General features: G+C 37.1%; 2 protein-coding genes across 3 annotated transcripts; one reads left to right on the forward strand and one right to left on the reverse strand.

Annotated features, from left to right (window-relative positions):
- Positions 1–12,878: 12,878 nt before the first annotated feature.
- On the reverse strand, positions 12,879–20,564 carry Thap5 (THAP domain containing 5). Of its 2 annotated transcripts, XM_026408616.2 has the most exons (4): positions 20,388–20,463; positions 19,357–19,522; positions 16,915–17,107; positions 12,879–16,444 (listed from the first exon to the last, which is right to left on the reverse strand). In XM_026408616.2, exons 3-4 carry the CDS (start codon positions 17,059–17,061, stop codon positions 15,536–15,538), a joined length of 1,056 nt encoding a protein of 351 aa, XP_026264401.2. In that variant the 5' UTR covers positions 17,062–17,107; positions 19,357–19,522; positions 20,388–20,463; the 3' UTR covers positions 12,879–15,535. The 2 variants fall into 2 exon arrangements, with proteins under 2 accessions (XP_026264401.2, XP_026264392.2); XM_026408607.2 differs by lacking the exon at positions 19,357–19,522 and having other exon boundaries at positions 20,388–20,564.
- Positions 20,565–20,766: 202 nt separating this feature from the next.
- On the forward strand, positions 20,767–25,072 carry Dnajb9 (DnaJ heat shock protein family (Hsp40) member B9). The gene is made up of 3 exons (XM_026408179.2): positions 20,767–21,015; positions 22,600–22,826; positions 23,551–25,072. The coding sequence occupies exons 2-3, from the start codon at positions 22,610–22,612 to the stop codon at positions 24,000–24,002; spliced, it is 669 nt and encodes a 222-aa protein (XP_026263964.1). The 5' UTR covers positions 20,767–21,015; positions 22,600–22,609; the 3' UTR covers positions 24,003–25,072.
- The last annotated feature ends 47,017 nt before the right edge of the window (positions 25,073–72,089 follow it).

The raw sequence follows: 72,089 nt of genomic DNA on the forward strand, positions 1-72,089 counted from the left end.
GTCTCAAGGCTTTTAAACCCTGACCCTCAAGCCTGCTTTTCTCTTTATTTTTCTGGAAGTTCTTACATCCTTTGAAGTCCTAATTTTTATAGCCTCTTCTCTACTTGCTGTTAGGTACTATTGAGATATATATTAGGGTCAGAAAACCAGCACAGAGTTAGGAATAGGCTTTGAGACTGAGGATTACAGTGTTTACAGTATTTAAACTAACTAGATCTGAGCATAACACAATTCACTTTATCAAACTCTATCAATCAAATATAACCACAAGAGATAGCAGATTATTCTGGTGTTTTCCCACAAACAATTGAAGCCCTTTTAGGTACCAAAGATAAGCTTCTACCTCTTAGGAGCTTGCAGTATAATCACAGAGATACACATAGTAGGGCAATTACAATAAAATATGATTTAGAATAATGATAATTGATATAATTTTAAAACAATGATATCAATAGAGTATGTGAAGACAGAGGCATAAACAACTAACTAGATGTTACTGTCTTGGTTTGTTGTCTACATTCAGCAAAGAATTAAACAGAATGCAGATTTAGTGAGCAAGCAGCAGGTTTATTGCAAAAGTGAGAGAGAGTCCTCTCCGAAGAGAAGGGGTCCCAGAGCTGCGTGGGAATCCAGTGAGTTTTGTCCTGTTCTTTTTATGGTCTCTGGAATTTCCTCCTTTCCTTATCTCCTCCTCCCGTGTCCACATACTCCTCACTATTATTGATTGGTGCTCCTCCATGGATCTGTTTTAGTTTTTCTATTGGATCCCCTGCTTAGGAACATGAGTACAGAGGTGTCTGTCTGATTGGGTTCCTCGCTTGTATCCACATGCTACTTTGTTCTGCCCCCAACTTCCTCTCAGGATCTTGCCCTTCTACATTTCCTTCATGGTGAGTATAAAATACTGGGGAATTACCACATGGAAGAGATGATATTTGAACTGGTTTGTGTTAAGTAGAACCCTTACCCACACCCAAACCCCCAAAGTTCTGATTTCAGTTTTGTCACAGATTAAAGGAGGAAGAGTAAGAGGAGGATGAAAGAGAGCTGTGTGGAACTATTTTTTGGGGGGGTTTGAAAACAAATTCTCCTATGCCATGCAGTAGTTTTAAAACCAGAGTGATCTCTATTCTCTTTATTTTTTAAAAAATATTTATTTTAGTTGTAGGTATACACAATGAACTTTATGTTATTTTTATGTGGTGCTGAGGATCAAACCCAGAGCCTCACAAGTGCTAGGCGAGTGCTTTACCACTAAGCCACAATCCTAGCCCCTAGTCTCTATTCTTAATAGGGTGTCTCTTTACTTTGTGTAGTACTATTGCTAAGAAATGAATATTGCTTTGTATGACATGAGCTGACTTTGATGTTCTCTTTATCTTATTAAAATGGTTTTGTTTACAGAACTCTTCTTTAAAAATGAATTTCTATGCTGTTAGAAATGTGCACAGTAATGTGCTTCTACATACCCACAGAAGAGACTAAATTATATTATCAAAGCAAGCTGGATTTAAAAAAATTTTTTTAGTTGTAGTTGGACACAACACCTTTATTTCACTTGTTTATTTTTGTATGTGGTGCTGAGAACCGAACCCAGGGTCTTGCATATGTGGCGAGGCGAGTGCTCTTCCGCTGAGCCACAACCCCGGCCCTCCCATAAGCCGGATTCTTTAGTCTTCTGAGTACCAGCTCTATTTCCCTCCTATGTCATATAACATTGGTTCCTTTGCATTTTATTATTTCCCCAAATCAGAAAACAAAATTGATGGGCTGAAAGTGGATGTGCTGAATGATGTTTCAGACACTCAACGTTGTCTTACTTGATTTTAAAAAATGTCTTGGTACCAGAGATTGAACACAGGGGTCCTTAACTACCAAATAACATTTTCAGCTCTTTTTCTAAGTTTTATTTTTGAGACAGAGTCTTGCTAATTTGCTAAGGCTGACCTCAAACTTGTAATCCTCTTGCTTCAGCCTTCAGAGCTGCTTGGATTATAGGTTATGTGGCACCACGCCTGGCTAAGCACATTTTAACAAGGCAAAATAAATATTTATTTAACATATTACTTAATGTTCCAAAGAATGATAGACATTTATTATTGAAAGACTTTCCTAGGATTATTTGAATAATCTAAAAATTGTCCTTTGCCTGTCATTCCTCACTTCTCAAAAGCATTTTAATACCACACCAGTGAATTGATTGACGTCTTCATGGTTCAGGTACATTCTAGTCTAATGCCAGTGAATCATTTTCATCTAGACTAACCAAGGTTGCAAGCTCAATAAAATTAACCTCATTTCACATTTATGATATTCTAGTTCATTGTGTGTATTTAAACACCACACATTTTTATTAATGGAAAACCTGAACCATGCACTAAGCCAAAACAAAACAAAACACTTAAGATTAGGCTCTCTCTGAAATTGGCTTCTGCTTCATTGCTTTTTTAAAATTATGTTTCAGAAACCAAGAAACAAGAATCAAACTTGTGATGGAGGTTTCAAGATGGCAGATTCCTGGCTGCTCAGTGGCATGAAATCAAGAAAGTAGATAGGCAGCTTCTTAGCAAGGTGGGTGAAAAAATAAAGAACTGTATTGGGAATTAATTTTGGACATTCAAAGCAGATCAGAGACTCAGGAGGTTGGATATAATAAAAGAAAGAAGAAATTCCCAGCACCACAGCTGCTGCCACCACTGGTGGCACCTGCCAAAGCAGCCCCCCCCCAAAAAAAAAAAAGTGGAGGGATAAAGGAATTAAATGAACCCATGTTTTTAGGAGGCTTATGGCTTGTCTGGGTACAGAGAGGTAAGAGATCAAAGACATTGCTGGACTAACCTAAAAGGTATGCTGCATAATACGCTTGTTTGGAAAGATGCCACATCTCTCCCACTTGTCCACAGAAGAAAAGAGAAAAGAGCCATTTTGCAGTCACAGCACAGTAGCCAGCAGCTTGGGGAGCCAATTTCTGGAAAACTCGAGCTTGGCCTGAAATACAGGCCTGGCAAACCCACTCTGGTCAACACAGAATGTGCCTAAATGACCAGGAGAAAATTAAACATGGAGGAGTATACACAGGGTAAATCGAAGTCACCCCTCCCCCTTGAGTCTGGTGGCTCTCAGGTCTGGCTGGGAAAGAAGTGCCTGCTCCTGGCCAGGGATTTGGAAAGGGCAGAGGCTGGGACTGACTGAGTTTGGAGATTGAACCTGAGAGACCAGGAAACACAGGGTCCATGAGTGATAGAGGGAAGATGCCTGGGGTGTAGTCTTCCAGCATGGGCTGGCAATTGCTGGGCCTTGGAGGTGTGCTGATTTAAAATCTTCAGACCAATTGCCATTCAACAAATAACCTGGAACCTACCCTAAGCCTAAACCCTGCTTCTACAAGCTCTGCCTATGGGGGATTTCCTCTCATTCTCTAGAACTCCACCTAACACTGCTGAGAATCTTTTGAACTCTAACAGAAAAATTTCTTTAAAATTTTATCAAGATTTTTTTAAATTTTTATTTTTTAAGTTTACTTTTTTTCTATATTATTTTCTCTGTTCAATTGTGACCTAAATGGTTCATGGACACTTATAGTCATCTTTTTTTTTTTTTTTTCCTTTTCCTTTTTCTTTTTTTGGCACTGGGGATTTAACGCAGGGAAACTTTATCACTGAGCCACATCCCCAGCCCTTTTTATGTTTTATTTTGAGACAGGGCCTTGCTAAGTTGCATATGGCTTCACTAAATTGCTGAGGCTGGCTTTGAACTTGTAATCCTCCTGCCTCAGCCTCCCAAGTTGCTGGGATTACTGGCATGTGCCATCATACCTGGCTTCATATTTCTTTTTTCTCATTTCTAGAAGTTTTTGAAGGCAGTTATTTTTCATGGATCAGTATTTTGAAGACTAGGATGTTTGATCACTATAATTTGGTTTGGTTTTGTATTTTTTTCTCCCACTTATTTGTTTCTCTTTATTCTCTTTCTCCTTTTTCTTCTGCTAACGGCCAATCTGTTTTATTCTCTTTCACTCTTCCTTTATTTTTTTTTTTTTACTTCTATTATCTCTCCTCTGTTCTCACCCTGTTCACCATTCAAAATTGTAAACCTTTTGCATTCTGTTTTTACTGTGGGCAGTAACTGATCACATCATTTCTGTTTATTGTGACAATGATATTGTAGATATCATAGAGGGAACTATTTGGTTTAATGCTGTATATTGTTTGCACTCATTGTTATTATTCTTCACCCCCTAAACTGTTAAGTATTGAAAACCTTCAGGGACACTATCAGTCCATAGGGTAGAAACTCAGCTCCATACTGTTAAATGGGTAGACATACAAATGACAAGAAGCAAGGGAACAAATCACCCCAAACAAACCAAGATACTCTAATAACAGAATCCATCAAAACTACACTGGAAGAAATGTCAAAGAAGGAGTTTAGAATGTTCATAGTTAAACTGATCTGTGAGGTAAAGGATGATGTAAGGATGAAATCATAGAGAAAATGTAGGCAGTGAAAGATTTATATAAAGAGATGAAGATTCTGAAAAAAAAATTCAAGCAGAAATCCTTGAAATGAAAGACTAGGTAAACCAGATTAAAAAGTCAGTGGAAATCATCAACAGTAGACTAGACCACTTGGAAGAAAAAGTTTCAGGCAATGAAGACAAAATATATAATCTTGAAAATAAAGTTGACCATGGAGAAAAAATGTTAAGAGATCATGAAAAAAAACTTTCAAGAGATGTGGGATAAAATAAAAAGGCCAAATACAAGATTTATCAGGATGTAGGTTCAGAGATGCAGACCAAAAGAATATGCAATCTTTTCAATAAAATAATATGAGAAAATTTCCCAAACCTTAAGAATGAAATGAAAAATCAAATATAGGAGGCTTACAGGACTCCAAATGTAGAAAATCACAATAGGCCCACATCAAGGCATGTTATTATGAAAATGCCTAACATACAGAATAAGAATAGAATTTTAAAGCTTTCAGAAAAAAGTGAGAGGTAACATTTAAAGGAAAAACCAATCCAGATCTCAGCTGATTTCTCAATGCAGATCCTGAAACTAGGAGGTCTTAGAATAATATATACCAAGCTATGAAAGAAAATGGATGCCAGCCAAGAGTACTATACTCAGCAAAATTAAGCTTCAGAATTGATGATAAAAAAAAACTTTCTATGATAAAAGTTAAAAGAATTCACAACTAGAAAGTCTGTACTACAAATCATAAACAATAAAATATTTCATGAAGAAGAAATGAAAAATAAAACTGAAAACCAGGAAAAGGAGAAACTACACTAGAAGAATAGTCAATCAAAGGATTAACTAATTCAAATTAAAAACCAGACATAAATCAAAATGACAGGGAATAAGAATTATTTCTCAATAATAACAATGAATGTCAACTGTCTAAACTCATCAATCAAAAGACATACATTAGCAGATTGGATTAAAAACATGATGCAGCAATATGATGTCTCTAAGAGACTCACCTCATAGGCAAAGACATCCACAGGCTGCAGATAAAAGGATCTGCAAGAACATAGAATTCACATGGGTCTCATAAACAAGCAGGAGGTTCTATCCTCATATCAGATAAAGTAGACTTCAAGCTAAATTAATAAAAAGGGACAAAGAAGGGCATTTCATACTGCTTAAGGGAATTATACATCAACAAGACATAACAATCATAAATATTTAAGCCCCAAACAATGGAGCATCTATGTACATCAAACAAACCCTTCTCAATTTCAAGAATCAAATAGACCACAACACAATAATACTCAGTGACTTTAACATGCCTATTTTATCACTGGATAGATCTTTCAAATAGAAACTAAATAAAGAAGCTATAGAATTAAAAAATAAAATTAATAAATTAGACTTAATAGACATTTATACATAATATTTCATCCATGTACTTCTCTAAAATAGACCATATCTTAGGCCACAAAGCAACTCTTAGCAGATACAAAAAAATTGAGATAATGACTTGCACTCTAAGATAATATGGAATGAAGTTAGAAATCAATGATAAAATAAAGAATAGAAGCTACTCTAACACCTGGAGACTAAATAATACACTATTGAATGACCAATAAATAGCAGAAGAAACCAGGGATGAAATAAAAAATACTTTGAGTACATGAAAAGAGCAACATAACATATCAAAGTCTCTGGAACACAATGGAGGTGGTTCTAAAAGGAAAGTTCATTGCACTATTCACATTCTTAAAAGAATAGAAAGTCACCAAACAAACAACCTAACATTACATCCCAAAGTTCTAGAAAAGAACAAATCAACACCCAAATCAGTAGAAGACAGGAAATAAGTAAAAATCAGAGCCAAAATCAATGAAATGGAAACATTAAAAAAATTCATGAAACAAAAAGTTTGTTCTTTGAAAAATAATAAAATTGAAAAACCCTTAGCCAAGCTAACCAAGAGAAAGAGGGGAAAATTATTAAAATTCATGATGAAAAAGGAAATAGCACCAGGGGGAGGAAGGAAGGGAGAGAGAGAGGGGAAGAAGGGAGGGAGGAAGGAAAAAAAACAGTTAACTCTGGAGAGCAAGAAATGAAGAAGGAATATAGTTTGGATCTGGAACATCCCCAGTCTTGTGTGTTACAGGTTTGGTTAACAGCCTGTGGCTTTATTGGAAAGTCATGAAAACTTTGGAAGGTAGGGCTCACTAGAAGGAAATTAGGTTCTGAGCACATGCCCTTGAAGGAGATTTTGGGACATCAGGCCCCTTCCTCTCTTTGTTTCCAAGCCACCATTATGTGAGCAGTTTTGTTTCTTTTTTTTTTTTTTAATATTTATTTTTTAGTTATCGGCGGACACAACATCTTTGTTTTGTATGCGGTGCTGAGGATCGAACCTGGGCCGCACGCATGCCAGGCGAGCGCGCTACCGCTTGAGCCCTGCCCAGTTTTGTTTCAATACATGCTCCCCACCATGATGTTTGGCTTTGATACAGGCCCAAAGTGATGGAGCCAAGTGACCACAGAATGAAACCTCAAGCCAGAACAAATCTTTCCTCCTTTTAACATGTTTATTTCAAGTATTCTGTCACAGTGACACAAAGTTGACTAACACACTGGATTTGCAGAACACTAACTTTGAAGTGTATGTGTAATATTTGTGGAATCAGTTTTATTCATTCTTCATCTCTAATACTCATCATTTTATGTAGAAAGTCTTCATTTTCCCTTCAAAATATCCTTCTTATTTAGTCTATCATTTCCCTTTACTTAATTCTGTTATATTCCTGTTACCCACTATCTATTATTATTCCTTCTTTGTTTTCATACCCCCAGCATACATTTTCGTACCCCAAAGTATAAGTGTTTTATGAGTTGCCTAGCACAATTTCTTTTACAGTGTCAGAGTTCCATGAATATTTGTGAAGTGAACAATAGCACCTATTAAACCATATTTCAGAAACTATTTTGCTGGGTCTAATTCTATCTCCACAGTGAGACAGTGAGTATATAAATTAACCAATTTGCAGCTTCATGACTGTATTATTGACTCATAATTCACACAGACTATATTTAAAAAGTAACTTGAACTACAGCATTAATAATGCTACTTAAATCTCTCCTAGCATGTTATAACCAGGCTCTACTAAAGATAAAATAGCATTGCTTCTAGACTAGGGTTTTGTAACTTGAGATCTATACTATCAGAGGCCTCCAGGAAGGTCATTGGATCCCCCAAAATTTAATATGAAGTTTTGTGGGATAGGCATTTGTTCCTGGAAAAATTAGGAAAATTTCCTATTAAATTAGGAAAAATTTAATTTTCCTCTTAAATTAGGAAAGAGATGATACCCCAAAATTTGAACACCACTGCTCAGGGCAATAATACCTTACATTTTATCTTTGTCAGTTTTACAAAAGTATAAAGCTCTTTACGTATTCTTTAAAATCCTAAAATGCAGAAATGGCAAAGCTATTATTCTAGATTTGAACACACAAATTCCAGTTCAGGGGCTGGGATTGTGACTTAGTGGTAGAGTGCGTACCTAGCATGTGTAAGACCTGGGTTCAATCCTCAGCTCCACATAAAAATAAATAAAGGTATTGCGTCCATCTACAACTACGTAAAAAACTTCCAGTTCAGCTATGTGATTTTCATACCCCAAAATATAAGTGTTTTATGAGTTGCCTAGTACAATTTCTTTTACAGTGACTGAAAGAAAAATTGACACATATACAAAGCAGCCTGGATAAATTCCATACAGAATTCTTACAAAACAATGCTATTTCACAATTTTTTGGGAAATAAATTCTAATGTTCAAATTACCATATGTAAGAAAATAAATTAATGAAGTGTCCTTTTGGATCATGGGAAAATAATATATAAATTTTATTCTATTTTATTGGTTATTTTTAGATATACATGATACAAGACAGAGTATATTTTGACATCCATACATGGAATATAACTTTTTCTTATTAGGATCCTGTTCTTACATTTGTACATGATATGTAGTTTTATGGTATATTCATGTATGAACATAGGAAAATTATGATCGATTCATTCCACTATCTTATTCCCATCCCTCCCCCATGTCCTTTCATTCCATTTTGTTTAATCCAATGAACTTTTATCCTCTCCCTCTCCCCACTTATATTGTGTGATAGTTTCCACATATCAGAGAAATTGTTTGGCCTTTGGTTTTTTGAGGATTGGCTTGTTTCCCTTGGCATTATTGTCTCCAGTTCTACCCATTTACGAGCAAATGCCATAAATTTCATTCTTTATTAGGGCTGAGTAATATTCCATTGTATATAGATACCACATTTTCTTTATCCATTCATCTGTTGAAGGACACCTAGACTGGTTCCATGGTTTAGCTATTGAACTGAGCTACTATAAACATTGAAGTGGCTGCATCACTGTAGTATGCTAATTTTAAATCCTTTGGCTATATACAGAGGAGTGGGATAACTGGGTCAAATGATAGTTCCATTCCACGTTTTCTGAGGAATCGCTATACTGCTTTCCAGAGTAGTTGCACCAATTTGCTATCCCACCCTTAAAGTATGAGTGAAACTTTTACCCCAAATCCTTGCCAAGATTTATTGTTATTTGTATTTTTGACAATTGTCATTCTGACTGGAGTGAGATGGAATCTTAGTGTAGTTTTAATTTCCATTTCTCTAATTGCTAGAGATGTGGAATATTTTTTCATGTATCTGCTGACCATTTGTATTTCTTTTTAGGCTTTATTTTTGCCTCTACTACACATCCATAGTCATTTATCATTAAAATTTTCACTTGAAGAATCTTATTAGATGGCTGAAATGTGTAATGCTGGACTTCACATTTTTAAAGCCTGTCTACCAAAGTGCAATTGTGCTCCTTAGTTGCCATTAAAAATGGTCAAACTTTGGGCTGGGGATGTGGCTCAAGCGGTAGCGCGCTCGCCTGGCATGCGTGCGGCCCGGGTTCGATCCTCAGCACCACATACCAACAAAGATGTTGTGTCCGCCAAGAACTAAAAAATAAATATTAAAAAAATTCTCTCTATCTCTCTCTCTCTCTCTCTCTCTCTCTCTCTCTCTCTCTCTCTCTCCCCTCTCTCACTCTCTCTAAAAAAAAAAAAAAAATGGTCAAACTTATTGATTACTTAGAAACAATAAAATTTTAACATCTTTCAATAGAAAAAAAAAGAACAGCCTAAGTTTTAATTCCTAAAGTGAAAATAATATTTAAATCATTTTAAAGGGCATAAATGCCCCCTTTAAGGACAAAACCATATTTTCAATCCAATATATCTTTAAAAGTCCACTTTATCAATCAATTAAAATTTCCCACTTTTTTAAGGACAATTTATAGTTTAAGGTACTTTTTCCTTTTTTTTTTTGGTATCAGGGATTGAACCCAGAGGCACTTAACCCTGAGCCACTTCACCAGCCCTTTTTTTTATTTTATTTAGAAGGAGGGTCTCACTAAGTTGCTGAAGTCCTCACTAAGCTGTTGAGGCTGGCTTTGAATTGTGATCCTCCTGTCTCATCTTCCCAAGCTGCTCAGATTACAGGTATGTGTCACTGTGCTTAACTTCCAATTTTTTAAAAGTCATGTATTTTCCCCTGAATATTAAACAATGCAATCTCTGTATAGTTCTTAGGCAATAAAAATAGTTTTTTATCTTCTTAGGTAATGCGATATGGTATTAAAAAGAAATGAAGCTAGGTGTGGTGGTGCACATCTGTAATCCCAGTGACTCTGGAGGCTAGAACAGGAGAAGTTCAAGTTCAAGGTCTGCCTCAACAATTTAGTGAGCCCCTCAACAGCTTAGTGAGACTTTGTCTCAATACATTAAAAAAAAAAATAATAAAGAAAAAGAAAAAAAAAACTGGGATGGTAGAGCATCAGTGGTAGAGCACTCTTGGGCTCAATATTCCAGCACCCCCCACCAAAATAGATTAAGTAATGGGAAATAATGTTGAGAGTTCACATAACATAATTTATACATTTTGTTAAATATTGTCCAAGTTAAAATATACATAGATGTTTAGAATAAATTTATAAGAACACTTAAATTTTCATATACTTTAGAATTGGTCAGTTTGTTTCTAAAGTGAAATACTCATTTGTTTTCATTACTTGAGTGTATGCAATCAGATAGATTCTTTTGAATGTATGCAATGCTGACAAAAATATGGTTCTGTACTATAATATCTAAAGAAGGAATTGAATAGAGAAATACAATCATACATGGAAAAGTTAGAACTTTAACAAGTTACTATAACATCACAGATATATGAGATAGAGGCAATATCATAGCCAAAGGTGTGGGATCCAGAAATATCTATTTTAGAAAATGAATTCTCTGTAAAATAAGAAAATGTTTCTCTACTATCACCAGAAGATATAGAATTCATGGAAAGAAGATAAATTTACTAATGATGCAGGAGAACAATGGGTTACCATATTAGACATTGTATACTATTTGTGTTATATGCTACAGAGACACTATCAAAAAGCTAAACTTTAGAAACTTGGAACAAAATCACTAGTAACAGATTGTCCTTAAGGTTTCTGTGAAATAAATTGTAAATAAAATGACATCAATATTTAGAGCTAGTTTTATTGAAATATCAAATATATATTTTTCTCTTAACACCTTCAGGTTATTTATTTCAAACTTGGGGAGAATAGTAGCTTTTATATTAGAACTATTTAGTTTATTAGTTTTTATTAGCTTTAAAACTACTTTGTTATTGCCCAGTTCTTCTGTGAGAACAGAGAAGTCTTTTAGTGGACTGTTACAAGCTCAGGGAAGGATGAAGCTAGAGGAACTTGCTATCAGGGGAAAGGCAATTTATACAAACATCATCATATGTAGTTTGCATTTTATTGCTGCACAGAACTAAAGAAGTTAGCTGCTTGCTATCCAACAGCCTCCTTTGAATAATTTACCTTTGAGTAGTATGGTCTCTGTTGTTCCACGTGACCCTTCCCCACCCTATTTAGTGGATGCAACTGCAATCTATAAGACTTGACTCAAGTGATGCCAATTCATAGGTTTACTGGAGTTTCACCCATTTAAAAATGTATAGTGGGTCAAGTGGATCATTCTGTTGGGAATTTGGAATTGAAAAACAGAATGACTGAACTAATTAATATTGGAATTCAAAAAGCTAAAGTACACAAGTTAGTCAAACCCAGGGACCCTGTTTATGAATTTAGATTATAAGATTTGGCTGGGAGGCCGGGTGGGGAACAAATGCCCTTTAGGAGGTACTGCTTGAAGGAACTGCTTGCTCTTTTAGATGTTTCTCAGTGGCAATTATCATGAGGCACAGCTGAGCTGCAACTCCTACCTCTGGATTCTTGGGCCATTCTTGTTAAGATTATTTTAATTCTAGTCTTCCTTATGCCCCTTCCTGAACTGGACTTTCTGACAGCAGAAAGAACCCTAATTCAAATCTTTAGCATGATTAGACTTGTTTTGATCATTGGCTGAAATCTCACACATGTGCCATGGCAATGGTGGGAATGAATTCATTTGCTGGCAAAAACACGCTCTAAATTCGGGGAGAAAACTCTATAATAGTATCTTTTATATTGCCACAAATCTGGATTTGGCAACGAGCATGTTGAAACACTAATTGTTTCTTGACATCTTGTAACTGATGAAGTAATGAAAGTAGTGAAATTAGTAATGAAAGTCTTACTAAAATGAGGGTTAGAAATCCAGACTCTCAATTCACAAAGATGATTTCCTGTTCTGCTCCTGCAGATTGAGGAGGTTGAGGAAGAATCTTCACCTGATTTCTCCTTCACAGTCTTGAGCTATTTCCTAGGAAAGCACAGTTGTCAAACCAAACACATTTATATGTCCATCTGCTTTCCTTCCTCCCTCCCTTCTCCTTTCCTTCCTTTTATGGAGTCTTCCTCTCTTTCAGCCATCCATCCATCTTATCTTCCCTACTTCCTTCCATACAAATTCTGAAAAAGGGGCTGGGGATGTGGCTCAAGCAGTAGCGCGCTCACCTGGCATGCGTGCGGCCCAGGTTCAATCCTCAACACCACATACAAAGATGTTGTTTTTGCCAAAAACTAAAAAATATTAAAATTATCTCTTTTCTCTCTTTCTCTCTCTTAAAAAAAATTCTGAAAAATACTCTGATAATTTTTAGGAGGCTCACAGAGTTTCAAACTTTCTAATTCTATAATTTAGGAAATCTTGGTTTTAGAATGCATGTTTTAGTAGCAAATCTGTGACTTTTTTTTTTTTTTTTGCCTTAGTGACAAGAATTGAATTTTTCTAGCCAGTTCTCATATCTGGATCATGACTGTGAGTTTCCACAGTAGCAAAATATTGAGGAATGACTACATTTTTTTTTTCATTTTCAGAGGAGAACAGTAATAAAGTCTCTATGTATAAACACAAGAATACAAATACATTTTTTCGTTTTTAATCTAAGACCATTACAAAGAGTAATCAAACAACAATGTTACTAGCTGGCATTTCTATAGCTTTTTAGTTTACAAATCATATTTGCATATGTGATGTCATTAAATACAACCTCTGAATAAAGCACTACTTGTATTTCAGTAAAAAAGCTGAGTCCTCAGTAAACTAAGTAAATAAAGTTGAATCTTAGATTGTGACCATATTATTTTACTATCGCTTCGTTAACAATCACCTCACCTTAGTGGCTTGAAACAACATAAATTCCTTATAGTTCTATAGGTTAGATACCAGGTATGGGTCTCACTAGAGTGTGTTCCTTTCTAGGACACAGCTGTGTTCCTCATATAGGGAGAATAGTTTCCTGGTATTTCTTCCTGTAAACACACTAACCCTATTGAATCAAAACCCCACCCATATCCCCTCATTTAACTTTAATTCCTTAAATGCCCTATGACCAAATATAGATGCGCTTCAAAATATGTATAGGAGGCCACAATTCAGTCCCTATCAGGGGTGTTTTATGATCGTTTTGATTTTCTCAATGAAGCTTGTGATGAAATCCTCAGGTTGGAAGACAAGCAGGCAGGAAAAAAGTCCACCAATGCTGAAATATAATTTTGACAGACTGGTTGAGGGAATAAAGCAAGCAGACACAGGGACAGATGCATGTCTGTCATCCTTGCAAAATGCTAAGAAATTCAGTGAAGGTAGATCACAGGATAAACAAAATTACAGAGAATCAGATATAACAGTAATAACTTTGGCTTTATCTTTAGGTATTAGTGAGTAATGTGAGATGTCTGAGCTAGAAGTTATGGAGTGGGTGGGTGATAGATTTATAATTTAGGTTAAAAAAAAATAACAGCAGAATCCAAGATAATATGGAAATAGAAGACTGAAAACAAAGGCAAGATTAGCTAAGAGGCTTCTGTAATAGTCCAAATAGGAAATAATGTAGGCCAGAATCTGAAAATATTGATTTAGAGGTTAGCTGGGTTAGGTTGAGAGTACCTTCAATTATTTATAGAAAAGGCAAGGGTTGGGAATTTCGCAGTAGACTTTGTGCCTAGCATGCACAAAGCGCAAGTCCTCCAGTATTAGTGATTCAAGTATGTGCATATATATGTGTGTATATGTATATGAAAGCCATGAAAATACTTATACTTTATTAAGTTTAAACTAAGTTAAAATAATATTTTGTGACTTGTTATTTTTATCTGTATTATTCACTTTAAGTATCAGTAATATGCAATATGGGAATACTTAAGTTTTCCCCACCATGGTCATTTAATAAGATAGTTCTGATCTTTTTATAATTAGCAAACACATTATCAAATACCAATTAATTTTATTAGCCTAAAACTTAACTGAAATATAATAAAAATAATTACCATTCATTAACAAAATGATCAGCTATTCAGTTAACTAATAATTATTGAGCACCTCCTATTTTCCAGGTCCAAAAATTATGTGTTACCTCATAGAATTCTCAAAACCATCCTTTTAGATAGTAGTATTTTTAATTTAACAGATATTAAAGAATATATTGTCTCTTGTTCACATTTGGGTTTTACCAAAACGACTTTGCTTTTACATTTATATTTCTTAGTTCATGCAGATATAAACTTTATTTTTATTTATATCACCAACACCTCTCTTTCCCAAGAGAAAAACTTTGTTTTCCTAAGGACATCATCACTTATCTATAATTTGCTTATAAATTTTAATAAAATACATGGGAATATATAATAAAGTATTACTCTATTATTTTGGATTTAAAAAATGATACAAGCATATACTTTAAAAGCTACACCTATTAAGAAATAGATACAGACTATAACTTCTAAAATATGCATATATATTTAAAATTAACCTATATTTTTGGTTTATAAATATAATTTTATAAATAAGGATGTTAAAAAACTTAAATGACTTAAACATGGTCAGCTACATGTAAGGTACTAAAATATATATTCTTTCAAGTTTAAGGTACCTCTCCTAAAATCTGAGTTCAACTGAATAAAAATTAGAATAGCCATATTTTCCTTTATGTAAGATACCTAACTATAGCCAAAAGGTCAGAGAATGCAATAATAGTGAATATCAAATTCTCCCCAATTTCTATGATATAAGTACATATAATCTTATAGAAAAACTGTTTTAATAAAAGTATCAATAAATACAAAGGGAAGGGACTACAAAGAAACCGACTGAGTTCTAGTAAGGGCCCTTATTTTGCAAATTAGGGACTGGGGCTCAATCTTGATAAGTACTTTGGTCATGTCATATGTCAGTGGAAGAACCAACCTCAACTATTTTGGGGTGTTTTGACCATATCTTTGGCCTCTTATTACTGACTCATTATCTATTTACTATATTTTCATTTGGGAAACTACCCAAATTTAACTATTTTTCTCTTCTTCACAACAACTATTTTTCTTATTAATGAGCATTTTAAGAATAGGATGCAGTTCATGATATTAGAGCACTTTTGTAACTTCATCAAGATGAGAACATTATATAGGAAAAAGTTCACTTTACAGGAAATTTGGTTTAGCTGGAAAAAGCATATATAAAACCATAGCTTTAAAACTTCTTTATATCATAGTGACTTCATATGTTGTGAAATGGTTTTCTATAATCTTGACATTTTCTTCTGATAACCAGTTTTCCTGTTTTAGCTGGCTTATAAGAGCTTCTAAAGACTTTAATCTTCCTAGAGTTTGTTGCTCTTGTAGCTCTAGAAGGGTTATCTTTGAATGTAGTTTAGAGACTTTTTGCCAAAGATGTTCCTTATTTATGTCTTGTCTGCAATAAGAATGTTCAATTTGTAAAACTTCTGCCCCATGATCTATAGTCTTATATAAGGAGTCTTCAGTGTCTAAGTCTTCCATTTCCATGGTTTCTTTGGGGGCAGGTATAAAGGAATTAACTACAGGTTTAGAATTTTCTGTGGGCACAAAAATGGCAATAACAGATTGTTTATTTGTGTTTATATCTTCAACTGTTTGATTAACTGTGCTGAATAAGAATGGATTTTCCTGTGATTTAATTTCCATGGAATTATTTGTAAAGTTTGGATTAGCAAGATGACTGGTTGTTATTTCAAGTACTTCTTGGCTTTCCAAAGACTGGTGACTACCTTCTGAATTTGAAGTCGTCAAAGTAATAGTTGTAGAATTTTGATTCTCAAAAGATGTATGAAATTCTCTTAAATCTAAATCTTGGTTAATTGATTTTTCCAGGGTAGATTTCAGATTTTCAGTGTCTTCCTTAACTAGATTAAGAGTTAATACTTTATTTTGTAAGCTTCCTGGCTTTGGAGCTGTTGGCTTCAGCAAGGCAGACGAATCAAGCAATTCTACATGTTCAGGAAGCACATCTGTGTTAACTGTAATATTCTTTGCCTCATTTGATGCAAATGATTCTTCTGACCTGGCTTTTAGGCACACTTCTTTCTCTTCCAATTTTTTCTTCTGAGATTTTTTTTTGGAGAGGTCTTTTCCCTAGAAAATAATATTTTCAAATTCTAAAAAGACTTATTCTCTTATTAATTAGTCATGACTACTTAATTGTAACTTTAGGCACTATGCTGGGCAAGCACATTTGTTTAGTTAAAAAATACTCTAAACATATGATTTAAATATATCTTAAAATGTTTTTTGAAAAGCATTAAGCACATTCAATATATAAAACATTTCAATCATTAAAACACCCAACAAAAAAGCTTAACTTATTATTAATTTACATTAATAACTTAAGATTGTATACATTACCTTCTGTTTCTTAAACTACACTTCACAACAATTTAAATTTTTAAAAACTACATTACTTTTAGTAAAAGTGCAAATTAGTGTTCCTTTTCCTCAAGTATTCATTTTCCCAAAAGTTATCTTTCCCTCTTACTCTCTGTACCCATCACCTGCCACCCTATGATGTGTCACCATGCTCAGCATTACTGCCCCCACTCCAATACCTGATAGTCTTCAGGCAAAGAAAATATTGTTGGAATTGCAGTTTGTTTTAAATAACGAATACCCCATCTGATGTCAAGAGAGTCAGGAGTAAAATGGTCACTACATAGGAACTGGTATTTACTAGGAACCCAAGAATCACGTTTCATATTCTTTAACCATTTTTCAAGTCTTTCTTTGTCATGTAGAGGAAACCTGAAATTATAAAAAAAAAAAAACAGAAAAAGAAAATTTGCTGTATTTTTACATTTTGCTAGATTCTAAACATATATATCTAGCACTATTTGTCAAGTGCTGCAAAAGCTAGATACCCATCCCCACTAAACAAGAGCATCTTCATGACAACTACCATATTATCTCTCTACAGTAAGAGTACTAAGACACGCACGATATAATAGAAGCCAAAGTTTTTGCCTGAGAATAGCTTGTAAAACAGAATTCAGAGTCCCTTCAAGTAAAACAGGTATTCCTGCAAAGGATAAAATCTATTCATATTTTCTGTGGATTATGTTCCACCTTTGTTTTATTGTACAGTTTGACTAGAAGTAGGAAAGAGCATTGCATAAATTACAAATTTCCTCTCAAAAGTACTTCATATTAATACTACAAGTCACATAGTTTCTTGCCTATAATTTTAGGCAGCATTAGCTTTAATTTTAAAATAAGGCAACATTATTTCAAACAAATGATTTAGGAGAATAAAATGAATACTTGCATAAAACTACTAACATTCCATTCTCTTTACTGATATCAGCTTCAATTCTACCCATGTGATATTACTTAATTTCTGTAACCTACTTACTGGGAACTCTAAAATTCAAGTTCTAAAAAAGAAACTCTGAAGCCAGAAAAGAACTAAACATGTTAATAAAGACAAACTTGGATATTTTATTTGAAAGAAATAAGATATAAAAGAGAGAAAGGCAAGATAGTTCTCCATACATTTTGTTCCTTTATTGACAATAACCTGGATTTAGAGTTGGCTTTAACATATTGCAGTTTGTTTTAAAGGCAAAACTGGACAATGGCAGAATTTAGTAGGAAAAAATTTCCAACTAGGGCTGGGATTGTGGTTCAGTGGTAGAGGGCTCGCCTAGCAACCCAGGTTTGATTCTCAGTACCACATAAAAATAAAGACATTGTGTTGTGTCCATCTACAAAAAAATAATTCTCTCTCTTTAAAAAAAAAAAAAACAAAACTTCCAACCAGTTTAAATGTTTGCCTTAAAGTGTTCTAAACAGAAGTTTACAGTGACATATATCTCATTTAATGATTTTCCTAGGCATGTTCTAAATGATAGTTTCCTATTTAAAAAAATAGTAACAATATGGGTTTCTCATACAAAATGTAGCTATCCTACATGCCCTCTCATCCCAACTACTAAGTTTATGCTTTATAGTAAGCAGAATTTTTTTTTTCCCCTTCCTAAATTCTGCTAAATTTATAAGATCCTAGGGGAAGAGAGTCTGGGTATATTGTAGGAAATAATTTTTAATTCTGATATCCTATGTGGAAAAAAAATTAAATGATCTTTGGAAGTTACTACCATAAAAACAATATTCATATGTTTTAAAATATTCTAAGCTTGCATATGACACTTAGATTTAGAAGTATGATACGCATAACCAGAAAAAGTATTTAAAGGTAAAAAGAATAAGTTCAACCTTTTGGTATGTCTAAAATGAGAAGAAGCCTTTTAAAATAATGCTTTCTCATATGATTCTTATGTAAGGATGCTGTTTCCAAATTATTTCCATTGTACCTATAGGGTAAGTTAGCAAACCATTAAAAAAATAACATTTTGTGACTATCCTAATTACTAACTGCAATGCAGTAATTCCTCAACAAATAAATCTTTAAGAAATCTCTTAGGACATGTTTCCTGAATAACTGAGTAGCTTCATACTTGTTTAATTTGTCTGGTAATTTTGTTTATTTTATGTAATCCCCCCAGTACATATAAAAATCACACTATAAATTGGACATTGTATGCCTCTATTTACTGAATTACCATTCATATAAACTTATATACTACAGCTTGCTATAATGTGAGGATGAGCAAATTCAAGTCTTCAAGTGTGGTAGTTTGGTGCTATTAGGGAATAAAACTGAATTTTTATTTTGTGGATTACACAGGTAACTTATAAAAACCCCAATTTTTAAAAATCTCACTTTTGATTCACATTTTGAGGAAAAAGTCTTTACAAACGATCTTCATAATTCATTTGGAATTAGTTTTTCCTCCTTAAATATAGTAACTTTGAGATCATATAGGTTAAACAATTGATTAGTGCAGGATTATGCCTCCCAAATCAAAGGCCAAATAAACCTGGGAAATATTAGTTTAACATGATCTTTTACTACAAATCTTAGAACCATTAATATAGTAGCATCTGCTTTTTAACTGACAATGGATTAGATTTTTTACTCCTAAAATAACTACCTCTGTGGAAGGGATCCAAGGAGACATTACTGGATATATTGTCATGTAGTATGAATTACTTAAGGTTATCAATTTTTTTCCCCTCAATACTTCAGATGATGGAAAGCAGCTGACCATTAGTGAATGATAGTTTTTGGTCTAAAGGAAAATGGGATTCACAATACATCTGGTGAAAATAAGAAAAAGAAACAAAGAGATCAGCTCTAAAAAATTATTTTTAAATACAAGAAAAAAGGAAATAGAATATTTTAAATATTTTGATTTTCACAGGCTTTTTATATACATTAAGCCTGTACCTCCTGCAAAGTAAGCGTGAGTAAGTTCCACTAATATCTCCATTTTACAAATGAGAGAGCTGAGCACTGACAGCCTAAATTACTTGTCATTCAGCTACGAGTAAAGGAACCAGGATTTTTTAATTTAGTAAAAATACGGCTTTGGAGCCTGAGACTCTTTACACAACACTGCTTCCCTGTTCTGCATGGAAATCAGTACTCTCTAATTTCACGGAAATAATTCGGGGTCCTAGTCATTCAGAGTAACGTTTACCCTGTTCTATTCATGAACAGCATACACATCTCTGAAAAGGACACAGGTCATAACTCCAGCTTTGACACCAAACTTTCAAGGTCGTCGGTTACCTAATCTTTCCTGATAAAGTTTCTCAGGAGGAAAAAAAAATGGATTTAAATTACACCTGTGCGATCTCACAGGGAGTGCAAATTAACTTTGGGCGCACCTTCCCACCTGGCCGGTTTGATGTACCCTAAATGGTGGTAAATGTCATTTCAGGAAATGATGTCAGGTAAAGTGGAGTAAAGGTTCTGAAATATCATCGAGCATCTCTCAAGATTCACTGTTTTAACTCCTTTGTTGAGCACCAACAGGCCCCTCAAGATACACACTGAACACTCCTCTTGCGCGATGACCACTACGTCAAGCAGCTGAAGAACAGACAGCTCCAAAGGCTAGCTCCAAAGGCTACAGGACCACGGCCTAACGCTAACGCTTCTGCTCAAGGGACTACTCACGGGTAAAAGCTCAGCTTCCGGTCTTTATTGTTCGGTCCTCGGCGGTTTTTACAGCAAATCGCGGCGCAATAGCGGGGCATCACTCGGGTAAGGTCCCGGAAGACCGGGACCAGCGAGGGGCGCAGGCGGGCCCTTCTTCCTGAGGCGGGGCAGCTGGTCCAGCAGCCTAAGCCACCGCGCCTGCGCAGAGGTTCGCCCAGGGGAAAGACGTAGGAAATGTTGACTCACTTCCGCCTCCGCATGCTTCAGTACGGCCCTTCGAAGGGGTGGGGTAGGAAGTGACGCACAGGCTGAGCGGCAACAACAGTTTTCCACGTGCGCGTAGGGCGCCAGGGTCAGGTGGGTAGGTGGGAGCCAATGGGGAAGCGTTTCGTGTAGGTCGTCTCCTGAGGCGGTGGCTCCAGCAGCAGTCGCCCGCCAGTTGGGAGCGGGCTGAGAGGGGACGCGGTGGCTTAGGCGGTGCGGGGAGCGAGAGGTGATTGTGCCGGAGGCAGTGGGGCGCGCGCCGGCTCCAGGAGGCCGCGGAAGCTGGGGTGAGGGGCCGAGCCCCAGCAACCGAACGGAGCGGTTCGTGAGCGTCACCGGCGCCTCGGCTCGGTGGAGGAGGAGCGGTAGCTGGAGAGTGCGGGTGAGGGACGAGGCCGGGAGTCGCTGGGAGTGGGATTTGGAGCGTCCCCGGAACAGTGGCTTCTTGTTTGGGGCAATATTGGCCTCCATGTCTGTCGCGGTTGCCGCAAGGGCTTCGGGCTGCGGGTTCTTGGCGAAGGAAACATCAGGAGATGACCAAACTACAAAACAGAGTGTTCTGTGTGTTGGGTTGTGTCGTTGGCTTTCAGACAGCTTCTCGCTGGTCTGGGCCCCAGGCCTCAGGGAGCCCTGATGGTGGGGCTTGGACGGACAGGGCTGGTTGCCTTGTGATGAAGGTTGGATGGTCCAACCGCTGGCACTGGAAAGTAAGGCCCAGGCCGCTGTCCAGCGGGTCCGAATGAGAAGTTAGCTTAGTGGAAAAGTTAGTTTACTAAAAAATTATCAGATGTTCAACTTGAAACCTTGGAGTAACGTTTATTAGCCATCGAGGTGCCTGTCAGTGGTTAGACCCGCCTTGGAATCTGGAGCAGCCTGCCTTGGATGCGGTGTCCACTGGACATGTTCTCTTTGTGTTCTTTACACCAGGAGGTTGTACTTGATCCTTGGTACCCGTGACTATGAGTAAAGCTCTGGAGAAAAAAAAAAAAAGTAATACACCTGCTGATTATTCCCAGGAAGGGCCACAGGAGAGGAAGGCAGGCAGTTTCAACAAATCATAGTGCCTTTTCGTCAGCCTTGTTAGGTCATCATAGGTTATTAAGGATTTCTATGGTACAGCATTAAAAAACCAGGATCACTTAGTTTTGAATCTCAAATCATTAAGTATATATTATCAGGAATTCTTAAATTGAAATCTAAGGTAAAACTTCTAGTAATTTAAAGTTAAGATAAATATTTTAATTACTTAGAAGTTTGAAAATAAGAATCTGCTTTAAAGTACCCATCAAATCACTTCATATTTTCTGACAGCCTTAATAGAATTCTTAAATAGGAGTAAATTTAAACAGAACTTATTTGTCCATACTTCTTTGTTGAACATTTGGGATCTTGCATTTGTACAGGTTTTATAACTTACAAATTGTGTTGACCTTTTAAAGAACAAGTAGAATTCAACCAAATTGAGAATCATCTTTCTTGGTTTTGCCATTCCTCTCATACTTGAGTCAAATACAGAGGAGACACAAAAACTGATTTTTACTAGATATTATTGAAGACCCATCATATATATAAGCATAACAAAAATTAAAGAAAAAAATGCAAAATTAATTTAAAAGATCCCAGTCTTCCTTTCAAGAATTTGTATTCTGAAAAGAAAATAATGTATTTAGCTTCACAGGGGGAACAGTGCATTACCAATGTAAATAGCCCAGGATATCTATATAGTAGAATTCTTCCTTCCCTAAGAAAGCAACAGTCAGCATTCATTTCAGCAGGTAAGCCAGACTGGAAATAGGGATGTAGTGACACAAATACTAACCAATACAATAGAATGTACAAGATAGTATTTGCTGAACATTTTTGTGCTGCATTATTTACTTCATATATAAAGGTTCATTGGGTTTCTTTTTTAAAAAGTGTTAAGATTAGTTCCGTGGGTAAAATTTTTTCCCCCTTTCTCTTTTAGGATATTAGAAATGGCTACTCCCCAGTCAGTTTTCATCTTTGCAATCTGCATTTTAATGATAACGGAGTTAATTTTGGCCTCAAAAAGCTACTATGATATCTTAGGTGTGCCAAAGTCAGCATCAGAGCGTCAAATCAAGAAGGCTTTTCACAAATTGGCCATGAAGTACCATCCTGACAAAAATAAGAGTCCTGATGCTGAAGCAAAATTCAGAGAGATTGCAGAAGGTAAACAAATGACTTTCCTTATGTCTCATGGGTATTAATCGGTAAAGAGAATGCTAAGAAGTCTATGTATTTGAAGGTTTCATGGAGATGGGAGAACACACAAGAGAGGAATTTACATATAAATATAGTGAGATTGTGAGATATTTTTTCATAACAGATAATACTTTGGTTCATGAATGAATGAATAGACATTCAGATCTTAAAATATTGAAAATATTATTTTATTATTATTTGTAAAACACTGCTGTTTCTATGTAAAAAGGAATTTAAAAAAGGAATTCTTGCAACTGATTTATGAAACATAATATTAAGTATGTAGATTAAATATAAAAAACCTAATATAGTCTCTGACATTTTCTTCATTTAATCTGTATTTCAAAACCCATTTGTCTTTAAAGAAAAAGTATGAAAAACATTTTAACTTAAGAATAGTTTCAAAATAAATTGCACTTTGTGAATATTCAAGAGTTGATGGTAACTGATTAGAGAGTTGGAATTAAACTTTTTCATTAAGTAGTAAGGAAGTGAAAAATTAAATTTCTTAGAACTTTGTAATTGTTGTCAACAAATTTCTTTCTGGTAATGGTTGCATTCATTTAACCGATATTGGTTATTTAATGTTTGTAGGGCTTTGCTTTTACTTGTGATATGACCTCCTTCCCTAAAATATAGAGTTAAAATCATATTTGAAGAAATTTGAATATATGTAATTTATCTCTTTCAGCATATGAAACACTCTCAGATGCTAGTAGACGAAAAGAGTATGATACCCTTGGACACAGTGCTTTTACTAATGGTAAAGGACAAAGAAGCAGTGGAAGTCCTTTTGAGCAGTCATTTAACTTCAATTTTGATGATTTGTTTAAAGACTTTAGTTTTTTTGGTCAAAACCAAAATACTCGGTCTAAGAAGCATTTTGAAAATCACTTCCAGACACGCCAGGATGGTTCTAGTCGACAAAGGCATCATTTTCAGGAGTTTTCTTTTGGAGGTGGATTGTTTGATGACATGTTTGAAGATATGGAGAAAATGTTCTCTTTTAGTGGCTTTGATACCAGCAATCGACATACAGTACAGACTGAAAATAGATTTCATGGCTCTAGCAAGCACTGCAGGACTGTCACTCAACGAAGAGGAAATATGGTTACTACATACACTGATTGTTCAGGACAATAGTTGGTTCTTTTTCTTTTCTCACTAAACCCACCTAGTTGACTCTTTGTCAGTATCTTTGATGTAAAACAGTTTTCTGTGAACTATTTTGACAAGTGCATGATTTCACTTACTTTAAACAATTTGACATAGCTATTAACATATATTTAAATTGTTTTTGAAGAATTCAGCTAGTAGACAAAAATCTAATTATTAATTTTTCTGATTAGGAAAGGTTCTTTAAAGAGATATAAATCTGCCTGGGTTTTATTATTATTATTATTTTTTCCTTTCTACCTGCCCTTGGGTTCAGTAACGTGGCCAGTTTTATCACCCCCTTCCCCCACCAAAAAAAAGATTGAGTTTGCTTGATACATCAGGATTAAACTTTAAAAGTTATAATTGTGTGAAGTTGAATGATTTTTGCAGTGAAGCCTTTGCTAATTTAAAATTGCATGCTCTGTAGCATCTGAATTGGGTTGCTAAATGTTTGTGAACTAATTTATTCAGCATAGGAGAGCGGTATCTTGGTTAATTGCCACTGAAAGCTTTAGAAAGGGATGGTTTGATATTTACCACAGAACTGTGTCTTTCTATTGTAGAATTGAGGTAAGAGAAATGATTATACTGCTCTTAGTTAAGCTGGAAAAAAAATTGAAAACTTATGAAACATTGCCAAGAGACTGTTATGTGTTTAGTCCCTAGCTAATGATTTTGTAGGGTTGAAATCATAGCTACTTATACGTCTTTTTACATTTCTTTCTTAGTTGTTGGTACTCTAGGTCTTAATATGAATTTATGTGTATTTTTTTTTGTTTGTGTAGTTCTTCCTCTTTGCACTTACCTTTATCTAGAGTTTGACTAATACCTCATTCTGTTTGTAAAGCCAGCCAGTAATTTCTGTGCAACCTTATTATGTGCAATATTTTTAAATCCTAAGAAATGTGTGCTTTTGTTTCAGATAGATTTATTTCTTTAGTTCTGCACTTTTTCACATTATACTCCATATGAGTATTAATCCTATGGATACTTATTAAAACTAGTAATGTCTCATACAGCATTGTGTGTGAGTGCAAGAAATATAAATATTTACAACCCAATGTTCTCTGTTGTCATTTTATTGTTCAAAGTTTATTATGTACTTCTGGAGGTATAAAGGATGTATATAAGCAATGGGACATATGCAGATTGTAGGGTGTATTCCCCATGAAGTTACTTTTGTCTAATCCGAAAACTGATAGGATCTTGTTTTATTGTCATTTGATAATTTGCTGTTTTCTTTTCCTTCTCTCCCAAATTTTGGTGGCTTGAAGATTTTATTTACAATAGTTTTGGCCTATTTGCTTTCCCAAACAAGTGTTCTGCCACCAATTTTTTCTTCTTTAGGCCTAGTTGGGAAAAAGCAGAGACTGCAAAAAACTAATTGTTAATTACCTTTTTTTTTTTTTTTCCATTTCACAGTGTGGGGGGTTGAACTCAGGGCATGCTAGGCAGGTGCTTTAACACTGAGCTATATCCCCAGCCCTTAATTTGAGAATTGTTAAGAAAATTAATTTATTATGTTTGTGTTCCTTACTTTTTTCTTGAATGTTAAACCTAGTGTTTTGTTTTTTTTAAGAGAGAATTTTAATATTTATATTTTTTTAGTTTTCGGCGGACACAACATCTTTGTTTGTATGTGGTGCTGAGGATCGAACCCGGGCCGCACGCTTGAGCCACATCCCCAGCCCTATTTTGGGGTTTTTTAATTTTTTTTTTTTAGTTGTAGATGGACACAATACCTTTATTTATTTATTTTTATGTGGTGCTGAGGATCAAACCCAGTGTGTCAAATATGCCAGGCAAGCACTCTTATCACTGAGCCAATCCCTAGTTTTGTTTGATAATAAAAAAATTATCTTGAATTTGGGGTCGAGGCTCATAAATAGCCTATAAAACAGAATGAATGCTGCAGAAAAGGGTGGAGGTCTCATTTTCAATTTTTTTAAATTTAAATTTTATTTTTTTACAATGACAATAGAATCCGTTTTGATATAATTATACAAGCATGGAATATATCTTTTTCTAATTAGCATCCCACTGTGGATGTATACAATGGTGGGATTCACTGTCATGTTTTATATATATACACATACAAACAATTCATTCCACTGTCTTTCCTTTTCCTATCCCCCTTTCCTTCCCTCCATTCCCCATTGTCTAATCTACTGAGCTGCTATCCTCACCCCCCTTATTGTGGGTTAGCTTTCACATATCAGAGGAAACATTTGACGGAGGTCTGATTTTCAAATCAGTATTAACTTTAAGGATGCATTATTTTTGTATTGTTAGCATGTGCCCCTCTTTTTCTCCAAGGCCTGATTTTCTGATTATTGTTCTTTTCTTCATTCTGAGTATTTATTTATTTATTTATTCTGAATATTTATTTATTTGTTATGACTTGACTTTTGACTGTTTGGCATAACTTTTTTCCAAGGAAAAATTGACCCTGAATCATAGAAACTTTAGATAAAATATCAAGAAAGATACTTGGGTAATTGTGTGTGTGTGTGTGTGTGTGTGTGTGTGTGTAGTTTGGTATGTAAGCAATTGGAAATTTTACTAATAATCATAAATTTCTTGAATAAATGGTTTTCTGGTTTGTACAGACTGAATGTACAAATAGAAAATGGAAAACTATGAGGAAATGACAATACAGTAATGTAATGTATACTTCACAAAAGTCAAAAGTCCTACCCTGAGTAAAATAGTAATTTTCATATGACTTATCTTTTCCTTAAACATTCAAGTGTCTATAGGAATATGATAGACATAGATGATATTAAGTCCATACAAATTCAGATCTCTCAAATTCAATTAAGAATATGTGCCAGGCATGATGGTGCATGTCTGTAATCTCAGGAACTCAGGAGGCTGAGGTAGGAGGATTGAGTTCAAAGCCAGTCTCAGCAATTTTGCAAGGCCCTAAGCAACTTGGCAAAACCCTGTCTCTAAATAAAATATAAAAAAATGAGCTGGTGCTGTGGCTCAGTGGTTAAGGCCCTGGGTTGAATCCCCAGCACCCCCTGACCAAATTATACATTCTTGGGGTTATTGTATTGAAATAGAGTTTTGTTGAGCAATTGAAGGAATACACTAGGCATGTTCTGTGGTACATGGTCTGTAGTCCCAGCGGCTTGGGAGGCAGAGGTGTAAAGTCAGCTTCTGTAATTTAGTGAGGCCCTAAGCAACTTAGCAGGACTATGTCTAAAAATGAAAGGGGCTAGGGATGTGGCTTAGTGGTTGTGCATCCCTGGATTTAATTCCTGGTACCAACAAAACAAACACTGGGGAAAATTATATCATTGCCAAACAAAATAAGCAAATATCAGTTTCTTACTATAGAGTAGGTCTCTAAAGTTTTTATATTCTTTCTGTTAATGTTGACATTTTAAATTCAGATAGATTGAATATAGTAAAGTTATGATTGTTTTCTTCTTTCTTAATCTTCAAGAACCACTCTTGAAGAAAAGGATTGTTCCTGGGGAGCTCCTAGGGAAGGTATGGGGTTGTGATAGGAAGGCTGAGTGAGTGGAGAAGTGAAAAAAGCAGCACTTCAGTTCCATAGTAAGGCCTTTTTACTTTGCCCTTTGTAGAGAATAATAACTTCTGATTTGTCATCCACATACTTCCCCAGAACCCTAACTCCTGTTCAAAGAGGAGATCTGAAGCAGACACACCGAGGAAACTTTGTCAGCCATTGGCAACTTCATGTAGTTTCCTAAATACGGATTTCCAAGCACTATCAGACATTAACGAAAACTAACAGCTGGGAAGAGAAGCCCCAACAACCAAACCTGACATAAAGAAATATAATTCAGGAACTAGAATATCTTAAAAAAATTTAGTAGTATCAGATTTTTGAAAAGTCAGGCACAAGTTCTTGTCTAACTTACTTATTCCAGGGGTTCCTTCCATATAATGATAGCATCAGGCAAAATAGATGAAGCAGTGTTAATCCATATGTAGTTTACATGACAACAAAAGTCGGTAGGGGATGGGGGAATGTGCAGTTCATTTGTTTATTATGCAGGTTTACCTTGTCCTACAAAATTCAGATTCTTCCTTGTAACTTTGCTACTCAAATGTACTCCCCAGGTGGAACTACCTAGATAATTTGTTAGCACAGTTCCATTTATTGGTATAATACAATAATTTTTCATCATAAAAGGTGATATAATACATCATAAAAGGTGAGGGGGTACTTACATTCTTGTAGAAGGAGACAAAACCATGATAAACCAATCCCCCAAAACCAAAGAGCAAATGTTTTTACTGATAGTAGAAGTTAAACCACAATAAAGTGGGGGAGGGGAAGAAGAGAAGTTCCATAGATTAGACAAAGGGAATGAAGGGAAGGGAGGGGGGATAGAAATAGGAAAGACAGTAGAATAAGTCTAACATAATTTTCCTATGTACTTATGAAAATACCTAAGTGAATCCCACATTGTGTTCATCCATAATTACAATAAGATATATATCATGCTTATATAATTTTATCAAAATCGATTCTATTTTCAAGTATAACTTCAGAAGAACCAATTAAAAAATACCAAATAAGGTGATAAACTGAGGATAAACAAAATAGCACAGGAGAGAAAATTTGGTAAAGAAAGGCAATTTGAGAATGTGTTGTAATTTTCAACAGGATGGTCAGTGTAGGCAGCATTGAGAAGGTGAATTTGCACAGAGACTTGAAGGGAATTATTTACATGCATGAGAAGCTCTAGTAATAGCACAGAAGCCAGTGTAGTAGTTGGAGGCCAGTGAGCAAATGAGAGTAGCAAGAGATGAGTTCATGAATGTAATAAGAGTTTGGAGGTGGCCCTATAGTTCATGTAAGACTTTGCAGCCTTTGTAAAGGTTGTAAAGGTTTGGCTTTGGAATGTGATGTTTTAAGTAAATAAATGTCTTGATCTTTTAAACATTTTGAAAGGATCACAGTAGCTGCTGTGTTGAGAATAAACCATAGAGGGGTAATTTCTGTGGTGGAATAGGAAGACCAATTAGGATATTTCAGTGTTTTATACTGAGAAATCCTTGCAGTATGTGCACTGCACCAAGGTGTTAGTGGAATTGAGGTGAAATGGTAAGATTCAGATGAACTCTAAAAGTAGAACTACAAATATTTGCTTATGAATTGAATATAGATGTGAAAGGAGGAAAAGGATGATTCTGAGCCTTATATTCTAAGTAACTATGAGGACAAAGTTACCTTTAACTAAGATGGAGAAAGCTATAGGAAGAAGACATTTAAGAGGGAAAATCAGAAGTTGAGTTTGGATATACTAAATTTGAGATAAAGATGTTTTTGGAGTTTGGGGAAGAAAGCTGAGCTGGAAATGTTCATATTGGAATTGTCAAAATACGGGTGGTATTTAGAACTTTGAGATTGGATGGAATCACTAAGGGAATGGTTGTAGATATTTATAAAAAGAAGCAATTGAAGAACTGAGCCGTCAGGTACCTACAAAGGCATCTGAGAAGCAGCAGCTAGAGAGTCATGGAGTTTTGTGACTTGGAGGAAAGTAAATGTATCACGTAGTAAGAGGGGGTCAGCCTTGTAAAATGCTGCTGCTAATCTTCAAAGATGCGACTTGAACTGTCCATTGTTTTATTTAGACCTTGACAAGACAAATTCTTACCAAGTGGTGAGGGTGTGTGCCTGTCTGCAGAAGGTTTAAAACAGAATGGCAGTAAAATTAAGTGCTCTTAATGGAAGTTATTTGGATAAAATAATTATCCGTGGAGGCATTGCTGGACAAAATTGTCACACAGGCATTTTAGTAGAGTTTTAGTTATGATTCCTTCAGTGAGCAACAACTTGTTCTTCAGAATGGTTTGCTACAGAATTTTAATAAGTATTCTGTGAAAAAACAATCATGTTCAAATAAGCTTGTGAAATCTGTATTAATATTTAAACCTTGTTGTATATATTATATTTCTTTATTGGTGGATACTGTGGTCTGAATAATTATGTCCCTCCAAAATTCATGTTGAATCTTTACTTGCCAGGCATGGTATTAGGAGTTGAGGCCTGTGGGATGTGATTAGGTCATAGGGGCAGAGCCCTCCTGAGTAGGATTAGTGCCCTTGTAAAAGAGCCAGAGAGACCACTGGCCCTTTCTGCCATGAGAGGTTGTAGTATGAGGACAGCTGTGTCTGAACCAGGAAGAAAGCTCTCACCAGACAGCAAATCTTCAGGTACCTTCATCTTAGATCTCCTAGCCTTCAGATTGAGAAATAAATTTGTTTTTTTTATAAGCCACCGTCTAAACAGTATTTTGTTATAACAGTTCAACAGACTAAGACAATGTGCTTCTTAGAGCTTTCAGTTTTTATCTTGAATCTTTGGTAGAAAATACCCAGTGTTATTTGCCATACTTAGCAGGCCATGGAACCATTTTTACCAAATACCTTTAAACATATCCAAGTGTGCTACAATAAAAGCTTGGTGAATACTAGATTAAACAATCAAATTATAACAAATATTTTGAACACATACATAAACACATACCAAATAATACTTAATGTATAGGATCATGGCATATATTAGGCTGATACTTGTGCTCCCATTAGCTATGGATTAGCTCTGATTGAAAAAGGTTATCCCATCAGAGCCCATTATGGTTTTCTTTAGACTGCATTTCATCAATGTGACTTTCTTTTGATTACTGTTCTAACTACTTGAATAATGTTCATAGTAGTTTTTCTTCAGGATTATTTTACATCAATAATGACATCAAGCAAATTATGTGATTATAATTTAAATACAAATTCCTTTATTTTCCCAAGTAAATAGAAATCATCATTACTAAATTGTATTTTAAAAATAAGATAGTATTTTAGGAGGGACAAATCAAACTGTGACTATTAGGTTAAAATCAAAAGGATGAAAACGGAGAGAGGGTGAGATGGGAGGAGAAGAACAGAAGGCACCAAGTCTAGATAAGCAATGTATTGAGGTTTTGGGCCTGGAGGCAGGAGCCGGGGAGTTGCAGAGTAACGTGTAGTGTTTGGTGGGGGAATGTTGTCAACAGAAGTTTCTCTACAAAGTTTTAATTAAACAGATTTATAAAAAGTAATATCAGGTTCTGAGATGAATGAGCAATAACTTTGAAGTTCTGAACAGGTTTTTTTTTTTTTTTTTTTTGGTAGTAGAGATGGAACTCAGGTGTACTCCACCACTGAGCCACATCCCCAACCCTTTTTTGTATTTCATTTAGAGACTAAATTTAGGGTCTCACTGAGTTGCTCAGCACCTTGCTATTGCTGAGGCTGGTTTTGAACTGGCGATTCTCCTGCCTCAGCCTCCTGAGCCAATGGGATTACAGGCATATGCCACCATACCTGGCAGGAAAATAGTTTTGAGCCTATAACCAAAAAGATCAATTATTAATCAAGGATGAGACCAAAAAACAAACAAACAAACAACAATAACAACAAAAAAACATCTGGTACAACCTGGGAAATGAGACAGAGAACTGAATGTGTATTCTCACATAGGCATTAAGAAAGCTAAAAACAAATTGTGAGCAAACATTATAATTTGATATTTGGAAATTTCTTGAAAAAATTTTCTTTCATAGATTTAATTATTTAATTTATAGTTGAATTTGTTTATTATATTACAGATGTTTTCTAATATATATATATATATATATATATATACAAAGCATAAAATATTCAATTACATTTATAGGTAATTATGTAAACTGTGCCTAACATATGGGAAGGAAATGAGAAGAAAAGGTTAGGTTATTAATTCTACCATTTTTCAGGGTAGGTAATCATCTGTCTAAAGTTATAAACCAATACTAATGATTTAAGGATATTTGAAATTTTAATGACAACCATCAGAAAAGCTCTGAAAACAGACATCAGTAACACAACTTCTTTAGGAGTGGGACAGGAAGGCTGGGGAAGACTTGTTTTGCTTTTTACTTCAACCTGTAATGATTGAATTTTTGTTTGTGAATGCATTTTGTTTATACTAGTATAGAGGCTTGCAGGTTCAGGTAACAGAAAATTGTAAATTAAATTTCCTGAAGCAATAAAAGGCTTATTTTCTTCTCTATCAACAAGTCCAGAGGTTGGGCAGCTCTAGGAGTGGCATGCTTGGAACCTGGTTTTGCTTCTTTGAAGTCTTTTTGGCTCTGATCTCTCTGTGTATTGGCTTCATTCTCAGACTGATAATAAAATGACTATTATGAGCAATGAAACCTTTTAGAATGCCTTGAAAATATTTCCTATCTTCCTGGCCAGAAATGTTACCTGCTGTGACATGTCCATGCCCAAACCAATCACTACAAAAGGGTAATATGACCACCATGATTCATTTAGGCCAGTCAAGACTCAGCCTAGTGGCTCTAGTCCAGTCTCTAAAACTGAAAAGGGTGGACACCTGGCAAAAAGTTGTTCTACAAGGATGGAAGGGAAAGGTGTGCATATACTCTAACCAGTTGAATATTAAAAGACCTCAGTGGTCTTGAAGTTTTCCACTTTGTGATTTCTTCTTTACCATTTAATTATTTAGATGTCTTTAAAGGACATTGGGTACCTCTTTTTGTATTCTGGAATGATTGCTGAGTTTTTGTTTTACTCAGGGACCAACCTTACCTTAAACACTGTAGAATGTTGGCTTTAGTAGATTTAACATTTATAGTTTTAAAGTACTTGGGACAGATCTCAAGGTTCCATAATAATAATTTATGAATTTTCTGAAGTCCAAAATTGAACTGCATGTCTTGGTAGTCTATTAATTCAGGTAGTGAGCCTAACTACATATTTAACATCTATATATCGAAATATCTTGTGTGGTTTGTTAATAATCTTTATTTTAGGGTAAAGATTATGTAGGCATTTTTTAAAATATATATATTTTTTAGTGTAGGTGGACACATTGCCTTTATTTTTATTTGTTTATTTTTATTTGATGCTGAGGATTGAACCCAGTGCCTCACCTGTGCTGGGTGAGCACTCTACCATTGAGCCACAACCCCAGCACCTATGCAGGCATTTTAAGGGGGAAATGTTTTGCCAAATGGTGTTCACTATATTTAAGACCTGAGTCTATTTCCTCGAGGTTCAGGCTATTCTTTTTTTCCTCGAGTTAGTTGTTTTGCTGCCCTCTCCTTTCCTGCCAGAGTCAAACCTACATTTTCCTCATTTATTTGAATACTGGCTTTGAATTTTAAACTACTGGCTTTTAGGGAGTCAAATCTATACTGGATTATTTCCCTTAACCTTGGCCCAGCAGAGTTCTTATTTTCACTCTTTCCTCACCAATTTATGCTGCGTAGGTCCTAAGAATGCCTCATGATAGAATTTTTTTGAGTTATGATACATCATGCAATTGCCACTCATTAATTAGAAGGTTTTTTTTATGTTTTTATTTTTTAGTTGTAAGTTGGACACAATACCTTTTATTTATTTATTTATTTATTTACTTATGTGGTGCTGAGGATCGAAACCAGCACCTCGCACGTGCTGGGTGAGCACTCTACCCCTGGGCCACAATCCCAGCCCCTCATTAATTAGAAGTTTTAATAAGTCTTTCAAAAAATTTGTACTATTCAAATTTTTAAACTTACTTTCCTATTATTTAAATATAATTTCACATAATCACTTGAAGAAGTGTTATATGACTCATTACATGTATTAGGGAAAAGTCATTAAAATTCTCTGCTGACATTTCACAATTTACTTTTAGTTAGAACTTAAATATATTAATAGGTAATTATTTAAATGTGCTACATCATTTTCTTCCTTTAAATTAATTTTACCATAGCATTTTCCAAATGGTTACTGTAAGATGGGTTATACAGTTCATAATCAGAAGGGACAAGTGTTTGATCATGAATGGTATTTGGTTATCTATATTCATTTTTGTCACTTAAGTAATACTGATTCCCTGACCCAGATCACTAATATAGGCACATATATCTGGATATAAGATATGAAGAAAAACATTTTTCTTTGCCTTTTGAGGATGGTTATGATCCATTCATCTCTGTTCCCTTTTCTGTGTAGGCAGAGAAATATGTTAGTTAATATAGGCTAGTCAATGCTACAGTGACAACCCCAAACCTTAGTGACTTAACACTACAAAAGTTTCTTTTTTTCTTTTCCTTCCTTCCTGTCTTTCTTTTTGCTTTTTGATAGTACCCTGGGATGCTGTAACACTGCCCTACTAAACCCAAGCCCACATCCCCCTTTTTTTTTGGTACTAGAGATTGAACCTATGGATGCTTTATCATTTAACTACATCCGAGTCCTTTTTATGTTTTATTTTGAGACAAGGACTTGCTAAATTGCTGAGGATCTCACTACGTTTCAACTTGTTTTCTTCCTATCTCAGCCTCCCAAGTTGCTGGGATTACAGGTATGCACCACTCTGCCCAACAAAATTTATTTCTTATTCACAAAAGTTTCCTTATTATCCAGAGACTTCTCAGAGTCTTTAATATGCTAATTTTCACTGGACATCTCCAAGAAGCAGGTACGTGTGTGTGAGTGTGTGTGTGTGTGTGTGTGTGTGTGTGTGTGTGTGTGTGTGTTTTGGCGCTGGGGATTGAATCCAGGGGAATTTTGACACTGAACTCTATCCCCAACCCTTTTAATGTTTTATTTTGAGACAGGGTCTCATTAAGTTGGTAAAATTGGCCTTAAACTTGTGATCTTCCTGCCTCAGCTTCTTTAGTCACTTGGATTAGAGGCAGGGACCACTGTTCCTGGCAAGAAGATTGAGCATTTGTAAAAATCTATGCTTAAGAAACCTATTTTTTCAAGACATATCTCTCTGGGCCAATTAAATAAAAGAAGAATTCCGTGTGGTGCTCTTTGAAAACTGTGGATTAGATATACCTTTAAATCTAATTAAAGAAAAAACTTTTGAGGAAAGGCAAACTTAAGCTTTACTATAAAAGCTCGTAATGAACAAGTGCTACATTAATGTTCCCCACAGAGCTATTATGAGCTTTGTGAACATTTACTAGAAAAGCAATTTGAAGAGTCATAACCTTAAAGATGCAAAGTACGTGTGCATACTATTATGTTGTTTTGTTATTGTTGTTTTGAACACTGGGAAGGTCTGATTTGCCCAGTAATGACATATGTACTTCATTTTACTGGCCAACTGTGGTCTTATGATGGCATTTAAGAAAAGGGATCAGGAAGAAGGGACTGTAGTAGAGTGAGAAAATGGTAAATGTTAGTAATATCTATTTTAGGGAAGCACTTTATAGGTAAAGTGGTCCTTCTGTCCTCATCGTCTCCCCTCCCTTGCCTTCCTCATTCCCTTTCTCTTTTATCTCTTCAGTTCTTTTCTAATTCTGATTATACTCATTTCCTAAGTGACTTCATAGATTTAATATCAATATGCCTGCAGTTCCAAATTTCTGACTAACCAAGATTGATTCATTCAAAACTCAAGATTCATATATTCAACAGCCTAAATTATACCTTAACTCCCACCTCAAACCTGCTGCATCTCAGCTGCTTGCAAATTAATCCTTCCAGTTGCCCAAGTTTAAACCTTGGAGCAATTTTTAATTTCTGTAAAGCTCTTGCATTTGCACCTGCAGTGAATCCCAATGGATATGCCTTCAGCACATTTCTGGAATCTTACAGTATTTTATCCTCTCCAATGCTAACACCACCATCATCTTTCATTTGGATTATTAGGTAAATTTCCATGCTTTACCCCTTATATTCTGTTATCAAGAAACACTTAGAATTATTCCTTTAAAAGGTAAACCAGAACTTGATTGTTCTCTGCCTAAAGCCTTCCATCTGCTCCTTTCTCATTCACAGTAAAAGCTACATAATTTAAAATGATCTACAAAGTCCTATGCAATCAGCCCATCCTCCCCCTCAACTAATTTTATCATATTGTACTTTTCTCCTTGTTTACTCTGTTCTTGCTGAAAGGTTTACTTTGTTCTTACTAGGAACATGCCTGGTATGCTTCCTTTCAGGGCCTTTGGACTGGAGGCATCTGAACTATTCTCCTATCATATGGTCAGTCCCTTCAACTTCTTCAACCTCTGCTCATGTGACACTTTTTCCATGTGTTTCTTGACCAACTTGCTTAATACCACACTGTGTCCCTCTTCCCCCATATACCATATCCCTCTCTTTCACTTTGTTTTCCTTTTTTTTGCATAGCACTTATTTTATTATTATTATGGTATTATCTGTTTCTTCCTGATGGAATGTAAGCTACTTGAGGATGAAGATCTTTGTTTTGTTCACTGTCATACCTTAAATATCTAGATCTGGTACTGTCACAGAGTGGATTCTTATTACTATGTAGTGATCGAATGAACTAGATGTCTCATAAGATGTACTTATCTCATAATTTGGTTTTCTGAAGCGTTATAAATTCCTTCATTTATAGGATATAATAGGCTAATCTGAATTGGGACATTTTGATTATACTAAATCACATCTATTCATGAAGATATTGATATACTGATTTAGTTATGTACAAAATGTTTTTAAAATTCCTACTAACATCTCCTTTTTTTCTGCCATTCTATCATTATTTTTCTTTTGGGTATTTTAATGTGAGAAAATAATTTTCCATTTAAATGCTATTGTCTAAATTGTCAGAGATACTATCTTTTAAGACATATGGTTGAAAGGAGACAAAATCACCTTATTATATAGGTGTACTGGTGGATCTTCAGATATTTAGAAAACTTAGATACAGCCCTTTAATTATAAAAAAGATTATAGGGGAACTTAAAACTTTGAATAAAAGTAGTTAAAGTGTTAACTCTTTTATATAGACACCATTTCCTGAATGGGGCTGCATGAGTTTATCTTTTAAAGACCTATGAAAGATTAAATCCTCTGAGGGCTACTTTGTGGGACTTGACAAAGAGCTTTCACAAAGAATTTTAGAGCCACTTAGCCCTGGATCCAGCTATTCCTGAAAACAGTCCTACTCTTTGCTTAAGCCAGTCTGAATTGAATTCTATCGCTTGTCACTCAAGTGGATGGACCCTTTATCAAGTGTCAAGAGCAACTAGGAGGAGTTATACTGAATTGCCCCACAGAAGAAAAAAAAAAAACAGGAGTCCAAAGGAAGCTAGTACCTGTTTAAGAAGATGGAAATGTGCTGGGCTGAGGCAAGAGAGTCCTCCTCTGAGGGAACTGGGAGGAAGTAGGAATGGCTGATTAATGAATGGCAAAACTTTTTCTCTCACACGGCTGCCTGGAGACCTCATGGAGGTAACGCATGCATGTTTGTGATTTGTTCCTTAAGTGCCTCGGTCTTAAGGTCCAGCAGTGTGAATCCCTGTGACCAATCCCATGGTCAGTGCAGGCTACAGGGTTTCCCAAATGTCCTGTGGCATAACAGGGTAATCCAGTTGCCCAGTATATACTAGAAAAGTATTTCCATTTTTGTTGTGTTTCCTGATATTAAAAAAGAGGTTGGGAAGAATTCTTAGAAGAGAATTGACCTGTGGAGCTTCTGTCACACAGCCTGTAGTATGTTAGTCATCCATCCTCAAAGATATTCACTTCCTAATCCCCAGAAACTATGAATATGTTCAGCTATGGCAAGGTGAAATTGAGGTTACTCATCAGCTGATTTGAGAGCATCTTGGATTATCCAGGTGGGCACAGTGTAATCCCAGGATCTATAAATGGGGACAGAGAGGCAGAGTCAGAACCTAGGACTTGGCAGAACACTGGACCTACCTTTGTTGGCTTTGAAGATGGAAGAAGTGCCACCAACGAAGAGATATAGGCAGTTTCTGGAAAAGCTGAAAAAAGATAAGAAAATGAATTCTCTCCTGTGGCCTCTAGAAAGGAGGTTTTAAACTAGTGAGGCCCATTTTGGACTCTGGATCTCTCAAATTGTAATGTCATAAGCTGTGTTTTTAGGCTGCTGAGATTGTGGTGATTTATAACAGCCGCAATAGGAAATAAATACAATGCTCATGGAGGGCACAAGTTCAGTGCTTGATAGCAAAAGTCAGTAGCAGAAGGAGGATCAAAAATGACAATGGCAAGTGAAAGTCAGGGCTAGGCCTCTTACTTCTGTTGTCACCATATCAGTCCAAGAATTCCTGTGCATTTCTTAGAGGGATGGCATGTGCACCAATAATGATGATGTTAACTATCTCATCAGCAGGCAGCAGGAAGATTTTATATATATATTGTATACACACACATATTTATTGCTGGGGATTGAATCCAGGGCTTTGTACATGCTAGGTAAGTGGTTTACCACTCAGTAATCTCCAGCCCCAAACCAGATTTAATTTCATTTGGGAAATTACCAGAATGTCATGGAGCAAGCTTATATTCAATAATTTTCCTTGTCAATTATGTAATGTCAATTTTGAACTTTGTTCACTTACAGTTTTTTGAAATCACTTTTGGAATAATGGTAACTTCTTGAACTATGTCTGTCCTTTACCTAGTAGATATCTACTCTTTGAGGTTTTTGTACTTCTCTCTTTTTATGTTATCCTCATCAGTAATAAGCACTACTTTATTTTTGTTGGCAATTGTCTCTAAACATTTGAAATGTGTTCTTCAACTTGCACACACTTTGAGCAGTACCCATCAACTGACAAAGCTTATCTCTTCTCCTATTCTTGACTGCTTCTTCTATCTCAGTGATCAACAGGAAGCCCAAGCCCTCCTTATTTGTCCTTCCATCCTCATTTCTGAGGACATCTTGTGGTCCTGCTGTCTTAAAGATACAAAATCATCTAAATGATTATTAAGTTATCATACACTAGGTTTCTTACTAGTCTTCTTTCTGTCGAAGCCCTGTTGCTTGTAGTTTGTCAAAGGCTTTCTTTTTATTCCATTTTCAGATCAATACCTTACTCTCTTCTTTTTTTCCACTGAACTCTAAGCATTATTAAAAATAATGACCATTTGTCAATCAACTGCCAAAACTTTTAATTAGAAGTTGATTTATATCAGTGATAGGGGTTCATCATATAATGAAAATACAGAAACATTAAATTCATTTTCCTTTCAAATGGAAGCACACCACTAATTGGACTAAAATGTTCTCGTATTAGTGATACCTAGTCACATCTTTGCCACTCACTTTTCTATATCTGGCTGCTCTGAGTTGTCCTGAGAAACTGTAGTTTAAACTTGCAGTTTTACTTGTTGACTGTGAATGGATGGTCAAATGCAATTTTTCACATATCTTAAAGTATTTTCCATAATAAACCACAATAAAAAGTAACTTTGCAGCTTTCAGTTCGCTGTTATTTTTCATAAAAATCACATGTCATATATTGATTGAATTGAAGTTCTAATGTAGCATTTGTTTTAATCAGATGAATCAGATACCTTAGGGCTAAAATGTTTTTTTGAAATGGTCATGCTCTTCACTTTTCCGCTATTATTAAGAAAGAAGATAAAATCACCCTTATTCTTTTTAGCTGACTGCCTGAGGGACAAAATTTTTTCATTTAGTTTCACTGATGCATTAGCATTTGTGACACAGTAGAAGCTGGAACATTACAAATGTCTGTAATTGTTTGCATTGCTGTAGGGAATATAATGTTGTTAATATCTATTACTGGACTAAATGAGTGAATTAAGTAGCCAAAAACAAATATGATTGTCAAGCATGATTTAGTTGGAGTATAGCTTTGGAACAGCTGCCAAATTTAATATGGAGGGTGGAGGAGGTTTCATAATATTTGCAAATACCAGTGTTGGACACCTCCATTTCCCCACTAGATGGAAGCCTTGCTTTGCTTTAGATCTAGTATAGCCTGCAGTGTGGTGTAAAACGAATAAGCTTCTATTGATTTTTCCCTTTCCTTCTGTATTCCATTGCTCCGCTTCTATTGTTACCTCATGTATGCTTTGGCTCTTTTGTAGTGGGCCATAAAAATAAGACCAGATCAAATATGAAGGAGGGAAGGATGGAGAAACCAGAGGGTGAACTGCTACTAGAACAGACTCCATGGTGAGGGAGGTGGAGGTTTTACTTTAGTTCCTCAATTTTCTGGTTAGTAGCTCCTGCCCTGTTCTTTGATTCATGACTGTACATGGCTGCCAGAAGTCTTTCTTCCTTACATATTCCTGATATGTATCCAAATATACCTTCATAATGTATGTTTCTGCATAAAGATTCGCATTCCTATTTGGCATCAACCAATACTGTACTCATGAAACAGCTTTTTTGATTAAGCAGAGGGCTAGGCACTTCTATAACAACCCTCTCATTCTCACAATTCTGAGACAGAGGTTATGATCCATATCTTAGCTGGCTGGCAGTTAGCTGTTCTGGGAAGTTAATCTACTAAAAATGTATTCCAAACAGGATTGCTGTTGACATTTCCACAGTATTTCAGTATTGTGGTCAAATAATCATTGGATTTCCTTGATTCTGTAACAGTATTCTGATTGTGGGAAGTCCTTACCCCTTTACCCATCAATGATATTTCTGCTGTGTTAGGATTCAAAACCCTTTCTTATGTGTCTGAAGATCTTGATATAGAACAATTTTTTTGAAAAGACCCGCTGTTTCTATTAAAAATGCAACATAGAATATCCCTAGCTCTAGCCAGCATCTCTGCATGACTTCTGAGGAAGAGAGGGATTAGGAGCCTGTGAAATCTCCAGGACTGAAGATGAAGTTAACTTTCCTGGCAGGAGGTAGAGTGGAAGCAACCAACTACGGCATCTGTAGTGTGTCATTTTGATTGCATGTGTTTTAAGAGGTCAGTACCTTCTAGGACTTTATTAGATTTAATGAGTGGCATTACTTCTCCTTTATCAATTCCTGGACTATTATGGGTTGTGACTTTCATTTTCAGGTTGTTTCAAATCTGTAGCTGGATTTACTGTTAATATCCATGATATTAACACATATGTATCTACAGGCTGAATTGTGTGAGAGATTAATAAAAAACAATGTTTCAATAAATCAAATGTTCCATTTCACAGTAGGGCTGTTAGACTTGGAGGCAATGAAGCTGTGAATTTCCCAATTCTCCAGAGATCAGGATCTTTGCAGCTCTCTGCCTTGAGATATGCTACAGTCAGCCTCAGATAAGACCTAACATCACTACCCCTCCTGGATTACCTGACTGAATGCTGGGTCCAGCTCACTGGATCTTTTAATCTCTCTAGGTAATTTTTTTTTTTAAACTAGGCATTGAACCCGGGGGGGGGGGCGTTAACCACTGAACCACATTCCCAGTTCTTTTTATTATTATTTTTAAAATTTTGAGGCAGAGTCTTGCTAAATTGTTGAGACTGGCCTCCAACTTGCCTCAGCCTCTTGGGTCCCTGGGATTGCAGGCATGTTAAGTACTCCCACATTCTAAAGCAAAGAGCCAGACATATGAAAACATGAAATTTGGTTCCACAGCAGTTATCATTTCAATGCCATCTCCAGATGGTAGGGCTCAGGATCTGCTTCTCAGCTGGCCTTTCTGAGTTTCAGTATTACTTACTCCAGTTCTGCCTTCCCCTACCCATACTCACCGAGGCGTGCTTCAGGAAAAACTGCTAGGATGGTTTGACATGTGCCTCCTAGAGTGTGAGAATCACTAGGACTGAAATCTGACACATTAGAAGGTCTTGAGACTATGGCTAGAGCTTCTCCAGCTGTGAGGAAACACTGGGTTGTGCTGGGGATGGCTGCCTCTTCCGGAGTCCTGGAGCTGGGGTGCATTGCCATTTGGCTAGAAATGAACACTGTGGAAGGCAACTGGAAAGGGTTGTCTTAAGAAGGTTCCCATCATACAGGACTGCCCCCAAAGTCAAAGCAATCTCACCTTAAGAGCAAACAGAAGGGTGGGGCAGGAGACTGAACAGGAGCTAGAACAACAGGTGCTACAGGTGGCCCAGGATCCAGGGGATGCAGAGAAGGTCCTCTGACAGTGTTTCTCCTGGGGCATGCTCTCTGCAGAGCCTCCCAGAGTTTTCCATAACAGCTTTCTTTGGCCATCTACTCAGCCCAGTGGGCCCAAAACAAGATGATGACTTTTCCCAGGCATATGGGATTTCATGTCTTTTCTGCCCCTCTTTGTCCTCTCACGCAGGCCCAACTTTGGGCCTCAGAGAGTCTTAGCAAGTAGAACAAGGAAGTGAAAAGATTATGTCCTGTGATTGCCCACTGCAGGTTTCTGGCCTGAAGGAGGAAGGGGAATAAAACTGAATAAAAACTGAAGTTTTAGTGTTTTATTTGGTCAGATATTTGATTGCCTTGAATGCTCAGAGGACTTTTTTATGACCTGAGACTGACTTGAAAATAGATGGGACCTGTCAGGATTTCCTGCAAGAGCTCCAGAGAGCAAGCTGAGAGCCACTTGAAGAGTTGAGGGGAGGAGGGACTTACCCTTCTGTTTGCATTCTCCACCCTGTGAGGTCTGTTATTCCAGTAATTGGCTCTGTTGGGAGACCCTATTCAGGTGGCAGTGGCTGTTAGGAAGTGGCTGAGGCTAGTCTGATTTCCTTGGTCAACAGTACCCTGGAGAAAACCTCTGGGAAGTGATGGACACATGTATCACCTTGACTGTGGCGATGGAGTCATCTGTGTTCAAAAGTGTTCCAAGTTGTTACATTGCACACATTCAACAGATGCAATTCTCTGTGTATCAGTTGTACATCAATAAAACTGTTTTAAAAACAAGCAAGCAAGATTATAAGATTTAAAAGAATTACAGAGATACTCTCACAACTCTGAGTTTATCAAGTCTTTTTTTTCTACCAGAGTGGTTTTCCGGGTCCCTCCTCTCTCTGGAGTTTTGAGGTCAGAATGAAGAGTACCAAGATTTGCAATTCAAAGAAATGTTCATGATTTCTTTCCTCTTATTGGCCAAAATTTCCTTCTTTGGAGAATGTACAGTGACACATAGGGTCCATCTCTTATTACCTCAGCTTTCTCAGTAGAGGAAATTGATTCTAATTTAGCTCTTTTTATGAACTTACTCATTTGTTCATAAAACATGTTCATAAACCTCTACAGCCATGGTCCACATTTAAGCAATTAAAGAGAGCCCAGATGAACATTTTTTTTTTCTGGTTGATAATGACTGAATGAAGCAGCTCAGGGTCTAAGGGGAAACTGAGGCTCCCCTACCCGACATTAACAAGCAATGCTAACTGATAATCCTTGGCAGTTATCCTTAGCACTTTGCAAACATTAAACTTAATACTCTTGTGAGGCAGATGCTGTGTTATCTCTGTTTTTTTTTTTTTTTTTTTTTTTTTACAGATAAGGAAACTATGTTAAAAATTAAGAAGCAAATGCAATAAAAGTGTATCTATCTAAGACTTTGGCTTGTCACAGTCCTGTAGTGGGTACAATGGGAACAACAAATACATGTCTCTCCTTTTCTATTCCTCCTTCCCCAAACTAAAAGGCTGCTGGAAATTTCAAGGGCATTTTGGAAACAAAATTACTCTCGCCACACCACCACCTTTTCTGCTTAGGTCTTTGAAAAATTTAGAAATCAAGAAACATCTAGCCCTGTAATTAAAATGTGAAAACAAAAGCTATTTGTAGCAGAAAAGCATCCCATTAATGTGATTTCCTTGTGGCGGATTGACAAGTTCAAAGCAATGAAGCATGTTGCCATGGGCACCATATTCCGTTTGCTTGGCTGGTTCATTTTACTTAGCAGCTGAAGGAGGAGGGGAGCATTCAGCCAGGAGTGGCTGAGCACTGTTAGAACAGATTTGTAATTTTTATGTAATACCTTATCCTTATAAGTCTATATAGATAACAGCTTCAAACTGTTTACAGTTGCTTTAGGGATGGAATTTCCAAAATCTCTTAGGAGTATGAACTGCAGAAGGGGGCAGCAAGTGTCTTTCTCCCTTCTCAAATATGTCATCCGTAAAGAGCTGCAAATAAATATTTGTCCAAAAGATAGGGGATGGACGAATGGGTACTCGATCATGCACTAGCTGCCTGAATTAAACTTTGGGTTAAGGAATGGGGGTTGCGACAGAAATTGTAATGAAGGAGAGAGGGCAGGGGATGTTAGGAGAACAAGCAGACATTGTAGCATGGTTTGTAGTCATTAGACACCAGGGTACAGAATTAAATGTTTCCTTTTGTAGAAATAGAGTGGGAGAGAACAGGAGTGAGGGAGATTAGAATGCTACTTTTCCTGAAACTACTGAAGTCAAATACATAAAAAGCAAACAAATAGTGTCAGGCTGATTATGTCCTGTGTCCACCCTCATCTAACTCTTCCTTCATTAGATGCTTAGAGTGCTTAGAGCCTTTAATAGGAAGCATGGTTGGTGCTGGGGGGACTCGCCCTGGAGGGGCAGAAGTGGTTTCCTGGAGCTGAACCAAAGAATGAAGTTTTGCTTCATTTGTTTCATGTTATCAGAGCCAGGTGACTTTCGTTTTGAATTATGCATTTTTCTTCCCTGACAAATGAAGCCTCCTGCCAATGCCTTCAAATCAGGAAAGTCTCCTGTTCCTTGTATGCAGCAGCAAGCATTTCACAATTTAAAATGACGCCTCCAGGATTGCAATGGAAGTGGCAATATTTCATAGTGATTTTCTCCCTTCCCTCTCACTCCTACCTCCTTGTTCAGTGTCATCTAAGCAAATTCTGGCAGTGTCTTTTGTATCTGCATGATGCCTAAGTAAGCAAAAGACAGGATAAAGCAAATGTCTTCCAAATCTCCATTTATCATGAATACAAATTGTGGTTTCAGCTCTTTTGCTTGATGCAAATCAGCTGACAGATGTATATCATTGGCAGCAAACCTTATGACTGACATGGCCTTTTCTGATGCTGAATATATATCTTTTTTTTTTTTCTGGAAAGTCATACAATTATGAAATGCAATCAGTTGTTGTTAATGCTCTCTGATCTCTCTACTCTCCCCATTCATCACTCAACACAACTTTTCAGAACTCCAGTCCCCAGATGGATTGCCCCCAGGGTTCAGGGTAGCTCTTCTTTGTTTCCCTTTCTGAGATTCAATCTATTCTTCCTCTCCTCGAGTTTCCTCCTCAACACCTCCAAATGTCAGCTGCTACCAGTTACTCTTTACTCTGTTATTCATTGGTGCTTGTGGGTAAACATTTCATGATGATTTCTGATAATCTGATAGATGAATTCATAGCAACCATTAATGTGCAATAATAGCATAGTGCATAACTCCAAGAACATTTTGGTTAAAATCCTCTAGCAAGAGGAAAAAGTGAGACAGGAGGAGATAGAGGGTGGAAGGGAGGGAAGTAGAGCTGGTGAAAGAAGGCCTGAGGGAAAGTGCTTAAATCCGTTTTAAATTGCCTACTGCTCTAGTTACTAAATGCTTTAGTCCTTTCAAAATTTCCAGCAAAATTTACTCTCTGGAAAGATAAGACATTTTCATCCTGTATTTTGCAACCCCCCTGTACATTGCTGTGAACTTCTAAAGGTGGGTAGAAGTAAATCTTTCCTTCAAACAAAGAAATTGACATCTATTATTTATATTATCCTTTTCAAAGTTTTATTAGTATAAATAGATACCATAAAAGTAATATGTGCCCTTGTAAACTCTTCAAATAACTCAGAAAAGTGTGAAGAAAAATGTCCCTTTTCTCAATTCCATTCTTTCAGAGATTACTAGTAATAATATACTATTACTATTAATAATAAGACTATTCTTTTAGACTAGAAATGCATATCAGTATGTGGCTTATGATTTATTATAAATGCTTCACTGTGTATGTTTTATCTTTAATCAATACCTTAGGGTTGAAAAGTTAGCTTTGGCAGGCTCTGGTCAAGAGAAACATTCCAGGGATGGCTAGTTACCACTGAAAGACTAATTAGAAGTCACATTCTAGAACTGTGGCCAGCTTTCCATTTATCTATCTATCTATCTATCTATCTATGATGGTGGATAGTGAAAATTTTTTTCTTTAGTAAAACTATCAGTGCTCAAGATATATGAATTGTCTATGAGTGGTATGACGGCACTCTTGCCCTAACTGCTGAATAGGGAACAAGAATCTGGTTAAGTTCCAAACTCTCCTTTTGCACAGCATGGAAGTCTAGGATCCCACTGTTTTCTGTGTGCAGTTATAAGGGAAAACTTTACCATTAAACTTTGCCAACTAGGTGTACTGCACGCTGCAGGTAGACTATTGTCTCATCTGCATTCTGGTGGCACTTTTAATATGAGGTCAGTTGCAGTGCCTAAAAAAACAGAGAACTGATACTTCCTGGAACTAAAAGAAGAGATCATGACTGTGTTTGTGCCTCCCTGTTAATAAATCTTTGTCTCCTCAGCTAACGTCCATCTGAGACTTGCTTTTGCTGTATCCCCTCGTGATCAGGTGCAGTAGAAGAGGCTATAATGTCCCCTGCTTCTAATCTTTAGAGGTTGCAGCTCTCTATCAAAAAGAATTTCATGATTCTGAGTAGATTGGCTTGGGTCAATTCCTAGCACGTGTACATAACATGAATAAAAAAGAAATAAGTAGATATTAAAAAGTGTGCTCATTTAAAAAACAAAAAGAGGATTATACAATCTATATTGCTTGTTCAGTGGAGCTAATCAGCAATTATGGGAATTTTGAGTACCTGTAGGATACTGAAAGAGATTTTAGTGTAAGATGGACTTTAACAAAATCTTCTCAAATTTCTTTCATCTAAGTGAATGTCCATTCTATTGATGAGGAATTGAATTATCTCTTCATAGCAGGCCAGGCGTTTAAAAAATATTTATTTGTTTTTTTGGTTTTAGTAGTAAAACACATTCATGATGAAATGGTTGAAAAATACAGAAAGAAGAAAGTTGAAATCATCACTAATACTCCCATTAGGAGAGAAGTTATTGACAGTTTGACATGTTTCTTTCTACTGTGAGAGTGTATGTATAGACATCTGTGAAAAACACTTATAAATGAAATCATATCTCAGGTGCTTTTAGTATCACCCTTCTCTCATTTAACATTATATGGAGAGCATTTCTCTAGATCATTAAAATGACTTAAAAGCATAATTCTATGGCCATCTAATAACTCTACCATACAGATATACCACAACTAAACTGTTTTCCTATCATTGGACATTTAGATAAACAGAATTTTGTTGTAATGTTTTCATATTGTCATAAATCCTAGTGTTGAAAGCTTTGGTCTCATCTCTTATGCTAAAATACTGGGTATTGTTTGGAAATTATAGTTTATACATGACCTATTTCAACCTGCTCTTTCGTCTATCATCCTCCAAAAGTAAACAAACAGATAACGCTGTGACCCTGTGCTGTACTGTTTAGAAATATTTGAAAGGTTTCTAGAAAAAAAATGTAAAATATTCCAAATAAGAGTACTGTCAGTGCTACAAGCTATGTTTTGTTTTATAAAAAAGAAAAAAAAAAGACTCTTTATTCTCTTGAATGTAGTTCATTAGTGTGGGTTTAATGTTCCAGTCTGACTTGATCACTGCAGGAGTCCCGTGCTCAGGTTCTGTTCCAGCTCCATTCGTCCCAGTAGATCTGTCTGGTCATATCATTTTGGTGCCATCCACTGGAGCACCCAAATGAGTTCAGGTCATTGAGTTCATTCCTCACTGAGTTCAGGTCATTTTTTGTTCATTGCTGTTTTCTTGAGGAAAAACAAACATTTAAAACTTAGGCAGATGCCAGTTGTATCCGAGGAGCATCCTAGCCTCAAGCTCTAACAGAGCAGGGGAGAGGTGGAACTAGCCATCTTGTTTCACAGTGAAACAGAGAGAATTCACAGCTGTTCTCTGCCATCCCTCTCATCTCATGAGTCTGTGAAGTGACAGTTTCCATGGGCTCAGGGTAGATGTTGGGAAGCTTTCTAGAGTCCTTTGACCCTGGAAACTGCTAATTAAAGTGCCACCAAGATGCTTCCTGTGACTCCCAGTGAGTTACATATACATTTTAAAGAGCTGACCTTTCCTCCCTCTCTCTCTACCCCATTGTGAGTGCTATGGGTAGTCAGCAAATAATAACAGATAATAATCCTCTCCTGTTCTTTCAAACCTCTACAGAAATGCAAATTGCTGCTTTCAGAAGGAAGCACACAGGCATATGAATTTTATATCAGCAGGGATTGCCAATGAGTCATGCTTGATGTTGTTGTAAAAACTATTCAGGTAGGAAGGCTAGTGCTGCAATAAGAAAATACGATGGGGAGCGACAACCTTTCCTGAATGCTCAATTATGGAAGAGCACAAAATGCACAACCACTCACACATCCCACCAAACAGACAATTAGATAAAATATCTGTCAAAGTCACCACAGGAAAGGGAATTAAACTCTTCAAAATCAAAATGGTTATCAGAATGCCAAATAGAGTCAATCTGTAAGGTGGTGAGCCCTGCTAATAGGAGGGTGAGTGCCAGAACTCATGCAGATGTGTGTTATTTATGCTCTTAATTGTTATTTCCAGAAGATGTCTGGCTGCCAGTGCACATGACTTAAGTACTGTAAAGTAACAGATGTCACACATCACAAGAACAACAGGGAGTCAATATAAGCAGCACTGTAAATCTGACTACCTTAGATAAAAAAGAGAAGAAGAAAAAGTATATAAAAACAAATGAGCCCATGGCTATAATTTATAAAACAAATTATCTCCTTCAAATATGTTCTGTAGTAATTATGTATCTACATTGAACACAATTAGAAAAGCTATCTTGGAATAATATCTTATTTGGGTAACAAAGTTTCCCTTCATTCTTTTTTATTTGTTCTTTTTAGAAATACATGACAGTAGAATGTACTTTGACATATTATACATACACGGAGTATAACTTATTCTAAATTTGATCCGATTTTCCTGGTTGTACATGATGTGGAGTTACATTGGTCAGGTATTCATATATGATCAAAGGAAAGTTATGTCTGATTCATTCTACTGTTTTTCCTATTCTCAGCCCTCCTCTCTTCCCTTCATTTCCCTTTGTTGACTCCAATGAACTGAACTTCTGATGTTTGCCTCCTTACCTGGCAGGTGGTGGATTTCCTTTATTCTTCCTTTTTTTTTTTTTTTTTTTGTACTGGGGATTGAACCTCAGGGGCACTCAACCACTGAGCCAATCCCCAGCCCTATTTTGTATTTTATTTAGAGACAGGGTCTCACTGAGTTGCTCAGTGAGGCTGGCTTTGAATTTACAATCCTCCTGTCTCAGCCTCCAGAGCTGCTGGGATTACAGGCATGTGCCACTGTGTCCAGCTCCCTCCATTCTTAACAGAGATAGAGAGTGAGAGAGAAAAAAGAAAGACAAAGAGAGAGATATTGAGAGAGAGATATTGAGAGAGAGAGAGAGAGAGAGAGAGAGAGAGAGAGAGAGAGAAGAAGGAGGAGGAGGAGGAGGAGGAGGAGGAGTTGGAGGAGGAGGAGGAGGAGTTGGAGGAGGAGGAAGAGGAGGAGGAGGAGAGGAGGAGAGAGAGTGAATATGAAAGTCAAAAAAGGGAGAGGACCAGCCAGTGACATTTTCTAGTGAAAGGCATGTGGGATGCAAGAAAAAGATTCAAAGAAGCCTTGGATATAAATGTTAAAAGCATTCCAAATGATCTGGCAGGAGATGTGCCAGCGAGGCTTATAACATAGCACTAAATGATAGTGATGAGCCCCCATCGGACTGAGACCACCAGACTGAGAGAGTTTTACAAAGACTTATGGGAGCTCAGAGATTTGAGCATAAAGACAAATTAACAAAACAAGATTCAACTGAGGAAAGTGAACACAAACACATCTGGGGAAAATAATCTTAAATAAAGATACCCAACTGGAGAAAAAAAATGTGTAAAGCCTGGATCAGGAGTGAAAGCAGATAGTAAATTCTATCTGAATTGCAAGGTATTACAACAGCTTAGATTGGTGAGAATTCCCTTTTGGGGTTTTCAATGCAGAGCTGCATCATTATGAAGCACTGACAAGGAATTCCTGTCCCTCTTTACAAACAGAATGAAATCCTCATTACGTATCCTATCATCCTATCGAAGTAAATGAATCTCCTTTGCTCTACAGAGCACATTTCGAGGTGTGTGTGAATGCGTGCATGTGGTTGAGCCTGTTCTAATTCCAACTCTCATTTCTAGTCAAACAATGTTACAGAAACTTGTCTACACTAAAGTATACTTTTCAGATCTTGAGGAACCAATGATGATAATAGCACTTACTATGTGTTGAGCACTGTTGTAAGCACCTTACATATCTGAATTATTAAATCCTTAAAACAAACCTCTGAAAAGGTGCAACTGTGTCCATTCTAAACAGGGTACAGAGAGCTCAATGAACTTCCCAAGGTCACACCTTGAATAAATAGCCATTCTGGATGGGATTCTAGCTCGGGCAGACCAACTCAGGGCTCATGCCCTTTTAGCACTTCTTAAAACTTCCTGTCTGCAGGTAGGAGGAGGCTAACTAGGCATTTCCTGGCAGTTTGGCAGATAAACTTGATCTCTGAGAGTGAAGGGGCTATGCCACCACTGCTCATCCCTGTGTATGTCTTTCTGTCCTCTGCCAAGTTAAACTAGGTAGCCCACAGCACTGAGATCCAGGTTATATTTGGTGGCTCCAGACCCTGGAAATTTGTCATTTTTGGCCCATTGAGCTGCAATGGTCTTTGAGAGACATGGATGTGCTGAAGACTGTGAAGAGCCCAGAGAGATCTAAGGATCCCTGGTGACTTTTGTCCTTTAGTTGAGAATTAGATTTGTAGTTAATTTTAGGAAGCTGTTTAAATAATTGCAGTAATTTTTGAAAATTACTCTGTGCAAACATGTGTGCTATTTAAAAAATATTGTATTATCTAGAGGATACCAGAAATGGTTTGTCTCCCCAGAATCTTGAATCACAGATGGCTGCCCCAATACTATGTTTTGAAGGAATCCATAAGATCATGACTACACAATACATGTCTCCCCGCACCACCACAGTGCTTTTTTTTCCTCCCTGGCTCAACACCCTCACTATTGAAGTCACTACTTTTATTCAACAACATAAGCACACTGCCTTTGGAAGAGCATTATACAAATCCAAGTGAAATGCACATGAGTCTCTTGTAAATGATGAAGCCCTCCTCTAGGCATTGGCAGCAATGAGTTGTGACCCAGTTTTCGTAACTGTATGGCCACCCTTTTGTTTCCTCATCTTTCCTATTAGCATTTTCTCAATTTCTTGACTGACATTATTTTACTGTAATGTGCTAGATTGTTTCCCTAAAATTCATATACTGAATTCCCAAACCTTCTGATATGATTTTTATTATCATAGTTGTGGGGGAAATATTCGTGGACCACAGAGTTCCTCTTCATAGTCTAAAAACCTGGCATATTTTCCACTCTCGATTCTGCCCATGTACAGCCTTCTCTTGGGCATCTCTAAGCTACTGTGTAGAGAGTCAAATTATGTCAAGCAAGGAAAGGAGCCCAGCTTCATTTTGCTGGACAGCAGCTTGAGTGGGAGGGGCTTGTGGAAAGAGTCATGGGAAAGCTGACCCAAAGGGCATTAGCTAATAGATCACCCTCTTTCCTCTTTCCCTAACTCTGGAGAAGTCTTGAGCACATTTTTATCCTTCTTAAAATTCTACAAAGAGCTAAACCAGTCAATATACCCTTAGAGTTTAAGAAGAAGGAAAAGAAACTCACCTAGAAGCATTTGCAGATAATCTATAAACCAATCAAAAGCAGCAATTATGCTCTCATTTTCTTTATATCATACCGTTCACCCTAATTTGTTTAACTAATTTGGCAAACATTTCTTGAGTATCAGGTACTGTGCTAGATGTTGGAAATTATAAATGATTAAGATATAGTTCCTTTCTTACAAAAGGCAGAACCTAGAGGGAAGAAAGATGGTCACACAATAATTATAAAATAATGTATGATGTACATTCCTAGTTCTAGGAATAAAAGGTTACCCTATCTTTGAGGGGTGGGGGAGATTAATTCTGTCTGGCTTTAAAGACACTCTGGCATTTGAGCTTGGCCTTGAAGGACAAGATAGTTTCTCAGTATCTCATTAGCTTGGCATCCTGAATATAGCAAACATTTAATAAATGTCATTGCCTAATAATCTCCAAGACAGAGGAAAATAGAATTCCTTGAAGGTTAAGTCAATTGTTGTTTCCCCCAGATTTCTGCCTGGATTGCTCAGAGCCCTGCATGGTTCTAGCCTGGCATCATTTGACCCATATAAATAATCAAGGCTACTGAGGTGATCATACAGACAGTGCAAAGGAGTGAGAACTTGACATACTGTGAAGGCCCAATTAGTTGTTGAAATTGTTATCTCTCCTATTTTTTCCTCTTTGAGAGTCTTATATTTTTTAGGTTTTTGGTTTTGGCACCACATTCGTAATAACACCAATAATTCAACCCAAAGTACATCTTGATGAATGACAAAAATTTATTGCTGTGGTGACATGTCATCTGGCCCCAGAGAGAAGTCAACTTAGAGCTGTAAGTTTTAGGTTTTCTAATGAAATTTTGATTAAAACAGGCTTTTTCTCTAGTGATATTTATTCTGTGGACTAACTCAATATTTAGAAAATAAATGGTAAATAGACTGCTGTAAATTCTTCCGTGTAGTTATTTACAACTTTATAGTTAACAGTAATGATTGAATTATCTCGCTGTATTTAATTTCTATTTTTAGGCATCCTAAAACAAACAGTTTAAGGTTTGAAAAAAAAATTGGTTGTTTTTGTCTGTATCTGGATAGTGTCATATATTTGGGTGAAAAGGAACAAATTCTACCAATCATCAGGCATTTAAAAAATACCTGAATTAGGATGATATAGAGAAATAAATAACCAGGTATGTTATTTAAATTTGTCAGCAGATGTATAAAGCCTTGGAGTTCTGGGTCAGAAATAGTGAAATTCTAATACTCACCACAAGGGGGAAGTAGAACACTAAAAGTGTAATGAATTGTCTCCCAGTGAAAATATGTAACACATATATTTATGTTAAGAAGAACTGTACTCTAAAGAAATAAGAAACTTACAAAAAAAATGCCAACTAAAATTTAGTAATTCTTGTGGCCTTGTGTCATATTAATGTCAGTTTCTTTATAGTTGGTAAGATTTCCTACAAATTTTACCTTCGAACTAAATATATAGATTACAAAATGAAATAACAGGAGTAAAAATCACCAGGAAAGAGAAATACCACACATCTCATTTTGAATAACATGTGAAACCTTAAATATTCAGGGTTGATTGTCAATTTTTTTTTCATGTGACTGTCTGGCTATCTATGGAGTATATATTTTTGAGGCTGAAGTATCAGTGGAAAATAGACGGGCTCAAGTAATGATAAGCTATGCTTTAGCATTTAAAGAGAGCATAAAAATATTTGAAATGGTAAATTTTCCATCTGTGCTTTTGGTCTTGCTTATTGAGCCTTTTATCAAGAGAGAAAGTCCAGCACATCTTCCATTTCTTGTCAAGTCTGACTCAATGCTCTCTTCTTCAGGAAACAGTCTTAATCTCATTGTCCCTGAAGCAGATGCTTCTCCTTTTCTGTTTACTGGAATCCCCTGGAGGAGTTGTGAAAACAGAGGATTAGGACCCCTCCCCAGAGATTTAGGTTCCTAAGTCTAGAGCAGGGGCCTAAGATATGTACTGTCTGGCAAGCTCCCAGGTGACATGGATCTGCCCATCTGGGAACACACTTTGAGAACCATGTTACCATGTATGCTATTCACTACTATTATAGAAAAAATCTAAAGATTCCTTGTTTGTTTTACTGGAGTTTGATTTGGTTGATATTGATAGGGGTCCCCAGCCTCCAACTCACATAGCCAGCCCATAAATGCCCTCTGAGAAGTAGCCATGGAGCACGGAGGCTGGCGTGCAGGCAAGCCTGCCATGCCAGAGAGGACCTTAGACATCCAGGGCTGAGGTAAGGGTGGATGCTCAGTCAGGGTGGATGTCTACTCCATATGACAACACAGCCAACTGGAACATCCAGGATGGGAGGACCTCGTGTTCCTATTTCTAGACAACTTAGTGGAGCAGTCTGGAATGGGATTGCAGGGTTAGACAACAGAGTTGGTACTTTTCCAAACCCTAATTGCATAAATTTGGACCAACAGCATTTTGACCAACAGCATATAACCTCCTAGGCTGGACTGCTCCAGCAGCCACTTGTTTTGGGGGTCATCTCTTGTTCCAGTGAGATCAGTGATTTTCTTTTCTTAACACCTAAATGAATCCTACTCTGTTCACTCTCGATTTCCATTATCTCCTGAATTTCATTCTTTGGATTTGCAAGACAAGAACTGGAAAAAAAGTTGGTGGTAAACTGCTGGATTCTGTTGCAACACTGGAGGGCATAGCCTGCCATTTGGAACTGCAACACAAAGAGCTGAACCACTCCACTTGAATCTGGCTTTGCTGCTGGTCTCCTCCAAGCAACACAGGGACACATCCCCTGCTGTGATTAGATATTAACTCTGAAAGGACTTTCTCAGATTCTGAGTCCTGCAGTTTAGGAGAACTCTCAAACTCTAATTTCAACATTACTTGAAACTAGTGGCTGTTGGGGCTCAGAATGTTTTCTTATCTCTGCAGTTGAATTTACTTATTAGAATATGACTATTGTCTCTCACTGTTGAGCACACTGGTTTCTCAGGACACAGTTATATGTCTGTGTTGTATTTTTTCTAAGCACATTGTAATAGGTGGGGCTGCAGCTTTTATTCCTGCACAGGTCCTGACTCCCCCGTTGAGCCAGTACAGAGCTGTGCACACCATTCTCAATTACCAGAGATACATTCATCTTCCAGTGAACAGGCTATCAGTAAGTAATTCATGCCGAACATAATAACGCTGATGTAAAGAGAGGATTTGGGAAGGAGTTCACTTAGCCCATTCAAACTATAGAAGTCAACTTGCTGGAGATCCTGAAGATAGCTAATGTAAGTTCTAGTCCAGCCTCCAAGTTTAAGATCCCAGGAAGGCTTATGTGTCAGGTTGAGTGAAAATGCAGGAAAAGACAGATGATTTAGTTCAAGCTTCAGGCAGGAGGAGTTAGGACTTGAAGTGATAAGATGAGAGCCACATGCTTTAGAGAGGGCAATATGATTTACTCAGTACACTTATTTAAATGTTAATTTCATCCCCAAACATACTCATTCATTACATTATTGCTCACACCCAGAATAATGTCTAACCAAATATCTGGGTACTCCATGGCTCAGTCACATGGACGTCTAAAATTAACCATCACTCTATGTATCTATCATCATCCATTAAATGGAAATTGATTTATTGTCCACATTCCTTTATATTTTGCTTCAGTGAAAGAAAGTACAGGACAACTGGTATGGGGATCTGACTTCTAATGAAAAACCAGCCTCTACCTCAGAGCAAAGCCTGTCCAAGGAAGGGACATGACCTTAGTCCTTGGAAAAACCCACAGAGCACTCCTAGGCACATTCCCACCCTGCTAAGTTGTTTATCTACAGGAGAGATCTGCTGCGCCAAGTGTCCCTGACTCAGTCAGGCTAGGTGGGGATTCATAGCAGCCCCCTAGCAGCCACCAATCAGCATGAGACAGGGAAATACCTGGGATGCCAGATGACCCTCCCAGTATTTTATGGTGGTTGATAACAAGTTGGGAAACCATGTAGTTCAGCACGTACACTCCTCTTGGCTTAAACCAATCAGTTCAAATGAATACCCCTTTTGTACTGACCAAACACCCCTACCCAACTTGTTCCCACCAGTGAATGTGCTAATCATGTTTTAGAGTTGTTATTTGATTTTCCCGTGGTGTGTGATGATGTATGTGAAGTCCCTGCCCTCTCCAAAGAATGTATAAAACTGCTGCAAACCCTGGGCTCGGGCCTCTCAGCGTCACCAGTTGCTATGTGTGTGTGTGTGTGTGTGTGTGTGTGTGTGTGTGTGTGTAGGACCGAGCTAGCTCTCAATAAACACCTCTTTGCTGCTTACATAGATCTTGGGTCTCTGGTAGTCTTTGGGGGTCCCGAATTCGAGCATAACACTAACTGTTTTGGTCACTAGATTAGTGGGTAAATGGTAGCAGTGGGATTTGGTTTAACCCTCAGGAGGAAGATTAAAATAGTCAAGCTCACCTAAACAGATATAGTGAGTAAAATAACCAGGACTCACCTCTGTGACCAAAAAATTTCCTGCAAACACACAGTACTGTAGATAGTGTTTATTAAAGACAAGCTGTTTTCATGTGTTAGATCATACTCCTCATATATATTCCTTTAAAAACCACTCTATTAAAAATATAAGAAATGTATGCAGAAATGCAGAGATCCATTGAGGGTATTATAAAGCAATGGCAACAATTTCAAGACACTGAAGATCAACACTGGCTCTTTACCAGTGTGGCAAAATGGGTGTTAAAAGACTTTATATGGCACATGTTCTAATTGCTTAATGAATTAATTCAGGCAAAACAAACTGGTAGACCCCATAGACTCTACCACTGATTCCCTGATTCACAAAAAGCAACACACTCACCCTCCAGAGATTCTGCAGTGTGTGTAATCTCTACAAAACAATCTGTGAAGTTCTCACTTCTAAATCATAATTCTCTTCACTCTACCCTATAAGAAAGTGCAGAATACCCTGCAGGGCCTAAGAAGACACTGGATCTTTCTCTAATACTCCAACCCTAGCTTCAGGGCACCAAATAATAAGGGTTATTTCACAAAAGCCATAGTTAGAGTGTTTATGAAGTGTTTTGAGCTCCTTAGATAAAAGAGATGTTGTACATGTTGGTACGCTCTTCTCAAGTGAGATTTTTCAAATAGATTAAAAAATAATGTGTATTTTTTTTAAAGTGAGGAGAAATGAAAGAATTCTATTTACCCTGCAGAATTTGCTTTCGAACTATCCATATTTACCAAAATGGCCATTTCTAGTTGCCTGATGGTGGCTTATACATGCTGATGTTTACAAACAGGTCATGGCCGCTGAATGTGTCTGAACACAGGCTTGGGAAGTGGTACCACACACCCTTGAATTTTATTCCCTTGATTCCATTTATCGCCCCCTGGCTGCAGCCTCATTCATTTCAGTTTCCTTCTCATTTTGGTGATTTCCTCACGTCTCGCCAGTATTCCCTAGAAGTTCTGAAGTCACATTGCCTGGGTTTAATTCCTATCAAGTTGTTCTTTGAGTCTCAAGTTTCCTTTTCTCTAAAATGAGGACAGAATCTATCTCAAAGAGAGTTGTTAAGACACACAGAGATCAGTACAAATCCTGACAAATACTAATGCTCAATTAATTACAGGCCGGCTGTTTTTTCAGTTTTGTCTTTAGCTCGTCCTTATGTGACTTTGATTCCATGACCTGGTGCTGATGATTTCTCCTGCTTGTTTCTGTGGCACTGGTGTCTTGTTCCAGTGCTCCTACAGTTGGGTGCCCCTCACCTCTTCTCTTACAGCCTTTGATACCTACCTCCGAGGTTCCTGTGGTCAGGAGAGCTCCTGTTTCATATATATATATATATATATATATATATATATATATATATATATATATATTGATAGTGGACAAAATATCTTTATTTTTATGTGGTGCTGAGGATCGAACCCAGGGCCTCATGCATGCTAGGTGAGCGCTCTACCTCTGAGCCCCAGCCCCAGCCCCTGCTTCTTTAGCACTGACATTTTTGCACTTCAGTCTCAGACAACAGCAAATGCTCTTTGGATACTCTTTGGATTTCATTACCTAAGGGGCCAAGTCAGCGGTGGACATGACCTGATGATTTTACCCATGATTCACTTAGCCTTAGCTATTGTTCTACTCATTATTCATTGATTAATTGAAGATGTGGAATTAAGAGTCCCCTTTCCATGGATAATTATTCTAATGCCAGCAACGTGGATATTCAGCTTCTTTTGTTTCTAGCCAAGTTTTAGGTTGAGCCATTACTTGCTCAACTTTGTATGCCTTTGTTGAGTAGTCCTCATTTGGCTATTAGCTTGAAATATTTACTGTCACCCCAAAACCAATTATTTTTGTTTTCCTCTAGGTTAGAGGTCAGGCCTTTGGGGCCCAAGGGAAAAAAAGGTGACAAAATTCTAAAAATTTATTTTCTGCTCAATGCAGAAGAGGCAGATGGAGGATTTCCTCGCTTGCAAGATTTGTAGGACACGTGTTTTCACTCTGAAGAACTGGTGGGGAAAATAGGGAGTTAAATAATCAAGAAAATTGTACACTACGAACAAAAAAGCTTAAAAAGGGTTTTACCTATGGAATAAGGCATAGCAAAGAAGCTCTGTTTGCAAAGAACTCAATCTGTGCTGGTCCTTTAACAATAAATAAATGATCCTTAATCTCCATTAATTTTGAATACCTGTACTACATTCCTATAACCAGTGGTTTGTTCTTTTGTCCCATGAATGAGCTGAAGACAGGGCCTTACTTTAATATGAAACACACAGATTCTGTTGGATTCTATTGCATTCTCATGCTGCTAAAAAAGTCTTTTCATGTTCAAATTCCACTGTGTTTTCAATGTCAGGTTTTTTTCTTTCAAAAGGAAAAGGGTCCCCTGTGGAAGTTTATGAAAGCTGACACATTTTCTTGTAAAATATCCTTCTGAGACCATATGGTTTATCGTTAAGCACATATTTCTGGACCTTTTAAAATGACTATTATGAAATTAACGTGAGATGTTTTTAGAAAAGTGAATGCTATTGACTCAGTAGGGCAGAATGCCTTTCTCCTTTGTGGTTGTTCCTCTTTATAATTCCCTGCAAAAGACATTTTCAGATAATTAAAAAAGGTATTTTGGTCTGTGGAGCAAAAATACTTATCAAAAGAGGTTATATAACACATGCATGGCAGCCACTTGTCAAAGTTAAATACACCCATTTCTTCCCCCAAAGCCATTAGATCTATTACCACCTAATTGCTTGGAAAATTCATTTTCTTTTTCTCAAATCACAGCCTTAATTGAGGTCTGAAAGCTCACCAAGTGCCTCTTAAATCAGTAAACCTAACTTTTTTTTTTTTTTTTAATTCTATAATTTAACTTTGTGGCCGAGGCCATCTTTTTTTCTTTGAGACAGTTATGGCAGTCAGTACTAGTAGGAAAACTTCTTTGAAAAATAAGAGAACTGAAGCCCATGACACATTGTTTCTGATCATGCACATTGGGGCCAAGAGTTCATAGCAAAGTGAATAGAAATTAATGCAAGCTTATTATTCAATCACACTGAAACCAAAAGATTTTTTTTTTAATCAAATTATGTGGGTGTTTTATCCTGTCAGAATGAGAAATACAAATTTCTTTTTCATTCTGGCTGTGGAAATCTGCCCTCCATGTGGCCATTTGCAAGAGTATCATATAGTGTAACACACACAACCTTATTCCTTGTTATACACACCCTAAAGAATTTTCGTAACAGGAAATAATTTGCAACTGTTTCTGCTTTCAAGCAGAAACAGTGATTAAAGTATCTAAGTTGATGTCTGAAATCAGATTTAATTTTAAACACAGAAGAGAAATGAAAACAAATGTGACTTTAAAAAATGAAGTAGACACAATCATTCAGGATAGCATTACTATTTTCAGAAGTTGCCTTGGGAAGCTATGGATTGATTTGAAAAATCCTACCTTTGTCAAAATGCTTTTGCCTGGTGTGGTGGTTCTCACCTGCAATCCCAGCGATTTGGGAGGCTAAGGCAGGAGAATCACAAGTTTGAGGCCAGCCTTAGCAACTTTGTTGGAACCTGTCTCAAAATATAAAGTGCTGGTACTATGGCTCAGTGGTAGCATGCCCCTGGATTCAACCCCCAGGATTACCAACCCACTCCCCAAATGCTTTTAAAGGCCTCTGTTAGGATTGCCTCAGAGTTGGTTTTGGACTTGTATCTCTATTACATTGTAATTGCACTTTTGTTACTGGTGTTGTTGCCTTGGCAGGGCACTTTATTATCAAAATTGTCTCTGGTGATTTTTTGTTTAGAAATTTATAAGAATGTTTTTATGGTTTGGATGTGATGTGTTGCCCAAAAGCTCATGTGTGAGACAATGAAAGATGGTTTATAGGAGAAATGCTTGGGTTATGAGAGTCTTAACCCAAAGAGTAAATGAATCCCTTTATGGGATTAACTGAGTGGTAACTGAAGGTGGGCAGGGTCTGGCTGGAGGAGGTGGAAATTGGGGTGTGGCTTTGGGGTATATATTTGTATCTGGCAAGTGGAGACCTCTATCTCTCCTTCCTGATCACCATGTAAGCTGTTTCCCTCCACCAAACTCTGCGGCCATGATGTTCAGCCTCACTGCAAGCCCCAAATAATGGAGCAGGTCTTCTATAGATAAGACCTCTGAAACGGTGAGCCCTTAAATAAACTTTTTCTCCTCTACAATTGTTCTGATCAGATCTTTTAGTCACAGCAGTGAAATAGCTGACTAAAACAGATGTGGTGCAAAAGATTCCAAAATATTTTGTGCTGTGCCGTGCTCTCTTGAATGGTTATATACTTCCTTTTCCAATCCAGGACAACTTCGGGTTGTAATTGGGAAGGAATAAACTGGATTAATAAGCATCACTCTCATTTGATCTTCCCCAAAGTCCTATAAAGCAGGTATTATCTCCATTATCCAAACCAGGAAACAGAATCACAATGTTTAAACAATTTAAGATCCCTTAGAACTAGTGAAAAATTGGGATTTATCTGGCAAAAAATACTTATCCTTCTAAGGTAACAATGCGACTTTGGAATAACAAGTCCTGTTGTATTTGTGACAATTCAGACACACTACTTTTAAAATATACTGTTCATGTCATACCTATGTAAGCTTGAACTGGTGTATCAGGGATATTTTTAATGTTTTGTTAGCGATTATGTAGTTTTGAGAAAAGGCAAATGAATGTCACTTATTTGTGTGGAGCAAGCATTGTGATAGGAAAACTCAACAATACTGGGCTCCATTGACAGTAATAATGTTTTCCCTCCTAGTGTTACAAAATTTGCCTCATTAAACAAGATCAAGCCAATAAGCCAGTAGGAAGAAAGCTCCATTTCCAATAAGCAGAATTTAAGAGTAAATAAAACAACCTATGATTCCAGTGAAAAACATGGGGAGGGAAGACCAGAGATGATTTGGGCCTTTACTTCAGACCAAAGAGCCTGCAAACATAATGAGTCCTTATTTAGGTAGTTATGCATCCTTCTTGCCCAGGTGACTTGATTTTGAAAGGTAATAGAAATGGGAGATATGCAACAATTTAGCTATGGTCCAAAAGAGGTCATCCTCTTTCTAGTATATGCTAATTAAATAGAACTAACACGGATATACTATTCCAGGTGGGAAAACTAACAACTCCTGCTCTGCCTGGGACTTCCTGGTTTTAGCACTGGTAGTCTTGTTTCCTGGGAGTCCCTAAGTCTGTGCAAACCTGGATGATTGGCCTTTGATGCCAGGTTCTTCTCTAACACTTTATATTTTATAACCCATTTAATCCTCATGACAGCCCTGTGAGGTGGGAACTGTTATTATGCCTACTTTTCAGATGAGGAAATACTTGCATAGAGAGTTTAGGAAACCTTGTCGAAGTTGCCATAGGTAGCAGATGACAGAGACAAGGTTTGAAATCAGGCAATCTAGGGCTATGTCAGACTGCGTCTTGGATTTCTTTCAGATGGACTGCCTCTAAGAGTATCCTGTTTTTCACAAAAGGGAGAAATAGGCCTCCGTGGGGATAAAATGATGGCTAAAAAAAATCCTCCCACTGTCATGGTGTTTTTTTTTTTTTGGGGGGGGGTTGTTAGTCAAAAAAAACGGGCAATCACTAGGTCTGCGGGGTGAGGGGAAGAACTCCTGTGTGAAAGTAACCAGCCTGAGGGTAGGGACTGCCAGAATGTAAAGGCCCACATCTATCTGCTTGATGTGGAGAGATGGCATTAAGCAGAAATATCTCCTTAGCCTTTAATACTGAGAGCTCATAGAACTGACAACAATGTCTATGGCTGTAGAAAAGTGAAAATTAATGTGAACCCACTCTGGACTTCCAGTGAAGCAAAGGACAGGGTGAGGAAATCTGGGTATCATCAATTGAATTGTGAGTGTCCCCAAGACCAGGGTAGTGTCTGTCTGCAAGTCCATGTGCTCCATGGAAGACTGGGTTAGGGAAATCATGCCACTGAGTTGGGAGATTCTTAGGTATGTCCTTGATGGGAACATGCATACCACCAACTCCACAATAACCACTCAAAACAAAGAGTCAAGAACAAAGTGAAAATATTAAAAAAACAAAACTTGGAATCATTTTTCTAGAGGGAATGGTACTATGTTGCTCTTATGCAGAGTGATTAGCAGGTTTCAGAGCTACTCCCTGATTTAAGCCTGATTAGTAAGAGAGTAATGAAACTGTTACACATAGGTTTGCTCAGGAATGTCTTAGATTTAGCACAGAAAGTTCCTGTCCCAGAAGGCTCCTTAGTCCTGAGTCCTGGATCAAACTGGACAGTTGGCTGCTGTATCCAAAGACTGGCTCTGGAGCTATCAAATCCCAATTCAACAGTTTCCTCCAAGTTCTACAACTTTGGGAAAAATCACTTCACTTCTTTTTAACCTCAGTTTACTCATGGTAAGAACACCTACTACATGGTTATCACAAATATTAAATGATACCTGTTATCATTGAAGCCCCTTGCACAAAATAAGTGCTTGATTAAGTTTAGTCATTATTAGGAAATACTGCTTGGAAAGGGTTTTTCTACATGTCTAATATGTTTTGTCTAAACCTCCTGACATAGGCTTAGCTCCCAGCCTGTGGTACTACTGGGATCTTTAGGAAGTGGGCTTAGTGGAAGAAATCACTTCCAAGGTGGCATGCACCTGGAAGGGAATTAAGATCCTTGCCCTCTTCTCTTTCATTCTTTGCTTACCAACTCCTATGAGGTGATCAGGATTCTTCTACCATGTGCTCCTATTATGATGCACTTTGCCAACAGAGGCCCAAAACAACAGGGCCAAGAGACCATGGACTGAATCCTCTGAAACAATGAGCCAAAATAAACATTTTTTATTATTAAATTGTTTATTTCAGGTATTATGTCACAGTGGCAGATAGCTAGGACATCTCCCTAAAGCAATGAATTTTGATGTTTACCAAATAGTTTTGGTTCCTTGTTTAGGTACATGGTAGGATTGATGTTAGGGTGACCATGTGATTTGCTTTGTTAATGAAAAAGGTGAAATGATAAGTGCAATATCCCAGTGGAAGTTTCCAAAATGAGTACATGGTGGACTATGCTGTCTTTCTCTTGTAATTATCTAAAACATTCCTGGGAAATGGGTCCTGAACTAAGGACAAAGAAGAAGAAAGGCCCTAGTCTACCTGTAATAGATTCAAGACATTAGTGAGAATTAAGTGTTTGTTGCTTAAAGTTGCTGAAAAATCCTGGGTTTGTTGCTACAGCATAAAGTAGCCTACACTAAGGAGGTGATTGTCAGGACATAGCTGATGGACTTAACACACTGTCCATTTGATTGGAAAAAGAGGTTTATTTTTGACTTTCAATTATATTTTCAGTTTTGTTATATGAAGAACCCGAGGATTCTGTGCATGCTGTGTTGTGATTTGGCTTGCATTGGCAATGGTGTCAATCTCTCGTACACTGTGCTTATTATATTTTACCTTACATTTGCTTGCTGTTTCTGTGTAATCTCTTTGTTATTCACAACCCTGGCTGCACATTATACTCTTCTGGGGACATCTAAAAAGTATCCCCATCCAGATTGTGTCCTAGACTGGTTGTTTTGTAGAAGTTCTCAGGTGATTCCAATGTGCAGTTAGAGGCTTCAGCCTGAACCAGATCATTAACTCCCAATGAAGGGCTATGACCTGAAATTGCTGGATACCCTCATGTCTATTTTAAGAAGAAGCCCATAACACAGAGGGCCATGGCACCATGAAGGGGAATGAATGACATAACTTAGAGGAGGGCAGCAGACCATTCTACCATATTTTGAAGTGGTATTAGCCAACCCAGAACAAGCACTCAGCAAAGTCAGACACCTTTTTGGGAGGGTAATTCAGGGATGTAGGTGCCAATTAAATTCTTGTAGAGTTTAGCATGTTAGAAATGTTCACACCATCAGGAGGATGTAGTCTCCTTAAGAAAGAGAGGACCACTTCTTGGTAGGCATACTAACAGAAGTTCTCCATTTTCCTAGAAGGATAAGGCTGATCTACAAGCACTGTAGGGTGACTCGCTCTGGGAGGTGACACCTTGTCTCCTACTGTTTCTTTGGCTTCCCTTGTAGCTGACCTTGGGTCTTTTACTATTGTAACAACTGTTCATTGTCTTTTTGTTCCTGGTTTCCTCCAACTGACATGCATACACTTGTAAAGGCCCTAGGATTTTATTTCTGCCTCTGTCCTCATTTGTGCTAATGAATGTCCCTTTATGGTTTGGATCTTCTCATCCTGACTCCTGGTGGGTACATGGAGCCAGTGTTGCTGCCTCTGGGGAGCATCATCGATTCTCCTCTCTTTGTTGCTTTGCCCACCTGGAATGTTTCTATTTTTCAGCTCAACCTGCCAGCTCATGCCCACCCAGGCTCAGAGGAGGCTGAACGAAAGCGAGGTCCCCTGCCTCTGTGTGGCTTTTGTTGGCCTCCTTGTCCTTTGATATCTACAATCTGACTGAGAGCTGCCTTACTCCAGGAGGAAGCCTTTGCCTCTCTTTGACTCCTATCTCTGCCACCTTCTCGGAGCATTTAAATAGATCATAAGCAGAAGTTAATTGGAGATAAAAGTTTATAGTTAAGCAGGCAGGTTGTAGCACAATATTCCTGTAATCTAAAGTAAGTGGGGCTCTCTCGGGGTCATTGGAATGTACAAAGGTATTCTTCCAATGCATTTTTAAAACCTAGATAAATTGTGTGTCATATAAAATGCATTATAAAAGGTTCCAATTGAGTCATTGGATTAAATGAACCTTTCAGCACCTTGCAAAGAAAAAGAGATGGTATTTGGCGTGATGGAGTAGTCAATGCTTGGCTTCATACTTACGTGGTGCAGCAATCTTCTTAAAAATAGAAATAAAAAGATATAAAGCAATGAACTCCTGACTCTGTATTAGATGTAAAATATTCTTTTTTTTTTTTAAATCAAGACTTCCATTCTGACTGGAGTGAGATGAAATCTCAGTGTAGAACAAGAATGGGGTCCTAATTAGAATAAGATATATTCCATGCTCATATAATTTTATCAAAATTGATTCCACTGTTATGCATAACTAAAAGGAACCAATAAAAATAATATCAAGGCTTCTGGGATTCCCAGGAAGGTAAATAATATCTAAATGGCATCTAACATTTACACCTTCCTTTAACACACTCCTTAGTGGTTACAAGTCTACATCTCCCCTCAACCAATTTCCACCACTGCCTGTTAAATGATTGGTTACTCATAAGCTAAAAGCTGTCCAGATTTCTTTTTCTCTTCCCTCAAATAGCCAGTGTCACATTCTGCTAATGTCACAATTAACAGGAAGCTGGGAGCCAATCTCTGACCAGTAAGCAATACAGACAGATGCCATCAACATATTTAAAAGGTTTAGTTTTCTTTATTTTGAGCTTATGATTTTATAAAATTATTTAAAATATGCTATCAATTTGAAATCTACTTAGTTTCATTTTTGAAGAGTTTAAGGTCATCTTCAGTCATGTTTACTTACATTTGAATGACACTATTGTTACCTTGATGGAGAATAACTAAAGAGAAGATTTTTTTCCTGATCCTACATTGCCTCAATTCTATGTTCCAATTCTATTGCCTCTCTCCTGCCTTTGTTTTCACCACCTCACCTGCAGATTCTTTTTACCAGCCCTCTCTCTGATTTGACTGTGGTGTCCTCAGTTTGTTTTTTCAATTTAAAACAATATTTGCTTCAAGGAATCTTGTCTGCTTGTTCCTTGTTTATGCATCTATGCCATGATTATTTTTCCTAAATTTGAAAGTAGAAGACTTGATCTTGCTAACATTATATTCTTGGATAGTGATGATAAAAAGCAAAAATAGGAAGAAATCAACTGTTTATGTTAAAATGGCAACAAGAAACATGAAAATCCTTGGGTAGAGTTTATCCTATCATTTATGGTGAAGGTTCTTGAAAACTGTCTTACTGGCACTGGTAATATTAAAATTTATAGAAATTATTAATTTTTTTCTTAGAGCCCTCCATTCAAATTTTTATTAAGCAATAGTTTTTGCCTCATATAGACTTTAGTTCTTCCAGGTGGTTTTTCATTCCAGTACTCCTTGGATGTAGTCCCAGTTTTTTTGCCTGCTCTTAAGAGGAGGGAGGAAGAGGAAGTCAGTTGAGATTCTGGCAAATCGAGGGTTGCTGCAGCAGAGAAGGGGTGGCTCTGTAGCCAAGAGTGGTTGAATAAACCACCTGAACCAGGATGAACTGCCTTAATGAGGGAGAAGAGCTTCTCTTAAGTGAGAGCAATCAAACCATGAATCCCACCATATAGCAAATTTAACAGAAGGTGCCAATAGAATGCCCCTGAATAGGCCCAATGGCACTTCTATGACGGCCAGTTCAGAGCAAACATAAAAGATGGAGAATATAAATCCCAGACCCCTCTCCCTACTGTCTGGAGGACACAGGAAACACCCTTTACATGCCCAGTTGTCCTCTTGGGGAAGAGAAAAGAAGAGTGCATCTGAAAGACTGGACATTTATCCAAAAAAGACAGTTCCCTGGAGAGAATTAGATTAATTTGCAAGAGGAGAATAAATTCAGTTTTTATTACCACTCAGCAGGTGGGTGCTAATGAGCAAGATTAAATTGTTACAGACAAAATAAAAGAAGCTGATTTTTTTTTCTGCACATTTGTGTGGAGTGAGAGAAACTTTGGAAACCTCTGCTGTGTGTGTGTGTGTGTGTGTGTGTGTGTGTGTGTGTGTAAGAGGGAGAGTGGGGGAAGGGTTCATCTTAGTACTCAAGGAGGAAGTCCTTGCACAGAAGGAAAAGTTTGGAACTTGAACCTTGGTGGTTTTGGCAAGTTGTGAGCAGTGTTTCCCACCTCCAACTTGCTCCCAGTCCACAAGGATACTCTGGTCTCCTAGAGGGAATAGAATGAAAAAAGGCCAGCTGGAAATATAAGCAGCGCACAAAGGGCATGCAGAAAAGCTATTATTAACTTTCTTTTGGGAATCATGAAAGATTTTATTGAATAAATGGTCTTTGAGATGTACTGTGAAAGATGAGTAGGTGATGAATAACAAGTTCAAAATCAGGTTGTTCAAGAGCTCAGAAGTCAGTGACTATAAGGCATGCATAGGGAAAAGTGAAATGTCCCAATTGTGCAGAGCTAGGGTGGGGCTGAAAAGGTAGGATGCAGCCAGCCTGGGAAGGCAGGACAGAGAACTGGCCCTGTGTTACTGAGGGTATTGGTAACCATGAGTAGATTTTGTTTACCCCACTTTCCTGTTGAAATTCCTTCATGACTCCTCTTAATCAATAACTTTACATTCTGAGTGGCTCTAATAACATTTCCAGGTGTTCCATGAGAAAAGAGGTTTCAATTCATATAAAGTTGGAAATTATAGCCTTGTGTTAGGATTTGGATGTGGTTTGAGTGACCCTCAAGAGTCTACTGTTATTAAAGCTTGATTCTTAAGTTGGGAACTTGGAGGTAGTGGAAACATTATGGGGTAGGACCTACTAAGATGTTCTTAGGTGGTTGGAGGCATGATCTTAAAAGGTAGTTCTCATGAGACCCTTGAGTTTTTGAAAGAAGGTTATTATAAAAGTATGAAATCTGGCCTCTCCCGTATACTTTGCTCCTGTTTTAAGCAAGATGTATCTCTTGCTTGCTCTCAAATGCACTGTACCATCTGCCATTTGCTATGAGTTCCTTGCCAGAATTGGGTCAATTCAGGCTTCATGCCCTTCAACCTCCAAACTATGAGCTTGATAAACCTCTTTTTCTTAATAAGCAGACTGTGTCAAGAATTTTGGTATAGTGATGAAAAGCTGACTAAAACACACTTCATCAAATTTTCCATCATCAAATTCTTGGAGAGTTATAATACTCGTATGAGTATTAAAAGCTCTAATAAATCCAACCATAAAGAAACCTGTTGATCATTATTTACTTTAACAACCCAGCATTTCCTGGATCAGTGGGTTATGGAATTATTTTTTGTTTTGTTTTGCATTAACCTCTATTTACATCCCTTGAAAGTAGTGTTAGTTCTCTTTGACTTAATAATGCACCAATACCTTGTATGAGGAGTATTTTAAACCCTTCGTGACCTGGCCCCTATGCAATAAACTTCTTCAGCATTTTCTGAATTGCTACATTCCTCAGAACTCACCTGTATTTCCTCTTTGTTTGCAGACCAGGGAAGAATTTGCTGTACTTTTTTTTCCTCTGATGAATTTTTTATAGTATATATTTATGGTGATTGGTTTTTTCCCATTCTTCTTTGTTTCTCTTAAAGGTAGAATGGTTACTTTATTGATTTCTGTGTTTCCAAGCAAGTGTCTAGCACATAGCGTGGACTCAATTTATGTTAAGTATGTTAAATAAGTAGATAATTCTACTTGGGCTTTACAAATAACTGTGGAGAAGAGTGAGAGATGAATTTGAGAGAAGACAAGGAAATATGGGAGGCAAGGAAATGTGGGAACTCATTGTAATTTTGAGAGAGAACTTAGGTTTATACTAGAGTACTAACAATGTAGAGAAAAGAGGGTGGCATAGATTTATTAGGCATCTGTTTATATGCCAGGCACCAGACAAGCGGCTATACATCTTACCTTATCCCTCTTCAACACCTGCCCTGGGCAGGTCATGTGAGTGAGTGTCTAGTTATACTCCTTTCTGAGAAAACTCAGAGCGCTTGTCAAAGTTCTTTTTTTAAAGTTCTCCATGCAGATGTAGCCATGCTTTGTCCTGTAACCTGACCACATTAGCCAGACTTGAGCATCTGGAGGAGGAGCCTGTCTCTAATGAAGCTGTCCACAGACTGGCCTGTGGACTCTGAGGGATGGGCATTAGGTTCTGTCCCTAAGACAGAGCTCTGTTTGGCCAGCGATTCCAACAGACCTGTCTCTTATGCAGCTTGATGATGAAAGATACAAAAGTGAGTGTAGTGAGAAACTGAAAGAGAAGCACAGAAATATGCATAGAAATGGCCATAGAAAGAGAGCAATAAAAGTATGAAGTTAGCAGGACTCATAACATGGAGAATATGGGGGCAGTTGGTGTAGAACAGGAAGAAGCAGGAGGACAAAAGGAAACAGAAAGAAAGAGACTGTCTCTGTTTTAACAGAGTTGCTAGTGCAGGGAGCAGTATCCTCTCATCTTGGAACTGGGTGAGTTTGGGTCCTGACCGGGCATTGGTGAGAGCAGCACCTGCATTGCTGTGAGTCATCATCAGAAATGTTCTGGTTATCTGGACGTAACTGTTTATCCTCCTAATATCCTATAGAATATCTTTATAATATCCCAAGATAATTGGGCCATCTCTCTTGAACCTGAGAAAGCCTAGCAGAGCATTATTATAATTTTATAGGTGAGAAAACCATGGCTCAGAGAGACTAGGTATTTTGCTCAAGCTCATAAAACTAGTAAGCACTAAAGTCAGAAGCAGAAGTTACATTTGTCTGACTCAGAGCTGATATTATATCTAATTCAGTATAAAGCTTCCTCCAGCTGGGAAGCAGAGAATGGAGTCAAGAAACACTGCAGAATTAGCATCCATGGTGCTTGGCGACCTAGTAACTGTTTCATTTGCATATCATTAAACAAAAGGTCTCAGAATGTTTTTTCTCTTCTCTCACATTTTTTTTTAAACCTCCATTTGCACTGTAGGAAGGTGATACAGAATCACAGACTCCAAAGGCTGGATGCTGTGGAGTCCAGTTCTTTTTGTCAGTTAAAAAAAAAAAAACAAAAAAACCTGAAACACTTGTGAATTTGCTTGAGCTTAACAGCAGTGACTTCTTAAATATAATAGCTCTTGATTTGGGGTACTTGTGAAAAAAGGAAGTTTTTCTGCTGCCCGCTAGTCTAGGTGAGAAGAAGAGATACAACATCCATCTCTGCAGAATTGACAACACTCCTTGCCCTTCACTACCACCTCGAAGCATTGTTGTTGACAAGCCTTCTGCCTTCAGAGGACACCCCACCTACCCTGCCTCTGAGGGGACCTCCAAGCAAATAGTGTTAGCTCTGTCTTCCCAAATTCGAAGACAGATGAGTCAGATACAAGGTAGTCTGAAGTTTTATCATTTCTAAACATATAAATAAATATATTCATATATATATATTTACATACCATGGTATGCAGATGATTTGGGTGGACATTTAGACTACAGAAGACAATTTAGACTACCCCTTATTGTCTACAGCATATAGCACAGGAAGCCTGGGAGAGCCTTCTATAAGGAGTATTCTGTGTGAGAAAACACAAATGCATTTAATGTCTTTTCTCCTGAGTACATCCAGAAGATAAGGGTCAGGTTTTTTTCTTTCTTTCTTTCTTTTTCTTTTCTTTCTTTCTTTTTTTTTTTTTTTTACCAAATTCTAGTCCTAGTTTAGAATCTGTCATGTAATAGTTACATGTTATGGACTGAATTGCATTGCCACAAAATTTACCTATTGAAGCTATAACCCTCATAAAGGAGGTAATTAAGGTTTAATGGGTCTTAACTGTAGACTCTCATCTTAAAGAACTAGTGCTCTCATAAGAAGAGTGAGAGATGAAGGGTACAAAAGGTCATGTGAGGATGAAATGAGAAGGTAGCTCTTTACAAGCCAGATAGAGAGGCCTTGCCAGAAACTACTACTGATGGCACCTTGGTATTCAACTTCTGGCCTCCAGAACTGTGAAAAATGTATTTCTGTTGCTTAAGCCACCTGATCTGTGGTATTTTGTTATGGTCATCTTAGCAGACTAATACACTACCCTTTTTTTTAAATTATTTTTTTTGAAAGAAGGAAAGAATAAAGGAAGGTAGAAGAAGAGACCTGGCTTCTCTACTGACTGAAATACATGCTCATAGGTAAGTCACGATAGATGCTCTCTTTTGAACCTCTAACTCCTGATAGACAAAATACAGTTGAAAACAAGGGTCCTTTTTCTGGGTTTCATGGAGGAGTAATGAAAGGAATATTTGTAAATTACAACATTCTATTTAAATATTAGTTGTTTTTATTTAGGAAACTGCCCCAATCCAACATTAGTAACTTCATCAAAAGCACTTATTCAATGGCTTTTTTATTATGACTGCTTGCTAGACTATGAGGTTTCTAAACATCACTTCTTATTTTTAACTGCAGAACTAATGAACAAATATTGAAATCTGTCTTAGATGATAAAAGAAGAGTAGGGAATAAAAAAAGATAGGATAGTAATTTTTCTTTGACTTCTCTGTATTTTCATGCTTTCAAAATTATATATATATATATATACACATACACATATGCTCATAAAGATTATAAGGTCACCTCATATTTATATTTCCTTCATATCATGCTAAAATTTGTGGGTCTCTCCCAGGCTTTCTGAGCTATATGCTGTTATGATTTGGATATGAGATGTACCCCAAAAGCTCACGTGTGAGACAATGCAAGAAGGTTTGGAGAGAAAATGATAGATTAAAGCCTTAACCTAATCAGTGAATTAATCCCTGGTGGGATTAACTGAGTGGTGACTGGAGGCAGGTGGAGGAAGTGGCTCATTGCTGATGTGCCTGTGGGGTATATATTTTATACCTGGAGTGGAGTCTGCCTCTCTCTGCTTCCTAATCACCAAATGAGCTGCTTTCCTCTGCCACACTCTTCCACCATGATGTTCTGCTCACCTGGAGCCTCGAGGAATGAAGCTGGCCTTCTATGGACTGAGACCTCTGAAACTGTGAGCTCTCAAATAAACCTTTCCTCCCCTAAAATTGTTCTGGTGAGGTCCTTGTAGTCACAGCAGTGAAAAAGCTGACTAAAACATATGCTATGGACAATAAGGGGCAGTCTGAACCTGGCATTTATGCCGTCCTTCTGTTCCTGAATTTTTATAAAAGACAAAAAGGAAGATTAAAAAAAATTGTCAAGCAGCACTGAGAAATCAATGGACTTTTAGTGAAGCTTGG

This window comes from Urocitellus parryii, chromosome 3 (assembly GCF_045843805.1).
Source record: "Urocitellus parryii isolate mUroPar1 chromosome 3, mUroPar1.hap1, whole genome shotgun sequence".
NCBI classification, from domain to species: domain Eukaryota; kingdom Metazoa; phylum Chordata; class Mammalia; order Rodentia; family Sciuridae; genus Urocitellus; species Urocitellus parryii.

Bases quoted from the DNA above. Each gene is read 5' to 3' on its own strand.
- Thap5 (XM_026408607.2), bottom strand. From the start codon at position 20,467: ATGCCCCGCTATTGCGCCGCGATTTGCTGTAAAAACCGCCGAGGACCG. The intron at 17,108-20,387 runs GTGAGTAGTCCC...TTATAATTTCAG, and splicing joins CGGAAGCTGAGCTTTTACCC to GTTTCCTCTACATGACAAAG. The intron at 16,445-16,914 runs GTATTGGAGTGG...ATTATTTTCTAG, and splicing joins CTTTGCCTGAAGACTATCAG to GGAAAAGACCTCTCCAAAAA.
- Dnajb9 (XM_026408179.2), top strand. From the start codon at position 22,610: ATGGCTACTCCCCAGTCAGTTTTCATCTTTGCAATCTGCATTTTAATG. The intron at 22,827-23,550 runs GTAAACAAATGA...TATCTCTTTCAG, and splicing joins ATTCAGAGAGATTGCAGAAG to CATATGAAACACTCTCAGAT.